General features: G+C 44.7%; 1 protein-coding gene across 1 annotated transcript; it reads left to right on the forward strand.

Annotated features, from left to right (window-relative positions):
- The first annotated feature begins 20,598 nt into the window (after window positions 1-20,598).
- SLC35D3 (solute carrier family 35 member D3) lies at window positions 20,599-42,119 on the forward strand. Its single transcript, XM_088451730.1, has 2 exons — window positions 20,599-21,131; window positions 41,194-42,119. Exons 1-2 carry the CDS (start codon window positions 20,696-20,698, stop codon window positions 42,015-42,017), a joined length of 1,260 nt encoding a protein of 419 aa, XP_088307856.1. The 5' UTR covers window positions 20,599-20,695; the 3' UTR covers window positions 42,018-42,119.
- Window positions 42,120-72,089: the final 29,970 nt, after the last annotated feature.

The following is a 72,089-nucleotide window of genomic DNA, read 5'->3' on the forward strand; positions in this document are numbered from 1 at the left end:
TTTTTCTGGATTGGACAAATTTTGGAAACTATGTCCCCTTATCTCATTATCAGGCTATTTTTGCTATCACTTTCACTAGCATGAGAATCATTAGCAGTTGTAAAATGCTTTTTTTAGGAGTAAATCATCTGTGAAAGTTCTAACCTTAACTTCAGTAGAGCCTATCCAAATACCCCTAAAGCACTCCCATTTTTGTAAAATACAAAGCAATGGATCAAGAGCCAAATTATAAAGTAGGGGTATAATGGGTACCCCTATCAAGTCCCTCTAAATAGCTTCAATTGAATACTTCATGGGTTTCATCAGTAATTCTAAATCCTGATGGAGAAGCTATATGGAACGAAAAGAGGTATTTAAATCAGGATTTTTACCTGGTTTCGGAAGTAAAATAGTAATGGCGTCATTAAGTAGTGGATAAGAAATCTGATCATTAAGTATTGACCAAAATAGGTGATTCAAAATGTGCACCATGTCTCCCAGAATCTTATTATAGCCTCCATTGAGAACATCTGGACACGGGAATTTATCAAAAGAAAGGGAGCAAAGTGTATGCAGTATCTCTTCTTCAGAAACATCCACCTATAACAGGGGTCAGGGAACTTTTTTACCTTTTACCCCAAAATACATTTAGATATGCCGACGTTACCCCCTTGATTTGAAAGGAAGGAAATCATATAGTAGTGCCCCCATATAATGCCCCTGTAGTAGTGCCCCCATAGTTATTCCCCTGTAGTAGTACCCCCATATAATGCCCCTGTAGTAGTGCCCCCATATAGTGCCCATGTAATAGTGCCCCCATATAATGCCCCTGTAGTAGTGCCCCCATATAATGCCCCTGTAGTGCCGCTTGTACAAAAAAAAAGCCCGGCTGCGCCTCGGAACTATTGGAGAGATGTCATTATGTCTCTCCCATAATGCGCATGGAGAGAGCTGGAAGCTGGAGTTCAGAAGAGAACTCCAGCCTCTGGCTAACACGGCGCTGCAGGGAAGGAGCCTCCCTGCGGCACAACCAGGCATGCATATGAATCATTCTATATTATAGAATGATTCATATGCATGCCCGGCTGTCCATCCATTACCCCCAGGAATTTCATTTTTACCCCATGTGGGATAATTTACCCCTGTTCCCTGACCACTGACCTATAAGATCTCCCTCCGAAGGGCAGTCAGTACAGGAAGGTCGTCTTCAGCTAGCAATAACTGTAAAGAGAATCTCTCAGCAGCAGGGCTGTATACAAGGAGACGCAGTAATCACAAAGCTATTTGGCAATATCAGATTGGGAAATATAGTAAACACCAGTAGAAGGATTTCTAATTAGTAATAAAATGTTTCTTACGTTGCTGGTGGGCAAAATGTATCAACAGTATCTCATGTTTATTACCAAATCTATAAAACTGTTTTTTGGAATGATCCACACTTCTCTGGGCATGCTCATGTCAAAAGATCTACAGAAGTTGCTTATGTTGGGAATAAATCCACAAATGGGAAGGGGCAATTATCACGACCGCCTACCAAAAGAAGACCGGATCATCACAATGTTCAATATTATCATCAGCATGATGGCAAGCACACTAAAGATAAGACGGAAAGTCCTCACTCTGAAATGTGAGAGGGAAAGCTCCAAAAGTGGTTCCTACACATAACAATGATAACCATAGAAAGAGAGCCATGATCAGGGTTCAAAATTTAATGTATCTGAGCTTATTGAATATTTGGGAACAAGGCAGCTGCAGGCAACATGTAATACATTTGAGACATGGTGTTATGTACCTTAGACAAGAAAGTTTATCTCAGCTTGAACCATGAAAAATATGCAAGGGGTCAATCAAATTAGGAGAATGACATAGATGTAGACCACCCAGAGATGTGGGTTCAGATCAGGAGGGGATCAATTTGTCCAGGGCAGGGTTTGCCACCATGTAAAGTCCCCCACAACAATAAGATTGATGGTATCATTGTCCATGAGAAGATGGGAGACTTTTCTATAAAAAGAATAAGTACATTTATTAGCAGATAACACCCCTCAGGGTCCAATGTAGGGTTGGTAATTTCATAATTAAGACATTTACTTGAATCAAGTTGGCCTTAAAGGTACATATATCAGATTACCAGTGCATTTCCTGCAAAAGTACAATATCAGGGAGAAGCGACCTTAGATGGGCAAACACCCAACGCCGCTTCATTGGGGTATAAAGACCCGCTATATTCCAAGAAACAAGCTTCATAATTTGTGGCCTAGTCACTGCCTCAGAAGACCCATGAGCGCTAGGAGGTGTCATCCTACACCAGTTCTCTCAAAACCACCAAGAAATTGTGAGAGCCCTACCTCATCCCAGTGAGCTTGGCTAGCTCTCTCAGAGAAATCAAAACACACAAAAGATTCTCATCCAAGGGGAAGGAGAAAAACAACAAAACCATTTGTTGTTGTTATTTTTATTATCCTATATTTATATGGCGCCACAAGGGTTCTGCAGCGCCTTACAAAGTACATAAACAAATAAGCACACAAGAAAAACCATTAACAGTACAAACTATGCAGGGTAATGGCGTCCCTCTCCGTGGTGACAGCCTCGTGGGTAGAGGGAATGTCCTCGCAGCCCAAACCCTCATTATAGTCACTCCCAGGGTCCCAGAGATGCAGACTGGGACCAGTCTGTGTGCAGTGCCGTCTCCCTCACTGTGTCATGCTACAGTGCAGCACCCGGCTCCGGTCACTGAGGAGTGACACCCGGGTGCGGCCCACATCCCCGCACCCTACTTGTGACACCACTGATGCAGGACAAGGACATGTTTTATAAATATTGCTGCATAACTCTTAAATAAGCAGTACTGCGTCAGCAACCAAGTGTTAGGTGCCATTGTGGGAAGTTAGCAATAAATTATCTTATAAGTAAGGCACAGAGAAGGATGTGAGGGAAGAGGGCCCTGCTCGTGAGAGCTTACATTCTAAAGAGGAGGGGCAGACAAACAGGGGTGACACAGATGGGGTAAATAGTGAGGAAGGAGAATGGAGCACTGGGTTAGGATGAGAGTTGTAAAGCTTTGAGGAAGAAGTGGGTCTTGAGAGCCCATTTGAAGATTAGGAGTCAGGAAGCAAAGTAATCAATGAGTTTGGAACTAGGGCCAGGGAACGATAAATGACAGCTCCTCGAAGGTGAGCAGGTTGGAAGAGGTGAAAAGCATGAATCTCAAATGGAAAGAATGAAAGGGAGGGATCAGAAGGTAAGAGTTGGTAGGAGTGACCACAAGATAGAAGGACCCCAACACCACCACCATGGTGACCCCCAGGCCAGGGTATGTAAGAGAATGTGAGCTCCCAAAGAAGATAGCTGGAGTAGGAGTGGTGTCTGAGGGGGAAATCCAGGATTTAGTGATGGCTAGGAGATTCAGGGAGTTGGAGATGAAGTGGTCATGGATGGGGACCGGTTTATAATAGACAGCTCTGGCAATCCAGAGGGTACAGGAGAGAAGGACAAAGTTAAGAGGAGAGATGAGAATGAGATTATTAGGGTTGCTGTAGTGTGGAGGCAAGATTTATTTAGAGCAGGGGGATGACTAGAGTGTGGGGATCTGGTGGGCTTCTGATTGAGAAAGGGTGACAGCAGGTGGTACGCAAGGTGGAAGATTAACAGAAACCACCAAACATAATAGGTTTAGTAGTGTGATGCCTTAAATCATTTTTAAAAAAGAGACAAGGCATCAGTGACCATCAAACTACAAGATACTGTATGTACAGAGAATTTCAGGTAACACAGGAGGATGACCTACAGTATGGGCATCAGAAACATTGGGAGTAGAAATCTGGAAATGTGACCAGGCTACTTCTGGAATAATCAAAGAAAAGTGACATTCCGTTCAGGATAACTAAGCTAAGCTGGACAAAAACAAAGCAAATTTGATATTCTGCTCAACCAGGTTCAGTAGCTACAGACAAAACTGAACAGAAATCCTGTATAATTAGCTTAGTGAAATTATGAATAGTCTGCTCTCTCGGTTTATTTCGATCAGGAGGACATTTGCCAAAGACTGCTATGAAAGCACAAGGTCGTTGATTAGGACCATCTCTCACCGGACTGATCATACGAAGCCACTCAATAACCACAGTTCCAGATGTGGTGAGAACTTCAGCACCTGAACGATATCCATACTAAGTGGCCCTTAATACTTTTGGGGATTACATTGCATCTGAGGTTGGTGCATCTGTGATTTTACAGATAATCCAGTTTCTATAAAAATTGCCATAAGGCTGCTTCCTGTTGGCCAAAGACATTTTGCATGGCCAGAACCGAGTCCTCAGTCACTGGTCCTCTGTTCCAACTCCACTCTGCGTTAGGTGTTAGACTCCAAGAGTTAAATGTAATAGAGTGCGAGCCAGCAACGCTGCGGGAATACATGTGATTATTCTGTTATATTTAAAGCAGCAAGCATGTGGTTTTGCCTTTAACATGCTGTTTTAAAAATATGGAAATACTCGCATGTATACCCACAGCGACGCCGGATCGCACTCTATTACATTTAGCCCCAAGTGTGAGATATGGAATTGAGAGATGCTTGAGTCCTATCAATCTCTTTTCCAAAAGACGATATCACTTAAGTAAGTTAATAAGCTATAGTGGTGGCAGATGTAGCAGCAGCATCCGCAGAAGATTGAGAATCCTGGAATAACAGCACTTGGGAGGAACCAGTCGCTTCAGTATCAGTCAGGGGTACAGATGTGGTGTACGAGTATCTGGTTTGGTTTAGCCCATTTTAGATGTGATGTTTGTTCCTAGAATCTGTCCATAGCCCTCAATACAGAGAGCACAACATGGTCACATATGTGAAAGCAATCCAAATACATCACATAATGAAAGAAGGCATTGCAAGTGGTGGCAGCAGGTAGAGAAGGTCATAGGAGTACCACTATGCACACCAAAGAAATCACCAGACTCCAGACAGCAGGAAGGTGGTGGTTTGAAAAATATATGGCACAGTCTGTGTGATATATATATATATATATATATATATATATATGAAAAAGTTAAAGCACAATAAGGGGGCGCCACATCGTGCATTAAATATATATAAAGAATTTATTGCGTAAAAGACAAAGACTCCAGGTCAGTGTGTGTACCAAAATAGGCGGTCTAAAACCACTGCAAGCGTAAGTGATGATAGAAATAACAATAAGGCTGGTGTTTCACCTGAACATCTCCAGGATCTGATCCGGCCAGTCAAACAGTAGCAGAAAGTCATGCCAAGCCACGCCCCCAGGGAATCTTTTTTGTCTTTTATGCAATAAATTCTTTATATATATTTAATGCATGATGTGGCGCCCCCTTTTTGTGCTTTAACGTTTCAGGTTTTCACCCATTCGGATCTGGGTTTATGTGAGGGGAAGACACCGGCAGATTGACTGTGGTTGCTGGCCCGTGCACTGTCTAATTTTCAACTGAGGCCAAAAAGACACCGTTGCATACATCATTTGTGGATTCATTTCAGGACTGTGGTATCTTGTTTCATTTTTAATTGACTATTTTATTAGCGCACTGACTTTATTTGTTGTTCTGTATATATATATATATATATATATATATAAAATCACTGGGTACAGGCTCAACTACAATTATGTCTATGGTAGGCACAGCTCTTACAGATTGCCAATGGAAGTACTTCTCATATTAGGGCAATTTGGAGGAGACTAGTCTCATATTATAGCTAATGGCCCAGTCAGTACTGCACCAAGTCTGCAGCCTTAGCAGCTCCAGCAGATTCAAAATAATGACTGCTCACAGGTTCCACAGCCTGAAGCCCAAGGTACTGAGGAGGTATGTAGTAACAGCGGTGGGAGCCCAGGAGTAGAGTGTATTGCCCACTCTCTGAATGGCGTGCCCACCGGAAGTCCTCCCTCTATTGGTTATTAATCATCACTAAAGGTAGTGGATTCCAGGGAAGACTGTCCCCCTTCCCATCTGAACTCATCCTCCACACCCCCAAACACACTAATTTGTGTATTTACCTATCTCCCTCTTTCTGTTTTTATATATTAATCGTGAGCCTTTAACTTCAATATGCGCCTCCTAGTTACTGTGCGGCATAATGTTGTGTTTATGATTACTCTGCCACCAGGTTTATTCTTCCTTTTGTTCCCATGCTTAAACAAAGTGTGGGGTAAAATACTATTGAGGTGATGTACGAAGCGTAAAACATCTGATGTTCAACATAAAATCCTCCCTGGTGGTTTCAGCCAAATTCGTCACAAGTTCACCAAGTTTACTTTTGTATATTTAAATGATTCAGATCAAGGAATGTCTCTGCATCAAAGTATAATAGATTGCTATTATATATCACCCTAGTGATTAGAAAATTGTCTACATTTATATACTATTTCAGGTAGTTGATGGTACTTGGATCATTAACTCTTTCACCAGCTTGGGATAAGACCACTCCATAAAGCTTTGGGCAAAGAGCTTAATCAATTTTAATGGCAAAAAAACCTTTGTGCAGGTAACATGCTTTTATCAGTGATGTTAGCAGGGACATTAGCACAGAGAATCCATAAGTACTGTAGGGTTTAATAAATGTTAATGTGATTGCTCAGTTGTACCTTTGCTCTGCTAAAGTCAATGTACAACCATAAGAAACACAAATACTAACTGCATGATATCATATTATATATAATTTTATTTTATGCTGTTTATATTAACTGATTCACTTGTTACAGTATTGACTGTTTAATTTTGTTCTGACTCACATGGTTCGACAGATCGGACACAGTCGACCTGCAGAGGGTGTTTATTTAGTATGCAGCATTCTTACCAGTATAGTGGCTGAATCACTTCCTTTCCACAGAATGAGATATAAGAGAAGATGAAATATTGGGAGAATCCGAATAACAGCAAGCTCGGCTACTACTAATTTGGGGATTTTATTTTTATTGTTACCATGTTTTAAACTATCTGTTCATTGTTTGTAATAAGGTACACACTATCCTAAAAGAACACTTGAATTGCTCTTAAATTCTGTAAGTACAGTGCATAAAACCCTTTATTAGTGTTTAGGATTTATTTTCAAACAGTTTTAAAGCAATTAGGGGTTTGGTATATTATGCCAACATTCAACATAAGAATGCTGACATGTTCAACATGTCGATCTGGTGATAATGTTGACAATGAGATTTTAGTGTTACCCTAATGCTAACCCCAAAGCGGGCCATACACCAGACCAACTTTCCTCCAACCATCCAACTAGTTGGTTGGTTGGAATGAAAATCCGATAATGCATTGGAGCAAATGACAATCAACAATTTGCTCCCAAACTCTGGAAAACGGACGAAAGCTGTCAAACAGATATAACCAATTTACTTGAATTACCTCTTTCATGTTTTCTGGTGTTTGAGAGCAAATTGCTGATTGTCATTTGCTCCCATACATTACCAGATTTTCATTCCAACCAACCAACTAGTTGGATGGTTGGAGGAAAGTTGGTCTGGTGTATGGCCAGCTTAACACTAATGTCGATATTTCACTACTGTATGTCAGCATTTTCTTCATGTTGACATTTCGCAGATGTCGACTTGTTAAATGTCAACTTTTTACCAGGTCAACATCATAACGTTCGACATTCTGGTATTTACATTATGAATGTCTACATAGCGAATGTCAAACTCCTGACTGCTTACTCAGTTAGTAGTGTTGGACTGTGCTGAATAGAATTAAAGTGAGAACCTCTTGATTATGTGAACTTAGGGCCTAATTCAGACCCGCTCGCTGAGCACTCGCAAGCGGGTCGGTTTGCCCAGTGCGAATGCGTACGACGGAGGCGTGCGCATACGCGAGACCCGGATAGCAACGGGCAAACCGTCGCTCCGGGTCTTGCTTCAAAGGGGGCGTGCTGTCGATGGTGAGTGACAGCACGCCCCCTTTGGTGGGCGTGCCAGGGGCATGGCTGCCCAGACGGAGGCGTTCCCTGCCGTCTGGGGCCGGCCCCACTGATAGAGCCGAAAGCACTCCAGGGCTTGCGGCAGCGAGACCCTACCACAAGGGTCTCGTCGCAAGCCCGGTGGTCGCGATGGTCTTGACCATCTTCCTGGCTGCTCGCTATAGCTGTGGATGGTCACAGGAGGCCGCTCATAAAATGAAGAAGGACGGCCCTGATTCAGAGCGAGCCCTCTGTCAGGGCCTAAGACCCTCTCTGACAATAACATTCTTACATGATTCCAGCAAGTTTCCGCAGAGCAGTGCCTATATATACCTTGTTAGATGAAGAGACACTGACTCCCATGTAGGACCAAACACATATAGGGGGGTAAGCGGGAGGGCTCTTTTTACCTCGGTGGATGAGGAGGCACTTTGAAGTTGGATAGGGTGACTGGTTATTTTTTTTTTCTAGCGCATTCTGTTGGCACGATCTGTCGGCAGTTGACTGGAGGGACCCAGGTGAGGTCAGGCTAGGAAGAAGTAGTATTTGATGCCATGGTCAGTGGGTGGAGAGACCAAAATTATCAAATAATAATAATAACCTATGAAATAATAATCTAAATCTAATGATAGAACAGCAATGGTTAATATTCCAAGAGCCATTAAACTTAGACCTTTTCAGATGCCCATTAAAATCCCCACCTGCCCATAAGGCATACTTGCCTACTCTCCCCGGACTGTCGGGAGCCTTCCGAAAATCGGGTGCCGCTCCCGGCACCTTGCAATAGGAGGCAAGTCTCCCGCATCGTCCGCTGGCCCCCCGCGACTGCATGTGAAAGTGGGCAGCTCGGGGGGCGAAGACGCGATTCGCACTGAAACGCATCATCGTAGCCTCGCCTCCTGCTTTGTAATGCCGGTAATATCGGCATTATAAAGCGGGGGGCGGGGGCACGATGATGCAAACATGTGGACATGCCCCAGCTCCGCCCACTTCAGCCGCCCCCACCCTCCCTGCTGCACCAACCTGGCAGCCCCCTCACGGAAGGGGCTGCCAGAAAGTCAGCATGTATGCCATAAGGCACCATTGCATGCCAGCAGGCAACCTCACAAGGCCCTTGCATGCCATCAGACCTCTCCACATGCCCCTTCCATGCCAATCATACCCCTCCCACATGCCATTAGATTACAGGAAATCAAAAGTCACAGTAATAAGGTACCAGATTGGTGTCTGAATACGCCTGTCTAGAGAATATAAATGATAGCCTATGGGACAGCTAGCATTACTGTATAATTTTATCTATGAAATGGTGAAATAAGAGTTCCTCTGGAAACTCACTAGATATTCTTTCATTCCCAATGGCATAATTTACTGGATGACTGGGATGATTTCATTTGCTTAAGATAAGCTTCCTGGCTAGAAAAATATTCGATCTGCAAGAACTACAATGGCAGATTTAGTTGAATGTTCTTTAGACACTACAGTAGTTGGAACACTTTTCCTTTTAAGCCTTCAAATGCAGAGGCACCAGACTCTTTCATCTCTTTCATCAAGTGAAGATGTGCAAGTGATAATATAAGCGCTTCTTAATTTATCTCCCTTTCTGTGGGGCATGTTTGTCAAAGGCCTTATGGACAATGCAGCAATGGCTACTTACATTAGAAAACTGACTGTGGTCTAAAAATCTGTAGTCATATCCAGGCGTCACAGGGCCTGATTCAGAGATGGACAGAATTGCACAGCCGCACACAAGCTGCACACAAACGGCTGTGCAATTCAGTCCATTTAAAATGCAAAGCAGAAGGAGGCGTAACACACCTCCTTGCTGCATTTTCGTGATCCAAGCACTGCGACCAGGGTCGCAGTCATGCCCCCATTTCCAGGAACGCTGCCAGGGAACGCCCACACTCCACCTCGCAAATGCTGCAGCCTGTCAATCAGGCTGCGGCTGGGACATACTGCGAGTGGGCTCGCAGTCGGAGGGCAGCACATGCTCAGTATACCTTCTGCGCATGTGCAGTCCTCCAAACATCGGTGATGTGCGCAAGCCATCGGGATAGCTTAGATCAGGCCCACAACAGAAAAGTGCAATTCCTTGGAACAGCTCTGTTATGGTGTGTACACACTGGGCAATATTACTGAGCGATTGCGCACTCCCGCCAGGGCCGATTCTCCCATTACGCATGGTACGCAGCTGCGTAGGGCGCCACACAGTGGAAGGTGCCTCAGTTGCGTACCATGCGGGTCGCGGGCAGTCTGTGTCTCTGTGACACAGCTGCACCGCGTGTTTAGCGCTGACCAAACGGAGTTCGGTCAGCGCTACACAGCACAAACACACAGCCGCTGGCGCTGGCAGCTGTGTGTTTGCTTTAGCAGCTGATGAGAGTCAGACAGACTCTCATCGGCTGCTGCTCCCACTGCTGGAGCCGGGCATTTTCTGGCTCCCGCAGTGGGTAATGGGAGAGACGTCATGACGTCTCTCCCATAATGCAAAGTGGCCCGGAGGACTGACAGAGGAGCTGATAGGGGGGACCACTACTGGGGACACTATATAAGGGGCATTGTATAGGGGGTACCACTACTGGGGGCACTGCATAGGAGGACTACTACTGGGGGCACTATATAAGGGGCTTACAACTGGGGGCACAAGAGGCACTGCATAGGGGGGACCACTACTGGGGGCACTGTAAAATAGGCCATGCATAGGGGGCGCCAAAAAATATACACGCTTACCCAAAAATTTGGGCTAGGGCCGACTCTGGCTCCCGCTGGTCGTTTCCGACATTGTCCATCGCCTGAACATCGCTTGAACATACAGGCCAATCTGCCGATAACGACAGATTGGCCATGTTCAGGAATGATGGAGTGTGCCTGCACTGAACGACTGATCATTCAGTGTAGGCACTACAGTGGATCAGGAATGATTGTACGATTATGATGTCGTAATCGTACTGTCTTTCCTAATCACCCAGTGTGTACGCACCGTTACTGTAAAGCAAGAGAACTGCATGCACGAAACAAACAAAAGATCTTGGGGGCTGTAGTTCTTAGTGAGTCCTGTGCAAAGCTGGGTTATGTCAGAGCATTAGCAGACATTCTGGGATCAGTAGGGCACCAGTCCAACACTGCTAATTTGTCTTGCTGAGCACAGAGGGAGTATGGGGTAAATTTACTAAAGATCGATTTTAATCAATCTAAAGTAATGTGTTTCAAGGGCTAAATCGCACATTTACTAACAGACAATTTTTTATATAGATTTTTTAAATGTTAGTAAATGTACAATTTAACCCCTGAAACACAACATCGATTTAGATGGACCTTTAGTAAATTTACACCTATATATCTCTAAAAGACAAGAGCCTAGATACCCATGAACCGAGTTGTCCACCTGTATTAAGAGGGACAGTGCAAAGGTTGTAAAGCAAAGTGAGCCAGTGTCATCCCTGGTGTAATAATGTAAATTACTGTCTAAAATATGTGCTACCTGCAAAACAGTGAACTTCTGAAAAATCATATAATGGAGTTTTATTTAAATGTAAGACTGTCTGTTGCCCATATGTCAAAATTATGTGATTGCACTATAACCTGTGTCACATCACCTACCTAAATGCCAATTAAGCTTGCATGTACAGGAGTCCTTTTACACTTAAAATTCCACAAAGTTTGATAAATGGGGAAAAGAAGACTAAAGACGTTTTCAACATGAAAAATCGGCAATGTATGGGGTTCACAGATCACAGATTCCAACCAAAAAGTGATTGGAATTGGGAAATCAGGTTGTCCCAACATGTTGGATGTCAGACCAAACGTGGCTGTAGATTGCTAGTGTATGGTAACAATCAACAGATTTGCAGACCGTTACTAGTAAAATGAGCCTTGCAAGATTGGCAGATCTGTCTTTCCTGAAAATTATCTGCAAATCACTGAAAAATATCTGTAATGTATGGGCGCAGAGATTGGGGAATCTTTAAATTGGGAAAAAATTTACAGAATCTGTGAATCATTTTTTCTTTTGTGAATGCTGATGTATGGGCTCTTAAGCTAGACTGAGGAACCCAAGGAAGCGGTAAGTAAGAAGTGCCTACACAGTGTAAAGTGGCTTCAGAATTAAAATTAGAAAGTGGTTAAGGCACCAAGGAACAAGCAGTGAATTTGGATTTATAGCACAACAAATAGAAATAGTAGATGGGAGTATACAGCATATATACACATGAGAAATACAAAGGTCAAAGTGCAGTCCTAGGGTCACCAGCTCATTTAACTAAGAGGACTTACAATGGGATAAATGTATAAATCTTACTGCTGCACTTAATAATAGGTGGGAGTGTAGATAGCTGTAGAGAAAATGGAAAAGATAGATGAGTGCTACCAATGGCCGTAACATTGACATTATAGTAACTGAGGAAGGGCATTATGAGGTCCCCAATCATTATTTGTCAAGTACGGTAAACACATGGAACCAGACATAATTTTGCAATGTTACAAACAGGCCCGGCGACAGGGGGGGGGGGGGACGACTATGGGGACACCCGTACCTGGCCCCGAGGTTCAGAAGGGAACCATAGCCACCGCCGCCCAGCCCCAGCTCCCTTGTAGCCTGGCCCCGGCAGTGCTGGGCCCTTTACATCTACGGAGAAAGGTGATGGGGGCCTTCTGGGCAGAGGATGGTGATGATGCTGAATTTGAGGAAGGTGATGAGGGGCTGAGTGCAGCTAGCTGCAGACACCATCCCTCCTACCCCGGAGGCATTCACAGCACTGTCATCAAGAAGACCTTGCAAGAGACGGCAGATGAGAACTACAGCCTGCATCATCAGTGACAGAGAGACGATGTGGTAAGTCATAGTGTATTTTTACTTTATTTAAAGGCTGGCATATCTTTCAGTTAACATGATCATGCTTCACAGATCACACATGCAAGGGAGGGATGTGCAGGATCGGGGGTGGTGGTGAGAAGGTGGGGCCCCCAGAGACATCAGTGTACCGGACCCCAAGATTTCTGTTGCTGGCCTGGTTACAGAGGAGGAATAGATGATTACAGTTACATGATAGAAGTAATATCCCTTATAATTAATTTCACATTATTTATACAATAAAATACAAAAGGATGCAAAAGCAGATTTTATTAAAACCTATGAATAAAGAAACTACATTTTGAATGGATAGAATGGATCGAGTATACATTCTCATGTCAGATAATATGGATAGAGTAACATATTAAAAGTAATATATTGATAAATTAGAAATGTTTAGGCAAGCAGCAAACACTCAATGCTTTTGTAGAGTTGGATGCATTTGTGCCATATGTTCAAAGAGGAATGTGCTACTGCGCAGACTCCAGTCTTCATGTTCTCCAGGGAGACTTCATGCCCTGTTCCAAGATCTTGTCTTTACTGCGTAAGAGTAACCAGGGCCGTAACTAGGGTGGTGCGCACAGAGCGCAGGATGCTCTGGGGCGGAACCAACCATGGCCACTATCTTCATCTGCCGGGCGCCAACTGAGATGTTAAGCATGCATGTTATGCTAGTAGTGCACCTGGCTACTTATCTGTCAATCTATGCCCCCAGCAGTGTCCTCCCTCTGAACTAGCACAGTAGCCAGGAGCTTGAGAGACGCCCTATGCTTACAGACAGCTGGATGCGAGAGGCGGACATCCCCTACCTTCCCCTGTGTGCCATGTTAAGAAAAAGCTCAGCCTTTCCCTGCTGAGTCATTGCTGCAGCCGTGAGATCCAGGCTGTTACATCACTCTTCTCCCTCTCTCCTCCTCCGGAGCCGCACAAGCATAGTTGCAGTTTGCAGCACCCTTTCACCTCATCCCGCCTGCTGGCTGTCGTTCTCCCCAGCTACAGACCCTCTTTCCTACCATACCCCAACACTGGAGTATGTGTGCAAGCTGGAAGGTAGGAGGTAACAAGGCTGCCTGTATAGCGGGTCACAGTTGCCAAGTATAGCCAGTTACTGCAACTAGGAGAGCTGCAGGGCTGGGGGGGTGTCATTACTAGGCACATTAGGAATGTTCAGACCCCTGTCTAATTAGCCCCAACCCCAATGCAGGGGTCTGCACTTGGGTGGGGGCCAGTAGACTATAGCCTGCATTAGGGAATGGGGGTCATTACATAGAGGTTTGCCTGCATTAGGGGTGGGGGCCATTACATAGAAGTTTGCATTGGGGTACGGGTAATTATACAGGGGTCTGCATTAGCGATGGGGGTAATTAGACTGGGGGTGGTGGTCATAAGACAGGTCCGCATTAGGGGTGGAGGGTCATTAGACGAGTCAACATTAGTGGTGGGAGGTAATTAGACAAACGTCTGCATTAGTGTTACGAGTGTTTATTAGGAGATAAGCTTGTAGGTCAGATGGGCCTGAATGTGCCACTGAAAATGAGGTATCTGTGACTGTACTAATTCTTTATCCCTGCTGTCATGAAGGCATAGTCAGTGTATGCTTGGCCTTAAGTAAAGCAGTCAGCACCTCTCCAGCTTACAGTAGGTCCCTGGACACCTTGTCATAGGTTAGACTGGGACTTGTAGTTTCATATCTCTTGGCAAGCCATAGTTTACCTATTACTGGATTTGGTGTATTTCACATGTGATCATTGGGGCAGTAGGTTGGGGGGCGCTGATGCTCTTTCTCGCAGAGGCCATCAAAATGTCTAGTTACGGCTCTGAGAGTGGCATAGTGGGAGACAGTAGTCTTCTACTTAGCTCATAGAGAGAACCCGGTTAATACAGTACCTGCATATAAAGCTGTTCCAGCATCCCTGCACTGCTACCCGTTTGCAGGATACACTCACCATCTGGTGAGCTGTATGGAACCCATCTTCGTTCCATCACCAGTGTACATGTAACAGTAGTACAGCTGTACCTACTATCTATCAATAAACTAACACGAGTGTATGCCTACATACCTATGCAGTATTAACAGCTGCACACACATCATTTCCAACACCATAAACACAGGAAAAGTTGCACTCATGAAAAAGTGTAATTCCAGGTACGTTTAGTTAGACGCATCTCCATATGTGTTCAGCTGTACATCACTAAAATATGTGCCAGGTTTATTTCAGCGGTAACAAACGTGTATATTTATGCCACATGATAGTATAGAGATAGAGATGTGGCTTCATGATGTTAGTATAAAAGCAAACATTTTATTAACCTATTGGATCCTGATGCACCCCCAACAGCTCATGGTTTCAGGATTTCTGGGCCTGATTCAGACCCGTTCACTATATGCGTGTGCTCGCAAGCGGCCCGATGTTCTGTGTACGCGCATGCTTCGTTCTGCGCGTGCGCGAACTACTCACTGCGATTGCATACCGCTCGCTCGCCCTGCAAAGACAGCCCAGTGCAATGAGTGACAGGAGAGGCTGTCTGTGGGTGGTAACAGAGGCAGTCCAGTAAAAATGGGGGGTTGGCGATGCAAACGTAGGTGTGCCTTAGTGTTTCAACGCCGTTTCAGAGGCGTGCATAATTAACAGGCAGCGTCATAGTACACGTCACTTTTTTTTTTACACTGAAATGCTCGCAGAGCTTGCGGTAGGGTAAGGCTACCACAAGCGCTGTGTTCGCTTCCGATGGTCCTCGATGTACCAATGTTTTCATACACTTCCTGGAGATGACGTGTGCCAGTGGGCGTCTCTACATACGCTAAGGGGTGTCTGCATACGCGGAGCGATCGCTCGCACAGCCAAAGTGGATGTGCTTATGCCTTGGCGAGCGATCGCATCCCATGACGTCAATTTGGAAAATTTGCATTCGCTCAATGCGAGCGTACGCATCTAGCGAACAGGTCTGAATCAGGCCCTCTGTAAAAATAGGTAAGATTATTATAAATCCAGCCTAAAAGACTAAGGGCTTGATTCTAAGGCATTCATTCAGAGGCGCTCGCAAGAAGCGAGCGCTCGTTCTGAATGAGGGCGGCCGCTTCTATTTTTAAGTGCGGCCTCCTGGTCGCTAGCTAAGCTGTGGGTCAAGACCATCGAGATCATCGGGGCTTGCGACGAGACCCTAAGGTTGAGTCTCGGCAACCGCAAGCCCCGGTGAGGCCGCCCATAAAACGGCAGGCGTTCCTTTATATTAGCCTGTATACATGTATATTTATGTACTATTATATTTAACATTTATATATAAATGTTAAATATAAAAGCACATAAATATACATATCAATCACTTTGGACAGGCTGGAGATGCACTTACTGTACCTGTCGGTGGTCACATCAAAGCTGGGACGGAGACTGTTCGGAATCGCATGACTGAGCATGCGCAGTAGCAGTAACAGAAGTTATTGTTTTCGGAAACCGAAAACAATGCCTTCTGTAACATCGCAGGGACAGCGTGTTACCAACCGCTGTCCCTGCTCAAAATAATGCTGAATAGCAGCCATAAATATTTGCAATTGATAAAAAATCGTCACTATTGTTGAATAGACTACTTACTCTGCAAAGGGGATAACTGCTCACACTTTAGCCAAAAAGTACAGCAATGTTTATTATTGCACACAGTAACTTCATCAGTGCTATCTTACGTAAGAAATGTCATATGTGTAAGTATAGTATAGCAGTACATACCTACTGAAAATCAAGGGTGAGATTGGACTTTAGTGTAGACATTCTTTCAAATATCATAAATGTTCACACTTCTCTTGACAGTTTCACACTAAAAAATCTTGAGGAATATGAGGTTCTATGCATAATTGACCCAGTTACATGTCACAACATGAATTTTGTTGTCTATTTCAACTTGTGATTTTTGCAGGAAAAGCGCACTGCTACATATGCAAAGTTCCCAAAGCACTGACTACAATGTCAAAACACTGTTCAGATGAGCACATTGAAATGCCTGACATGAAAACATAATAAATCCAGATATTATCATCTTCATTAACCCTCAGTGTGACAGTGCTTGCACAAACTAATTTACTAATACAGCACATACTGTATATATTGTGATTTAGGTATTCTCACTACATATTTGGTTATTGGGATGACTCGTAAGTCACAAGCACATACCTACAAGATGCATGAAATTATCCAATCTGGGGAGTGATCTCAGATGGCATTGTGACCTCCCCCCCCCCCCCCCCCTCACACCCTCTTCAGGGACCTATTTGTGATTAATTATCAAATAGCGCAGACAGGCCTATGCACCGTCTGTGTTCTTATAACAGTCCCTATTTTAATAGCAACTTTTCCAAAACATTACTGTTCAACTGTCCAATGCACCCTCATATTGTATTTAAACAACTAGAGGAAATAATAGGACACTGGGCAAGTGTCGTATTATTTTGTCAAGTATGTCAGTTTAAATATTTTAATCTAATTCCTTACCAGCTCAGCTTCCCACTGAAAGTGTTGTTATACACCTATAAAAAGATATAAATATCCGGCCACTTTGTGCTTTGAAAAAAACACACTCCCCTAATAGTAATCTCCTATTTTCACTTTTAAATATAAAGGGCCTATTTAGCAACCAAAGGTGTTATTTAAATCATGCAGAAACTAATGTTTCTGCATGTTTTCAGGGGCTGGTTATGATATGGCGACAATCATAATGTTGACATAAGAATATCAACATTGACATAATGTAGACATTAATCATGTAGACAGTAATTAAATGTTGACATATCATCCCTGGTGGTCCAGTGGTGACTTTCCGTGCTCCCAATGGGTGCAGCAGCTCCAGCTGTGTCTTCCAGGTCCTTGCAACCAAGTGACTGTGACTTGCAGGTCAGACCTCCAATCTTCCTGCATTCGGATGAGTATTCCTCCCTTGTCCCTAACCATGCACCTCCCTCTAGTGTAGGGATGGGAAATAAGCGGCCCCCCAGATGTTGTAGAACTACACATCCCAGCATGCCTTGCAACAGTTTTGCTATTTGGTCATGCTAAAACTGTTGCAAGGCATGCTGGGATTTGTAGATCAACAACAGCTGGAGGGACGCTTATTGCCCACCCCTGCTCTAGTGCCTAAACCTAACCCCCCCTGCAGCCTAATGTTAACCTCCCCCTGCAGCTTAACTCTAACCCTCCAACCTGCAGATTAACCCTAATGTTGACATTCTGACAATGTTGACAGTTCAGCTTGTGGGTTACCTGCAAATATTAAGTTTCCTCAAGATGTATGAGGGTGAGACCACAGCAGATATCTCCGATACCTGCTGCTATTCCTTTATTCCGACTGGCAGCTACATTCCCCATAGGTTTCTATGGGGGATACAATGCTGCCAACTGTACCAACTTCCGGAATGCGATGTATCTGAATATGGCGTTAGCCCATTTTAGCCAATGGGTTACAAAATGCAAAACTTACCAGGAGAGGGTTCCATAGGAACTCTCCCCTGGCAATGGCGGCCGTGCATATCTAGTCAGTTGGACTCCGCATGCACAGTAGACCCGACATCACTCCGGGCACATTGCAGGGATGGGCTCCTTTCAGAGCTCCTGTAACTGCGTGTCCCGGATGATACATTCCGGTGCTCTGATCACATATTGTACAGCGGCCATGGGCGGTACTGTCATGCCCAGATCACATTGCAAATATGATCATTGATAAATAGGCCCCCTAGTGTTTTCTGGTATGCAGCAAGCAGAAGAAAATCCTTAACTACTTACCTTAATTATGAAATAACTTACGAAAACTGTAGGGACAGATGGATCTTTTCCCAGCAGGCTGCTACAACTCCCATTCTACTCCCCTCATTTGGCGGCATAGTGTGCCCAGCGTAAATGTTTATGTGTGTGTGTGTGTGTGTGTGTGTATATATATATATATATATATATATATATATATATATATATATTATACATATAGTCATAAAAACACTTATTTTTATTTGCATTAAAATGGTCGGTGCATGTGGAGACTTCACAAGGTCAACCTGTTTGCGCATATACACTGCTTCTGAAAGTATTTTTCTGAATAGCTGGGGAAAGTAAGTAAAAATAAATAATAAAGGAGTTGATATTTGCCGAAAATATTTGCTAATTAGGCCCCTAAGTACCAGGCTGATATTGTTTATTGTAGATGTAAAAACTGCAGCACCATTACATAAGGATTCCAGAAATTAAACAGTACAATTACCAGTAATTTGACAAAGTGTATCTGTAAAATTAAGTAATAATTTACCCATAATTACATTTTAAACTAGAAAAATAATGAAAGATTATTAGAATATATACATGGATAATTAAAATGTCTATTTAATAATAAATGTGTGGTATTTATTAATCTAGTGTTTCGTCTTATACTGTACATTACTCTTATGGAAAACTACAAGTGCTCGCCCGCATCACTTCAACAACCTGTTCCATGAAGCGCCCTGCCGCAGTGCTCTGCCTGATACAGGAGCTGTCCTTCAGCACCACGCCAGCAACGCCTTCCCTGGGAGACAGACATTCTCCCGGCTGCCAGAGCAATGCCAGCAACAGGAATCATTCCGGGGTATTTTTTACTTCTTTCTTTTTTTTTATTTGGAACACTCAATATAACCTCAAACCTCATCGTTTATGATAAGTGACATTATTTATTTTCAACACCTTATATAACCTGCTCGGCTCGCAGTGACTTCTAAATGAATGTCTGCAGACCTAGAAGGTTTTCAAGTTAGATTAACCATTTCCAGACTGGGAGGATGACCGAAAACACAACTCATAACAGATGTATAAGAAAAGTGTATGGTCACAGGGTTAACTTGTACTGCAATAACTAAGAAAGTTGTCCCCAGCACAGCGGACTAGTTACCCCGCGCTAGTTTGACCTTATCTACTCGACTCTTTACATCGTGTTTGCGACTTTGGGTGCAAAATGTATAACATGAATATATGTGCTTGCCCTGAAAGCGGCATAAATTTATGGTCTACAATTTCATTACCTGGCTACATGCTCACATGCTACCAAATAATTTGTTCCAAAATGTAAGTAACTTACAGTAGTACTCGGTACCCGAGTAACGGATAACTTTCCAGCATCTACCAATTGTTACTCCTCTACTATCACACTAAGCAGGTGCTCCGAAATCTCCGGTGCTGCCGGAGAAAAAAGAAGAGATCTACTTAGCGTAAGCAGCATCATAACACTATGATATAGAGCAGTGACATCAGGGATATTGGATGTCTGTATGGTTACATTGTTCTTTGTGATCGTTACTAGTTCTTGTTGATTTGATGGAGACAGAATAGCTCCCCCTCTCTTATGTCCTGTGACCTCTGTCTCCACAGCTATTTATTATCGGAACCGCCTCGATCTATAGGTTCTTCTTGCTCCCTTTAAATGTACTTGAAAAATCAATAGCAATAAATGTGTACATTTTCCAAACTATAGTTTGTTTGTTTTTTGTAGTAAAATATGTTATCATACAGCAGGGTAATATGTCCCCAATTATGTACAGCGACTTCTCAGTAGATGGAAGTCATCAGATGCAGTAAGGGCTACTCACAGATGATGAAGTAAATGGAGTCTGCACATGCACCCTTGTGTAAATGCGTCAGTGACTGATTCCTGGGTGGGGGAGGAGGTGAAGTTATCCCGAGACTTATCCTAGAACAGTTTTGTTCCCCTATTGATCATTTTCATCAAGGGAGTTACTTTTTTTTCCCTCCTCTTCTTTTCTTCCCACTCAGCTTCGCCAATAGGGTGGTGGTGGTGCTGCTGCTGCTGTGCACAGGCTGAGCAAGCAATAACAAGAAGGGAAATCACTGGGTAGAGTTAATGCACCGAGTGGCAAGCAGGCTGTAAGGCATCAGGGGATTCCCCTCCAGCTCTTCTCTGGTGCCAGGGTGCAGCGCCGTGTCAGGATGCAAATCTGCCGGGGACGCATGCTGGGGATCTCTGTGGCCATAGCGCATGGGGTGTTCTCTGGCTCCCTCAACATCCTGCTGAAGTTTCTGATAAGCCGCTACCAGTTCTCCTTCCTTACCCTAGTGCAGTGCACCACCAGCTCTATTGCGGCGCTGACACTGGAGGTGCTCAGGCGCTGTGGGAAGATCTCCGTCCCTCCATATGGCTTCAAACTTGCTCGGACGTTCGCAGGGGTCACCATACTCTCCACTCTGCAGTCCAGCCTGACTCTGTGGTCCCTGCGGGGACTCAGCCTGCCCATGTACGTGGTGTTCAAGCGATGTCTGCCCTTGGTGACACTCTTCATTGGAGTGCTGGTGCTGAGGAACGGGATGCCCTCTGTAGGGGTAGTCGTTGCTGTATTCATCACTACCTGTGGGGCTGCCCTGGCAGGTAAGTAGGCCGTCAGTAACCTGTCCCCAGTCTTTTCCAGTACCTGAGTCTCCGAGCTGTTTTAGTGAGTGGTAAAATGCTGTCATCTTACTTCTTAGGGCGTTAAGTAAAATTCATCTAAAGAGGTAAATTAAGATCCAATAATATTACACGCTGTCTAGGCTGGGCTAATGCACTTGTCAGACTTTACTTACGTGCGATTATAGAAGTCGTTTTATCGTTCATGGGTTTGCATTTAGTGGCATACCAATATGTCAGTGGTGCTGGTGCTTTCCCTTAGCACGTGCTGACATACAGTAAGTACAAGACTACAAGGCAACCTGACACACAAGAGTCACACTGCTTATTCTTGTACAGCAATAACTGTTATTATGAAGTATTTAAGGTCAGCGGATCTTCACCAAACACTAAATAGCAGTTACTTGTCTTTGATGAGTGCCAAGGCTTTGCCATGTACCGTAGTAAAATAAAGTCATTGACGTGTACATGTGCTAATGTCATGTGCATAAGAGTACTGCTAGGATATAGTACAGGTGTCCCAGAAGCCTTTCTCCTGGGGAAGGAGATGGCTGATGGATATACACACATGCGGAACAGATGAATTGGTCAGATCAATTTTAAGTATTTCACTCTATCTTTAAAATTATTATTTTTTGTATAGAAAACAGATGCCTTTTCTATAAACGTAAAACGTGCATTAGATACAACTTAACTGTACATGTTAGGTATGCCTGTGGTATGATTTATAGATAAAGAAACGCTATCAAAGAATTTGTTCCATGCTTGATGTGTTTTGCAGTCACCCCCGCAACTTTCATGAATCCCCTATTAACCTGTCCGCTTATGAACCTATTAAGTTTAACATTGTATTTATTATGTCAGAGTGTGCTGTATTTAACATCCTGGATTTTTTCCTGTATTATCATGTACATTTTAAAAAGCATTAAGAAGTCTTCAGTATCTTGTTTCGTGCACTTCATCTAAAAATAAGTATTGCTAAATACACCACTAGATAAAATGTAATTTCCTATAATAGTTTCATTTAGAACAAAAAGTACATTATTTAGAACCGCTTTAATCCTAACATTAATTTCAGTAATATTTTAGTGCAACAATAACTTCTAGTTATATATCCTTTATGATTAAGTGTACAGTACATACATACTGACTGTTCTGCTACATACTCTACATAATGGCCAGTGTTAAAAAAAATCAGATTGACTCATTTGTGTCCTGAGTTATCTTAACCTAAATCACATGTATAGGAGCTGTAAAATAGCAATTGGTAATAGTGACACCTATCTAGAATAACCTGAGAGTATGTATATAAAGTATATTTTTAATAAAGGGACAAAATGCACACATGCTTAGGGGGCCACCAGGAGAGTAGGGCTGACCCATTAGACTTCCTAGATAGCAGAAAGATATATCAATTCCCTGGAATACAAAGAACACTTTGGGCCTCATTTAACAACGATCTTTATTACCAGCGGCATATTTAGTTTAGTATTGTAGTAATACTAACAAATATGCCGTTTGTATTATTTTAACATTATTTATCCCTCCGGCGAGGTCCAGCACCATTCCCCTCACTCGACAGCATCCTTCACTCTATTTCTGGGAGCCTACTGCTGCCAGCGATGGGCTGTTGTGTTATGTGCATGCGCGATGGCCAGTCTGCATATGCGCATTACATATCACCCCGTGTGGACTCGGCAGTGCCTGGAAGGCTTTGTTGAAGCCAGAAAGGCTGTTACTGGTTCCCCATTGCCAGCAACCATATCGCTATCACCATCTATCAGATGGCTAAGCGGTATAGTGACAAACAGTGAGCGTTAAGCTGAACTTACTGCTGCTTGTTAAATACTGAAAGGAGAACATAGCCCCTTTATCAACTGCTAAATGAGTTATTCGTCATTGTTAAATGGGGCCCTTTATTTTAAGTTAGGAAATCTCTAAAAGCGAATTCTGTAACCAAATCTGATTTAAACCTGGACCTACCCCAAACTATAGCTAACCAAACCAAATTCAAGCAAATTTCTAAGCAATTAACAGATCACTTGCATTGTACTTGTAGCTTGATATTTAGGGATCTATTCATTATGTTAATTATCGGGGTCCAAACGGGGTTCAACAATCCATCTCGACGTGAGCACCGGAGCAATTCTTCATTCTTCAATTCTTCAAATCAGATGTCTCCCCGAAGCGCTTCACTGCTCCTTTCAGAGCAGTGAATCTTTTCACTGCTCCTTTCGGACCAGTGAGACAAGTGCTTATGCGTGACCTACAGGTCACGCATGCGCACAAGAGCCCCGACGTCCAGCAGAAGGAGCTGGACAGGGGCGGAGGGATACAAAAGGATCTCTCTTTGCGACCCGGGACTCCTTCCTATAGGGAAGGAGCAGGTAGCTGGAACAATTGCCATCTGAATGGGGACATCAGGCCATTCCGCGAGAGGAACGTAAGCAGGAGATATCTGTGATATCTCCCTTTTTACCTTCTTGATAAATGGCCCGATAACTACATTTTTACAATTACAGGTGAAAATGTTAATTTTCACCTGCTTTTGTAAAAATTAAGCGATGACGAATAGGCCCCTTAAGGTTTAATAAACTGGTGTCAAACAGGACATGGTAGAGTCCCAGTGCAACAATACATATTAATACTCTACTTCATGGACATCATATAAATGAATCCACACAAGTATACTGTAAGGTGCTGATCTGCGGAAAGGTTACAAGAGGAAGATCCAGATTGTTCACAAACAGAGGTTCTGACACATTCTGAGTCACAGTGCTCAAGTCACTAGTTGTTTTGGTATCTGGTTAGCCTCAAAACAACATATTAACAATCCCAACTTGCCGATTCCGACCATTTCCGGGTTGGATCAGGGTTTCGAGATTGTCCAACATGTTGGATTTTCACGATCCCACAACCCAGGTGCTGGCAGAATGGGGAATTGCCCCAATAGAGGCTAGATGTATGGGATTTTGTTTTTACCCTAGAGGATATGCTGTATATAATGTGCCATGATGTAATTGCTGATGCTTCCTGCTCCATTACTCCTGTAGAATTGATGCTTTCCCGAATCAGCATAATTTCTGGGTCACTTATTAGAGACTACCTTCCTAAGCAAGTACAGGAACATGGGTGTGGAACTGTTCAATGTGTCTGGACAATCAGGTGTGCAATAGGACTGGGTATTGGAGTGTGTAGTGTAGTTGGATTACAGGATGTACAGTGTGGACAATGGTGTGTGTGAGGTTGTGGGCCAATGATGCTATGTAGGTCAGCAATCTTGTGTTAAATGCAGCTCGGCAGGCGTGATGCAGGCACTGATATTATCACAGGAGTTGGGGGAGGGTTAGGGTGCGGGGTTAGGGTTAGGCACTAGGGGGAGGGTTAGGGTTAGGCACTAAGGGGAGAGGGTTAGGTTTAGGGTGCAGGGAGAGAGAGGTTAGGTTCAGGCACTAGGGTGAGAGGTTAGGGTTAGGCACCAAAGAGGGAGGGTTAGGGTAAGGAGAGGGGGAGGGTTAGCATACCGAACTGCCAGCATCCCATACCGATTCCTTGTAATTTAGGTATATAATGAGGAGGCTATTGTGTTTGACCAATAGGGTGTACAGTGTGGCTGGCAGTGGCAGCGGTGCATCCGGGGACCACTGCTATGAAGGGGCCAGCAGCTGGCGACATTACGAGTCAGACTGATTTATTACTACTCCGACGCTCCATGGGCCATGAAAAAGAGTAAAGATGCAATTCGGCCGGGTGAGGAGGAGGGGCAGGGCTAGGGCTCCGTCCCCTCCTACTCTCTTCCTCCTGAGTAACTGGGACTGGTTGCTGAGGCGGTCCTGCTCTTGCTACAAAGCATCCTTTATCCAATGAGAAAACCCTGGCAGGGCGGATAGGAGGAGTCAGCACCCTACCCATCTTTTCATCTATCCTCCCTGGGAGAAGCCCGGAGAGAGGCAGTAGTCGGGCAGTGATGGGGTTGGGGCCGGACCATTTGCATCATTAGCCCCCCTCCCTGCGGAAAAAAACAGTGAATCGCACATATTTGAATAGGTGGTGGGACCAAAAGACGTGATTATTATAGAATTGCGTCATTAAGCCCCGCCCCCTAACACTGGACCGCAGATTACAGATAAGTTTCTCCCCATGCTGCCCACTTCACTTGGAAGTGGACGGGATGTGGGAAAAGTGCCTACTCTTCCAGGGGAGCGGGGGGCCACCCGAAAAATCATGAGCCTCCCGCAGTTTCCAGGAGAGTAGGAGTGTGACCTAGCCCTGCCTGCCAAGCATCTCATCTGGTCACTGACAGCAAATATGTCAGCTAATGATTATTTATTGTGATTTTGCATCTTGCATCAGATATATTCTTTGCCTGTGCGGTTCAAATGTATGAATGAGTCTATGAATGAAATGATAGGCGTCATCAGCCCCATTCTGAAATCTCACCGCCTGGCATACCGATCAGAGGTAAGCTGGGCGTCGGGAGTGCTTAGCTGCTGGGGGGGGGGAGGGTTAGGATTAGTGACTCCCAGGGGGAGTTAGGGTTAGCCCCTCCCCGGGAGGGATAGGTTTAGGCTAGGGGAAGGGGGGGTTAGGGTCAGGCACCACTGGGGGGGAAGTTAGGTTTAGGCACCCCCCCTGGAGGGTTAGGTTTAGGGTGCAGGGAGGGGGGTTAGGTTAGGCACTAGGGGAAAGGTTAGGGATAGGCACCCCTAAGGGAGGGATAGGGGGGGGGAGAGGGGAGGGTTAGGGGTGTTACTTTCCTCAGATGGGATCTTCAGCTACCGGCCTTCCGGCGTCGGTATTCCATCCGCCGGGCTTAGGTCCGGCGGTGATTCATAATGATTCCGTTTCATATTTGCTGTTAAAGTACAATAGGGCCATTTAAGAATAGGACAACTGAATTGGAGCACTGTAAAGCTATGATGCATGGAGACTACTGTGCCGTCCCATATCTAGTGGTACCCATAGGCATATGCCTCACGTGCCTAGTGGGAAAACCAGCACAGTACGAGTCCTCAATAATTTTTTTGTCAATCTTTATAATAAATGTAATACACTTTTGTGATCCCTCTCATACACTGTAAAAATACCAGTAGCACAGATATTGGAAACTATTAAACAAGAATACTTTTCTAATAGTGATTAATAATCCAGTATACCTGCCTTATAATAGGCATGCATGCATGAAAATCTCCAGCATGAATAATTTGATGTGCAAAATGATAACGTATGCACATACATTTGGTAGCACATTCTTATAGGTAGATGCTTTGCACACCTAGACCTTCTCTGAGACTTGCTATGTTCTTTTAGAACACTGAGGGGCCTAGTCATCATCGGAGGCCGTATGGCCTCCAATGATTAGGTAATGATCTCGCTGCGAGGGATACTTAAGTATCCAACTTGCAGCGGGGGAAACTGCACTGGAGCAATTAATCATTGCTCTGGTGTGGGGACAGCTGCTCCCTCGGTTAGAATCGCAGCTACAAAAGTAGCTATGTTACTTACCTCTTCGTGCGGCTACGCATGTGTGACCCAAGGTCACGCATGTGCAAAGCCGCCGGGGAGGTAGTGAGAAGGTGGCGGAGGGATCTCCTTCCCATAAGATGGCGCTTTTTCTCACAAGCAAACTCCGAAAAAGGAAAGTTTTCGGAGTTTGCTGAATATCATGTGGTCCTACCAGACCCCTGATGATGAATGGCCTGGTAACTACAATATGCGGAAACTAGCATTTCTGTATGGTTACCGGCCAATTTATTGATGATGAATAGGTCACTGTATCTCTCCTCAGGGTATAGTAGAGTTATGCATAGCAAAGGTAGACAGTTTTGTATATACAGGGGTTTGGTGTAGTATATTGAATTTGGAGTGTAGCTTGCAAGAAGTACAGTGTGCTTGTGTAGAAAGTCAGTATGAGTTGAACCATTAGTCTGCACAAGAGAGACATGAAAACATGCATCCAGAGTAGGGACAAGCAGGGGCAAACTCAGGATTTATGGAGGGGGGTTTCCAAATGCTTGATATTAGAACAAGTGTGGCCAGTCCACGAAGAGGGTATAATTAGCACTTATCCAGCAATAATATATGTCGTACGAAGTATAGTGTACTGTATGTAATAATGCTGACATACAGGACCAGCAATCACAGTAAGCCATTATATGTAGCAGTAGGACCATCCTGCCTGAGCTGAATTTTTTTATTTTAGCGCAGGCTCCATTCCAGATCATTTGACCAAGTTTGGGAGTCTGGGGCAGCAGCAAAAGAACCTAGTGCTGCCCTGGACATATAAGTACACATAGCTCTCCTTATACACTGGATAATGTATTATTATTAGAGATGTGCGGGTTTGGTTCTATTTGGTTCTTATTATCAAATTATCGCAAGTTCGGATTAGTTTAGATGTCTCTTATTAGCAATCCAAAACACGTGACAGCCGGATAGCCAATATGATGCCGTTTTTGAGATCCAAACATATCCGAGTAAATCCGAACTGCACATTTATTATACAGTATTAATAACTGACCCTACAGATAGTCTATATCAGTGCACCCCTAATAGTGCATGTTTTCCAGATCTCCTAGTTGGTGCACAAGTGTATTCATTACTTTCTCAGGCTCACACATTTTAAAAGATCAACAGGTGGTGCTAATAATTTCATTTGTGACACAGAGGGGACCTTAAAAACCTGCATCTTTAGTATTATATGCTATTTCTATTGTGGTCATCATGGATTGGGCTGAGGGCTGCATTTACCTATGAGAAGAAGGGGCACTTGCAATTATAGAGCCAGTATCAGTAACATTCTATTAGAAACATTCATGCTAATGTGTGTGCATACAATTATCTATTTCACACCAAGTCCTAAGTAGTGATCAGTCTAATCTTGTGACAAATAGTCTATAACAGATGTTGTTTTGTCATTATTTATTGAAGATAAAATTAGCCAACATGTCACATAAAAAAGTAAGCACACCCTGATGCCTGCATATATCAGTAAGAGGCCTATTTACAGTATCATTAAATATTTGCAGCATATTCCCCCTGAACACCAGTTTTGTATTATGGAGGGACTGCTGCGGTTCCTCCATCTCTCTATTTCCGACAGCAGCCACAACCCCCATGGGTTTCTAAGGGCTCTATTTACTATAATTCGCATTTGTAATGCAGATTGTAGTGTGATATTACCGAGTGAATTTGCATTGCGAATTCAGGCAATATCACAGGGATTTACTACAAATCCCTTGCAGGGGCAGAGCTTGCAATAAAGCTCTGTCCCTGCGATTCCCCTCCGGTGCCTTATCACAGTATTTTCACAAAAAATACAGTGACAAGTGCCCTGCGCATGCACCGGCCGCCGCTGCTACCCCCCCTGTCGCAAAGCCCCACCCCGTCACTAAGCCCCTCCCCTCGCGATCGCAGACCCCCCGCGAACCCCCCTTCCGCGATCCCCCCTCCTTTAATTACACTTACCTGCAGTTATCGGGCCTCCGGTGATGTCCTCTGTTGCTTCGGTCAGCTGACATCTCATACTGCACTGGGACCCTGTCAGATGACGACCGGGCCCCAGTGCAGCATGGGAGACCAACTGACCGGAGGGAGGACATCACCGAGCCCCAAACTCCGGTCCCTTGACTCAGGTAACTTTGTTTTTTTTTACTTTTTTTTTCCTACTTATTTTTTACAGTGAATCAGCGTGTGGTCTGTTTAGACCACACAGCTGATTACTGGTGTCGGCTGCGGGCTCTGCTCTGCACGTTATAGCGGAGCAGGAGTCCGGTAACCGGAGGAGACCCTGGATAACGCCACCTCCAGGTGGCGTTATTATCACAGGGCTTTCCCCGGTATTTTTTCACATTTTATTTTTAGTAACTTTGGTCAGATCACATTTCCCATTACAACTAAGTATCACTGATTTTTAGTAATCAGATCGCATTTCCCATAATTGTAATGGGAAATGTGATCTGACCGGAGTTACTAAAAATAAAATGTGAAAAAATTACCTAGGGAAGCCCTGTGATAATAAAACCACCCGGAGGTGGCGTTATCCAGGGTCTCCCCCGGTTACCAGACTCCTGCTCCGCTCTAACAGGGAGAGCAGAGCCGGGAGTCGGTCCTAGTAATCAGCTGTGTGGTCTAAACAGACCGCAAGCTGATTACTGTAAAAAAAAGGAAAAAAAATTGTCAAACAATTTTTTTACTTACCTGACTCCAGGGACCGGTGATCGGGCATCCGATGATGTCTCCCCTCCGGTCAGCTGGTCTCCCATACTGCACTGCGGCACGGTCATCAGGTGATCGGGTCCCAGTGCAGTATGGGATATCACCTGACCGGACACATGGAGGACATCACCGGAGGCCCGGATCATGCAGGCAAGTGCTATTAAGGGAGGGGGGTCCGCGAACGCGGGGGCGGGGCTTAGCGCCAGGGGGGTAGCAGCGGCGGCCGGTCGGCGCATGCGCGGGCACTTTGTCACGGTATTTTTTGCGAAAATACCTTGACTAGTGTGCGGAGGGGATTCGCAGGGACAGAGCTTTATCGCAAGCTCTGTCCCTGCAAGGGATTTGTAGTAAATCCCTGTGATATTGCCTGAATTCGCAATGTGAATTCAGTCGATAATATCACACTACAATCTGCATTCAATATGCGGATTGTAGTAAATAGAGCCCTGAGAGATGCAATGCTATCAGATTTACCAAGTTTGGCCCCCACAGCTAACGCCATTTTAAGATGGCATTGTGATGCTGTAGGCTATAGGTTACACTTTGTAGAAATTACCAGGATAGGGTTCCAGAGACACCCCTCCCACCCCGGCAGTGCTCGCCACACATGCGTGGTCTGTAGACTGTGAATGCGTTGTAGTCCGGGACAGCAGTGAAGAAACCATTGGTGCAGTCTCTACACTTCAAGCACATCACAGGGACACCCTCCTTTTTCAGGCCCTGTACCTGCGGGCGCACTTTCATGCATCTCGGCACTATGATCGCATACTGCAATGTGATCATGGGCAATAATATCGCTCCCAGATCGCATTGCAAATGCGATTATTCATAAATGGACCCCTAAGGGAGCTAAATTGAGCCATGTTCTGCTAATCAAGTGCATCTCGTTATTTGATTATCAGAAAGTGCTACCACCTCTATTTAACAGCATAGCCTTTGGCAGTTCCATGTGGAGCGTTCAGCATTGTGCTAACACCATTCAACAGAACAAAATAATATCTGCAAGGATCTCAGAGATGCTCTTTAGTCTGGAAAAGGTTATTAGGCCATTGCTGAAGCCGGTCAGTCTACAGCAGGGGCGTCAAAACTTTTATTTTATTTTTTGAAATGCCGTATGCAGGAAATTACTTTGGGCCTGATTCAGAGATGGACGCTAATGCAATCACAGCGGCAATTTCACACAGACCGCTGCTGCAAAAATATGGTAATAGTTTCAAAGCTTACCCGAGCATATGGATGCCCACTGCTGCCTTTGTTTTCTGTGTCCGACGTCGCATATCAGTGTAAAAATCTGTTACATCGACACAGATTGGCCAGCCATGCAGCCCTTGCAAAGGTCTGACCTGTCTCAAATACAGCGACTCTCCTGACACGCAGAGGGTTCTCATGCTGCGTAAGAGATTGCAATGGCTATTTTATGCACACCCATGTAACAGCGTTGAAACGGTCAGATACCCCCTCGTTCCCTTCCCAAATGCTGACTACCTGTCACTCACTTTGCTAATGGGTTCTCTGTGCGTACGGAATAGAAAGACAATCGCTGCACGTACACAGTGCGACTTCAGTGCGTTCTGCATAAAAATCGTTATTGCTACACCTCTAAATCAGGCCCTTTAAACGGAGAGCCACAAACTTCTTTAGTTTACTTCCCAACAATTAGGTAAATAGTCTTTGCTGATAAAATATTAGTGACAGAAACACTAAAACTAATACAAATATCTTGCCCCCACTTATGTCTTTATATACCATCCCAGAGCCCTAACTTAAGTATGTATGTGCCAGGCTAGAGCTCCCCCTTATGTGCCAGCCCATAGCTCCTCATGTGCCAGTCCAGAGCCCCCTTATGTGCCACCCCAGAACCTCCCGTATGTTACTTACCTCTCCTTGTATGTGTTCGAGGTCTGTCTGGATCTTGTCTGTCTGCTGCTGCTGCCACTGGCACTGAGTCCAACTGCACGCACGCGCCACAGCACTCCATCATGTGTGGTGGGGACGGCCAGGGCAAACAGCTAAGCTGCCTCCGGAGCTCGGACAGAGGTGTCCGGAGCTGCGGGGGAAACTTGGACGGAGCTGAGGCAAGGGTTTGGCAGGGAGCGGGCCGATTTTCAACCCAAACCACCTTCCCATAGGAAGGAGCGCTACTCCGGAAACCAATGTCATCTGAAGATGGCATAGGTTCCTGCAGACAATCTCCGAAAACTCTCAGTATACAGAGTTTGATGTATACTAGGCTAGGTGGTCCCAGCGGGCCTCTGATAATAAATTATCCTGTTATTGGATATAGGCAGAGATTAGCAAATCCACATGTATAAATGGCCTATTAGTGATCATAAATAGGCCCCAAAGCAACATCTGATATGTCTTACTTATGAGATTATAAACTATTATTAATCCTTTCAGATGTAGTTTGACATTTTACACTTTAAGCCAGGCTTGTTATCCTATTATTTGTTGGTAAACACTCACTATCTCTTACTGGGAGCAACTAAATCTTAAAGTAATAAAAATAAAAAAAATGCATCTTCTTAATTAATAATTAGCTAAGCCACCAATGGTAGCTACCAAAGCCAGTATTCTGTTTGAACACAAAGATGCCCATTCCTCCATGCAGAATTGCTCAAGTTGGGACAAGTTAATTGGGCATCTGTGTTGGACAGACAGCAAGTTTGAGGTCTTGGCACAGGGTTTACATGGGATTAAAGTCATGACTCAAGCATATTAATTTTCTTCATTTAAGCTATTCCATTGCTGCTGTTGCTGTGTTCTTTGGATAATTGCCCTGTTTACAAACTTACTAACCAGTTTGAGTCTTTTGGCAGAGGTTAGCAGGTTTTGGTCCAGGACTTGTCTGTATTTTGTGCAATTTAGCTTCCCATAAATACAGAGAAGATTGCCAGTCCCTGCCACTGAAAGATTCCCCATAGAATGGTGCTACCATTTCAAAGATGTGGAGATGCTGTTATCTGGCTGGTGTGCTGTCTGATATAAGCTATAAATAATTCTTATTATTCAGGCTATATATAATCCACTGTAGTCTCCGTAAAACTATGGACCTCATTCAGAGCCGCTCGCAAAATGCGAGCGCTCGCTCTGAATGAGGGCGGCCGCATCACTAAAAGGAGCCGGCCTCCTGGCCGCTCGCTAAACTGTGGGTGACCACCCACAGCTTTAGCGAGCGGTCAGGTTGATGGTCACGATGGTCAAGACCATCGCGACCATCGGGGCTTGCGACAAGACCCTTGTGGTAGGGTCTCGTCTGCCGCAAGCCCCAGAGAGCTTCCGGCTCTAATAGAGCCGGAAGTTCTCCCACTGACATCTGTGGTGATGTCAGTGCGGCCGCCCACAAACGGCAGGCATGTGTTTGGGAACGCCTCCATTTGTGAAGCCACCCCCCGCCACGCCTACAAAACGGGGCAAGCTGTCGATCACCATCGACAGCCGCCCCTTTTTTAGTGAGCCCTGGAGTGAGAGAATTTCTCTCTAGCTCCAGGGCTTACGCATGTGCAGTGCGGCCACAGCGCGTGCGCAGAGCCCAACATCGACCCACTTGCGAGCGCTCAAGTGCTTGTGAGCGGGTCTGAATGAGACCCAATGTCCTCTGGCAGTACCTAAATGCAGACAAATATAATGTATGTTTTATTTTCCAGCCAGGACTGCACGGAGTCGGAGTGGGTCATGTAATAGTTATCTGGAAGAAGGCCCTCGCAGTCTGACATCAGGACATGCCCTTATACAAATGTTATTTACAAGTACATCAGTTGAGAGTGTATTAGAGTCTGTAACACTATTCTGTTCAGGTCACTGTTTTGCCTCCCACAGTGTAAGTAATGATCCTTCATCATTGGCATATGCATGTACTGCTGTGTCTGATTTGTCTGTGGAAAGTAGAGCTCTGCAGTTAGGAGATTGTATCCTTATGAAAAAGACAATGATTTGAGGGGATAATAGAAGTGAATAGAAAGTAGTGTAAAACAGTGAGTATGTAGAAGAAAGGGAATTACTAATGAAGATTTGAGGACCTTACAGAGGTATACATTACATTACCTGTAATAATATGTCTCTATAGAGTGCTGACATGAAAAAATGGGATTTTGGTACCTACCGGTAAATCCTTTTCTCTGATTCCACAGGGGACACTGGAGGTGCTTACGCTGGGGTATAGAGGCGTGGATAGCTGGAGCTGGCACCTTAAAATTTAGAAGTGTGGAGCTCCTCCCCCTCTATGCCCCACCAGCCCTCAATTTAGAAAATGAAGACCGAGAGGAGGTGGAGAACAAGCAGAGTGAAAGGGAGAGAAGAACACACAATAACTGAATCATACAACATACAGAACAAAACCGAACAGGCAGGCATAGAGCACAGAGGTGGGCGTCCAGTGTCCCCTGTGGAATCAGAGAAAAGGATTTACCGGTAGGTACCAAAATCCCATTTTCTCTTTCATCCACTAGGGGACACTGGAGGTGCTTACGCTGGGGACATCCCAAAGTTATCCCCACGGGCGGGAGTGCTCTGTGGCACCTGTAGAACAAGGCAGCCGAAACGGGACGCCGAAGATGCAAACGTATCAAATTTGTAAAACTTGACAAACGTGTGAACTGAAGACCAAGTGGCCGCCCGGCGCAATTGTGACGTAGATGCTCCTCTACCGGCCGCCCATAACGCACCCACCGAACGTGTGGAATGAGCCGAAATTGACGAAGGAGGCCGACGGTTAGCACTAACATAAGCTTGATGAATAGTCAGCCGGATCCAACGTGCTAAAGTCTGCTTAGATGCTGGCCAACCCCTCCGAACCGCATCATAGAGGACAAAAAGCGACTCAGACTAATGAAGGGAAGCAGTCCTGTCAACATAGATGCGGAGAGCCCTAACTACATCCAAGGTAGAAGAACCAGAGTCCTCCACCAACGATGCTACCACAATAGGCTGATTGATATGGAAAGCTGACACGACCTTAGGAAGGAAAGCGGCTATCGTCCGGAGTTCCGTTCTATCCGCATGAAACACTAGGTAAGGAGGTTTATAGGAAAGAGCCCCCAATTCCAAAACCCTACGAGCGGAAGCGAGAGCCAGGAGGATGACCATCTTCCAAGATAGGTACTTAAGATCAACCTTCTCCTAAGGTTCAAACATGGCCGACTGAAGGACAGAAGAACTAGATTAAGATCCCAAGGATCAATTGGATGTACAAAAGGAGGTTGCACGTGCAAGACCCCTTGAAGAAACGTCTGCACCTCAGGAATGAGGGCCAATTTCCTTTGAAAGAAAATGGAAAGGGCAGAAGCCTGCACCTTTAAGGTTCCCAGACGAAGGCCAGAATCCAGACCCGTCTGAAGGAAAAGCAGATAAGTGAAAGGTCCTAGACGGAAGATCCCGACTGGAACACCATGAGATATAAGCGCTCCAGATGCGATGATAATGCGCAGCCAAAACAGCCGCATCTGGGATACCCCTACGTCTTAGGATATCGGTTTCAAGAGCCACCCCGTTAAACGTAGCTGCGCTAAGTTGGGATGTATGAAAGGGCCCTGCTGTAGAAGATCCTGGCGCAGAGAAAGGGGCCACGGATTGTCTGATAATAGGGGCCGAAGGTCCGAGAACCAACTTCTCCGAGGCCAGTTCGGGGCCATGAGAATTACCGAGGCTGACTCCTGTTTTATTCTTTTTAGAAGACAAGGAAGAAGTGGAATCAGAGGGAAAAGGTAAACGAAGTCGTAGGTCCACGGACTTGTCAGAGCATCTACTGCTTCCACCTGCGGATCTCGAGTTCTTGACACGTATACTGGAAGCTGACGATTCAATCGTGATGCCATGAGATCCACCTGAGGACATCCCCATCGACGTATCAGCGCGTTGAACACGTCTGGATGAAGCTTCCATTCCCCAGGATTGACATCCTGTCGACTTAGGTAATCTGCTTCCCAGTTGTCCACACCCGGAATGAATACCGCTGACAGGATTATCGACTGATTCTCGGCCCACCGGAGGATCCGAGTTACCTCTCGCATAGCCATGCGACTCCGAGTCTCTCCTTGGCGGTTGATGTAAGTGACAGCCGTCGCGTTGTCGGACTGAACTCTTACCACTTCTGTTCTAGAGGGGACCATCAACCCTGAAAGTAATAATCGAGGACTACTGCACCCCATCCTCGAAGGCTGGCATTCGTGGTTATGATGATCCAGTCCCACATGCCGAACCGTTTTCCCGCGAACAGATTGCTGGATTGTGTCCACCAAAGAAGTGCTACTCTGGTAACCGGGCTCAGACGGATCTGTCGATGTAGGAACAGATGAGACCCTGACCCCTGTGCTAACAGGTCCAGCTGAAACACCCTGGAGTGGAACCTGCCGAACTGTAGTGCCTCGAAAGCAGCTACCATGTTCCCCAAGAGACGCAGACAAAGAAGCATTGACACAGTCTTTGTTTTGAGGACCAGCTGAACTAACAGTCGGATATCCTTGGCCTTGTCTGTTGGAAGAAAAATCCTCTGAGATTTCGTATCCAATATCATGCCCCGAAATAGAAGTTTCTGGGATGGACTGAGATTCGACTACTTGAAGTTGATTATCCAACCATGTTGGATTAGAATGTGATATGTCAGTAAGGCATGATCTGATAGAAGAGGCACCGATGGAGCCTTGAGTAACAGATCGTCCAAATAAGGTATTATGTTCACTCCTGATGACCGAAGGAGAGCAATCATGACTAACATGAGTTTGGTGAAGATGCTGGGAGCCGAGGATAACCCGAACGTCAATGCCCGAAATTGATAATGATCCTTCAAAATGGCGAAACGCAGAAAGGCCTGGTGTGGTTCCCAAATGGGAACATGGAGATATGCGTCCTTGATATCCAGGGATAATAGGAACTCCCCTGGTTCCAAGCTCGCTATTACTGACTTTAGAGACTCCATCTTGAAACGATACATCCTCAGATACCGGTTCAAGGCCTTTAGGTTTAAGATGGGCCTGACGAGCCATCCGGCTTGGGTACTACAAACAGGTTTGAGTAAAACCCCATACCTCGTTGAAGTTCCGGAACTGGAACTATCACAGAAGATACTACTAGAGACTGGATAGCCTCCTGTAGAACCTTGGCTCTTTCTGCCTGTATTGGCAGACTTGTAGTGAAGAAGCGAGGTGGAGGGGAGGTCTCGAAATCTATTCGGTACCCCAGGGTAATTAGTCTTCGGATCCATGGTTCTATGGAAGTCTGGTTCCAAACTCGTTGAAATCTTTGCAGGCGGCCTCCCACTGCAGATGGTCCCAGGTGGGACGGAAGACCGTCATGCCACTTGTTTCTCAGCTGGTTTAGGCTCTGGTCTACGAGCAACCGTGTGTGGATGACCTCTACCTCTGCCACCTCTTGGTTGCGTGGGCGCACCTCTGATCCTACCACGAAAGGAATGTGTCGCCTGAAAGGAATTAAACAAAGGTCCCGTGTAATTTCTTCTGGGAGCCGGTGAAGCTGACGGGAGGAAAGAAGATTTACCCCCTGTGGCTTGGGATATCCATTTGTCTAATTCTGGCCCGAACAGCATGTCGCCAGTGAATGGTAGACTTTCCACCGCACACTTGGATTCTGCGTCAGCTTGCCAAGCGCGTAGCCAGAGGGCTCTGCGGGCCGAAATCGCAGAAGCAGATATGCGAGCACTAATCTGACTGATATCCTTTGAAGCTTCTCCCATGTAAACTGCAGATTCACGGATGTGGTCTGCTAGTAGACGTAACTCTGCTCTGGAATTACCTGAGTCCAATCCTGTAATCAATTGATCGGTCCAGGAAACCACCGCCTTGTTAACCCAAGCGGTAACAAGTGTGGGCCTGAGTTGAGCACCCGCTGCTGTATAAATAGATCTTAACGTTGTCTCCAACTTACAATCCGACGGATCTTTTAGTACTGTAGCTCCCGATACTGGGAGTGCTGTTTTCTTTGAGAGACGGGAGACAGATGCATCTACTGGAGGAGGGTTTTCCCACTTCTCCATCATGGATGAAGGAAAAGGGTAACTAGATGAAAACCGGCGCGGAATCTGGAACCTCTTATCCGGCTGTTTCCAAGCTACCGAGAGCTGTTGCTGAAGTTGCTGCGAGAACGGAAAAACTGCAGAGCTCTTCGGTTGTTCGTTAAATAATTCAAACTCCTGTGATGGGGGAATTATATCCTCGGGTAAATTCAGAGTCTTTCTGACCACCAAAATTAAAGATTCCACCCCGGGAGAGGTGGACTCTAACTCCTGAGGGTTGTCGTCCTGTAACGCAACCTCCAATTCCCCTTCTTCCTCCATAGTAAGGAATTCTTCCTCCGACTCCTCTGACTGGAGAACAGTCGTCAGAGTACGCTTCAGTCTCTGGTAGGAAGTGGAGGGTGCGGATGCCGCTGTGCCCATAACCAGTACCAAGGTGTCTAGATACTTATTTAGCCCCGCCACCCAGGGAGGTTGAGACTTGCGTGCCTCAGCTAACTCTGACGTTAAGTCTGACATCACTCCTACCATGTCAGCGGCCCATGGCGGAGCAACTGAGTCAGGAATAGCCATAGGTGGATCAATTGTTATACAAGCATCACATAACGTGGATCCAGTGGCATGCGGCTTAGATAGTTTGTTGTTACACTTAGAACAGACAAACATCTTTTGAGCCGCTTTTGTTTTGTTTGACATGGATAAATAACAGTCACCCAGACACACAGCAGTGATGAGAAATAAAACAGAAGGCTGGTTGGGACACAGAGGAAGAGGTACCCCCTCCCACAGATTAGATTCCCTGCACTGATACCCCAGTGTTACTCACAGCCTCTTGCCAGGGATGTAGACAGGAGAATCAGCCTTCTGCATGTGCCTGCACACTACCTGTGGTGGAGAGATGCAGGCAAACAAGAGGTTAAAACGCGGCTCCACGCTTCTCTAACAGCCGCTGCCGCGTTAATTAGACCAGGGAGCCCGCGCTATTAGGCTCCGCCCCTCTCTTCTCAAGTCCGAGGGACTGTAAAATGGCCAGCACGCTGTTATCACCTCCCCCCTGCGCTAGCCCCGCTGAGAAGAACCCGCTAGTCGCGCTCATCAGCGGGGAGAGGGGAGAAGCAAATCATTGTGCAGCGCTTCTAGCGCTCTCTGAAACCAGCGCTGGCAGCGGGGCAGGAGTCGGGGAAAGTGCATGTGATTGTACTCACTGCGCTCCCCTCTGGACGGCTCCTCTGTATTAACAGCACTCTCCTCACAGCTTCTTCCTGGAGGCAGTCTGTGCTGTGTGTGCTGGCGTTAAGGAGCTGTCAGTAGCTTTTAGTTTAAGCACTGCACACTCCTTCCATATTAACCCAGGAGGTTAACAGGCCGCCAGGTACCCGGACCCCACTTTTAGAGAGGTGGCGAAGGGTACCTCAAAAACAATGTAAAAGATGTTATAAAATAATAAAATAAAAATAAATAAATATGTTAAATAAAGAAAAGAAAATCATTGACTTGCTGGAGCACAGCAGGTTGTGACCAGCTCCGTAGGCACATTTTCTAAACTGAGGGCTGGTGGGGCATAGAGGGGGAGGAGCTCCACACTTCTAAATTTTAAAGTGCCAGCTCCAGCTATCCACGCCTCTATACCCCAGCGTAAGCACCTCCAGTGTCCCCTAGTGGATGAAAGAGAAACAGAGTTTACTGAGGCCTATAAAATCCATCTGTGTGTGTGTGTTCTCTATAGACAGGCAACTGGAAGTTGAGATTGTTATTAACCTTTAACAATATGTTGCTCCTGTTGCCACTTTTCTATTCCATTGTTGCTAAATACAGTTTATATTTTATTGTATCTCCATACAAATAACAAGATAAACAATACATACATTTTGTGAAGCAATATTTTTAATTCTTGTGTACTGTATTGGTTCAGCCCATTAGATTTCTGCCTTCTCTCGAAGGTCATATACAAAGTGCAGTTAATGCGCAGAGTGAAGTGCCTTGGGTTTGCACCAGTGCAAATAAGTGATCTGCTCTACTGGCATTTTCAGAAATACTGAAACAAACTGGAAGTGTGTCTAGGGGGTATTAATTACTGGTTTTTAGAAGTGGAGATATGGGCAACATCTCGACTTCTAAAAACCTGCACTTTAGTAAATCTACCCCTAGGTCATACTTGGCGACATTCAGCTCCTTCCTTCCGGGAGGGAGCTGAAGGCATTGTGAAGCAGGGGTGGGATCACAATGACGCGATGCAGCGCGAATCGCATCACTGCACCCCCGGCCCCTGCTGTGGGGGTTGCTATTATTACTGCGTGGGGGCAGGACGGATCGGGAGACATGCCAGCCTTTCCGGGGGACCGGGAGCGGTACCCAATAATCAGGAGGCTGCTGACCACATCAGAAGCCTGCCCTAGGTGTGTGGCACAAAAACCTGTGCAAAATGTAGAATCATCCCATGACAATGCAGCTTCGGTGCCTTGCAGAACCAGCCTTTTCATGAAGTCAAATGTTTCAAATGCTGCTGAGTGTTTCCTCATTTCAAGCTTAAATTAATTGTGAGAGGGATTCTGTGTATTAAACATTTATTCTGGGCAGAGTGCCGTTGATATGCCCGTCTGTGCATAAATGCGGCGAAAAGGTGCATGATGCATCCCACAGAAGGTTTACAAATAAGGTTTAGGATAAGACCCAAATTCTGTCACTCAGTGCTGGTTAAAAAAGTCCTTTTGTGGAGTTTAAATGAATGTGCACCCTTTCACACAGTAAGGAGCAGTGCCCCCTCTACACAGTAATGAGCAGTGCCCCCTCTACACAGTAAGGAGCAGTGCCCCCTCTACACAGTAAAGAGTAGTGCCCCCTCTACACAGTAAGGAGCAGTGCCCCCTCTACACAGCAAGGAGCAGCCACCCTTCCACACACTAAGTAGCAGTGCCCCCTCTGCACAGTAAGGTGCAGTCCCCTCTACACAGTAAGGAGCAATGCCCCCTCTACACAGTAAGGAGCAGTGCCCCCTCTACACAGTAAGGAGCAGCCCCCTCTACACAGTAAGGAGCAGTGCCCCCTCTACACAGTAAGGAGCAGTGCCCCTCTCTACACAGTAAGGAGCAGCCACCCTTCCACACACTAAGGAGCAGCCCCCCCTTCCACACAGTAAGGAGCAGTGCCCCCCTTTACACAGTAAGGAGCAGTGCCCCCTCTACACAGTAAGGAGCAGCCACCCTTCCACACACTAAGGAGCAGCCCCCCTTCCACACAGTAAGTAGCAGTGCCCCCTCTACACAGTAAGGAGCAGCCCCCTCTACACAGTAAGGAGCAGCCACCCTTCCACAGAGTAATGAGCAGTGCCCCCTCTACACTGTAAGGAGCAGCCACCCTTCCACAGAGTAATGAGCAGTGCCCCCTCTACACTGTAAGGAGCAGCCCCCCTTCCACGCAGTAAGCAACAGTCCTACTCCTCATATTAGAAATTTCTTATCCCTATAATTGAGCAAACTAGTCAATTACATGTTAGGGTGAATATGTAATGTATTTGTCATTATTTGATATTATTGTGGGAAAAATCATAGAAAATTAAATTTTTTCCTAATTTAGCTTTTCTGTATGTGATGGCCACACAAATTTATTCTAATGCCCTGCCAGATGAACTCCCTGTCTGTTCTAAAAACATACAATATAAAATTCACCTGCATAATCTAAGAAATATAAACAATTATGCCCATTTGAAATGAGGCATTGCAGTATGGGAAATTTGGTCTGGTCATGAAGTGGGAAGCAAGGTGAGGAGTTCTGGTCCTTAATTTGTTTTAAAAAACATGTTTGTGTCTTGTCTTTTTTTTTACATTACAATAACCGCACATTTTTATCTTATATTCCAAACAGGGGCTGGTGATCTCAGTGGCGAGCCAGTAGGATACATAACTGGAGTGCTGGCTGTGCTAGTCCATTCTGCTTATCTGGTAATAATTCAAAAGACTAGTACCGATAGTGAGCATGGACCTCTGACAGCACAGTATGTCATTGCCATTACTGCAACTCCGGTGCTCATTATCTGCTCATTTGCCAGTATGGACATGATCAACACATGGTCCTTTATAGGATGGAAAGACCCAGCCATGGTTTGCACTTTCATTGCATGTACACTGATTGGCTGTGCCATGAATTTTACAACACTACATTGTACATATATAAACTCAGCAGTCACTACAAGTTTTGTTGGTGTTGTGAAGAGCATTGCCACAATCACAGTGGGTATGCTTGCCTTCAATGATGTCGAACCCACTTCACTTTTCATCGCAGGTGTGGTTGTTAACACATTTGGGTCCATAATCTACTGTGTGGCCAAATACTTTGAAACAAGGAGACAGATCAACTATGAAGACCTGGAAAAGGAGGCAATGAAGGAAGAAAAGGAGGCTCAGGGTGAGCAGCCTCCACCTTTTGCTATGGAAGAAATATTACAAGAGAATAACATTGAAGGACAGCCACAAGAGAAGTTAGTGACTGAGAACACTACTCACAGTGAAGAAAAGCAACCAGGAAGCACAGTAGCTGCAGTACTGCAATCCCACGGTCCCACTGAGACTTCTGAAGATAACAGGAGCTCATTAAAGGATGCATACCTTGGTGTATGGAGGATGGTCAGGGGTACTAGATTTTTAAAGAAAGATTACCTTATAGAAAATGAGGAACTTCCTAGCCCTTGATAATATATATTTTGGTGATGGAAATTATCTTTTGTACGTTCTAGAGAAGTATAAATACATATATGGCAGCGATTTGTTATTTATAAACTGAGATAAATATATCCCTATATTATATATATATATATATATATATATATATACACATATAGACAAATATGTTATTTTAAAGATCTATATGATCTATTGTAGAGAGAGTGATCTCACATTCACATTTCATCAACTATAAATATTTATCAAATTTCCTTTATGACAGTCTTCCTACTAAGACTACGTATGTAACACCATGTGTGTCTATGTCATGTGATACTGGACATTGGGACATGTTATTTTCATTTACCTCATAAATAAGAAAGATAAATAAATAAATCAATTTGTTGAATGGTCTATCCTATAGATTGGTAAAGTCTGCCACCATCTTCAGTTTTAAGGACCATGAGCTTGTACAGTACAGTAACGTATAGTGGTTTTGATTGATTAACTTTTGCCAAATAAAGTACAAAACAAATTTTCACCAGAGGGTGAGGTTGGAATTGTGTGATTTTCTTGGAAATGCCAGCATGACTTATTTGTGTGCAGAACTGTTTACTTCATAGTTCATCATAGGAAATTATATTTTAAGGTAAATATAACAAATGTAGCCAAATCACTGTGAGTGAAAACATTTGGTACAATCTGCTTATTTGGCTTAATAGCAGAAAAGTTATGCTGGGCAGGGATGTAGTCGGCATCCCAGCGTGTTGGATGCCGACCGTCTAAATACCAGCGCCAAAATCCCGACAGGTTGGGATTCCGGCACCAGTATCCCGACCGTCAGCATCCCAAAGGTAAGTATCGGGGTGTTAGGGGGAGATTAGGGTTAGGTAGCGGGGTTAGGGTTAGGCATTACGGGAGGGTAGGGTTAGGCACTGGGTAGGGAGTATTAGGATTAGAGTGCGGAGAGGTTAGGTTTAGGCACCGAGGAGGGGGTGTTAGGTTTAGGGTGTGGGGAGTGAGAGGTTACATTTAGGCACTAGAAAGGGGTTTAGGGTAGGGGTTGGGAAAATACTTACCACCCGTTCTTAGGGGTGTCAGAATTCTGGCTGTGGGGATCCATGTCAGCCTAAAACCTTGGGATTACAAATGGAGGTCATTTGCCATCGTGTGTTCCATTCTGTCTATAAAATTCCAATAATATTTGATTTTAACCTTTCATGGTGAATATTTCAAGGTTTATATTTTCTGTCCTTTGATAACGATATTATATGTATTCATACATTTTAATTTGTAAATATATGTATAATGCCAAAAGCAGTAGTGTGCTGGTTAATTGGCTAATATTCCCCAATTGTAATATTGTTTCACACTTATGTGTATAAAATGAAAAATATTTATTTGCTATGGGTTGTTTTAATAAAAGGGTGTTTTATAGTAAACTTTCCCGGATAAAAGGACATGCTAAGCTGAAGACATTACTAACGTGTATTTGCTCTGTTCCTTAAAGCCAACCATCATACAGTAAAACAGTTATAGGAAGATCTTCCAGCAAACCTGTAGTCTGTGTGCACCCTGAATCTCAATTAAAAAATTAGTGTAAACAAAGTGACTGACGTGTGCGGAAAACTGTAACATATGTGAGTCCGAACTACAATTATAGTTGAGTAATAGCACCCAAATGAGAGAGAACCCATATTTGCACCCATGCCATCAACCAATGCACTTTTGTTAGTCCAATATGGACCAGCTATTTGTGCTTAGTGTCTACACTTGCCATATAATAAATTCTACATTACAAAGTGTATTTTGTACAGAGGTGTACTATTCTGTAACATAGTACAGTACATGTGCCAGTTTTTGTTTTTACACTGTAACAAATGAGAGGTTTGCTAACAAATAGTAATGGGCAGTAATAAGTACATAACAGGCTATTATGTGCAAATAGTTTTTCATTTGATTTTCATATATATAAATAAATAAAGTAAAAAGCTTGTTCCCTGGTTCCAGCACTAAGTAGCTGTCATCACTATGAAAAGGCTCTAAAGGGGGGAAAGCTCCTGGACTTTGTCCCATCTCCTCCTGCATTTGCTGAGCTGCAGTTTTTACCAGTAACCCGTACTCTGAGTTATGAGCCTGCTTTCAGGAATTCTGCATACAAGCTCCTGGGCAGTGCGAGGGTGGGGAGCAGAAGCAATATAAAACTCTTGTGACATGATGGGGGGAGAACGAGGACCGCCAATTAGCAGTATCTCATCCGATGATTTACAGGAAATATGTGTTACATATTTTTATGAAAAATTATCCTTTAACACGCCTTTACTATATGTTATCAGTATTACATGTTCTACAATCAGTTTCAGACAATGATAAGCATATTAGAGGAAAAAGAATAAAACAAGGTGCAATTTTATAAAATAAGTAAGAGACTCTCTGACACTGAATCTGTCATGCTATAAATGGTAAAAGTACCTATCATGAGAACCTGGGAACGGATTTAAGATGAAGTACTGTAAATTAATTTCGACATGCCATCCAGATATAAACCAGCAAACCTCTAAGGGCCTATTTACAATAGATTGTTGCCCAAGGGATGTTGATTGTGAAAGACACCAGAAAAATGCTCTGGATCATTGATCCTTAGGAAAATTGTTCCTGACTACTCATCTCTGCAACGTGCTGTGAATGCTGAGTCAGTGGTGACAGTGCTGGGGAGCTGAGTGCTCAGATGTGAATGGACGGACGGCGTTAGCATACGGCTTTCCCTAGCACAACTGCATTTCTCAGCTGGTTCCCCCACAGTGTACATGCTCCAATAACCTCTCTTTTCTAAATGGCCCTTTAATGCAGGTCTATGTACTATCCATATTCTATGCATACTTGCCAACTCTCCCTCATTGTCAGGAAGACTCTCTGAAATAGCAGCAATCTCCCTGACTCCCTGAAGAGTGTAGCAAGCTCCCTGATTGCACCTTACCCCCATTATGAAGTTGCTATATAAAACAAAAAAAACAGAGATATATACATTCAAATGGGATCATTAGTATAACTTCCCTGCATTGAGTATAAGGCACAATGATCCCTATGGCTACATACGTTTTCTGAAAAGTATCATTGTGTTTTCATCAACAAGTGGAGCTTACTAAGTGTTTTTTTGTAGCTCAGTTACATTTGTACAGTAAATTATATGACACACCTCTCAGATGTAGCAGTACACGTCCACTTTACCGCTGCGTTCATAGGTGTTGCTTTCACAATCTCCCTGAAATGCTTTTTCAAAAGTAGACAAGTATGATTCTATGTTGCTGTAAAAGGTGATTTTATTTTACAGTTACACAATATTGGGTTAATCTAACACAAGCTCATTATAGGATAGCTCATTGCAGCTAAACGGTATACAGTAGGTTTATGCACAAGCTTCTAGATATCCCTGCCAACAGACGAAGAAACTAATATAAGTAATTGTTTTTTCTGTTGAAATAGAATGACAATATTCAGTAAATTATTTAAGCTAATTTGAAGTACTTAAAATCAATACATTATTACAAACCACTTAACTCAAGTGACGATTATGCACTGAAGAATAATGTATTAATGCACTACAAGTATCTCAGCCTCGTAAACGTGTATGTACGTAATATGTCAAAAAGTGTAAATACTATTTATTGTTTGTACCATGGAGTGCTAGTAACCATGTTTGTGTGAATATATACCCTTAAAACATATTTATTGGAACAAACTAAAATATATGTTCTTGTACATGGTGTTATGAGATAGATGACATATATCAAGGCTGGTTTCCAGGACTTATGTATAAAACATTAACAAACATGCATGCATAGCAAAAAAAACTATATTTTAAATGAAATACAGAATGATAAATATTTCTTGGCACATTTATTTATAAATATATATTTGCATTCTGCCCCCTTAAATATTAGCAAAGCATTCATTGCATGGGTCTGTGTTTGCTAGAACTTTGTATTCATCATTCTAATGTGTCCCAATGTCTTGTGTGGTCTGTTTAGCACAGTACTAAAGATGAATGTAAAGCTTATGCAGCCTGCAAAGGACAGGCCATTTCCTAGAGACGCCAAGTTCCAGTGATATAATCATTTAGCTATGATTTGTCTTCACCATTACAGATTATCATTCTGCAGTGTATTTGTAATTTGGCATCTTGCAGAATAAATAGTGTAGGGACAGCGACAGCTATTTTATCCTTCTATATGATGTGGTTGATATAAGACATTTAAGGCTAAATTTCACCAGCAAATGTGCTGAATTTCTCATAAAATAGATTATTTTGTAGCCTTTTTTTTTTTTTTTTAAATATTGCTCCTCTCACCACTGATGCTTTTCTGCACTGATCTTTAGGATTTATATTTTTATTACATTACATTGATATCTTACATTATATTTTTATAATGTAAGATATCATTCATAAATGCGTATTTATAGAACTGCATATGTAACACCCCTTCTCCTGCTGGTCTGAGATGCACGTGGATATAAGTGGTGACTAGTGATCTACTAACCTACTCCAGACGCAGTGCCACCAGACTCAGTGTTCCCTCTTAGGTTGAGCAGTCATAAGTGAAGGGATCCTCCACTGAGATGGCTCTTCAACATGCTGAGCCCTCACCAGCCCACGTACAAGACAACCATTCTACTCCCAAAAATTATTTAGAGGCCACTCCGGCACGTTTATTGTGGAAGAGAAAGGGCACATTTATTTTGGATGGGATTTAAAGGGGGCTATGAGGTTATTTAGAGAAACAAGGAAATAACAGCAAATTGGAAATATATACATACATAACTGAAGAGAACTACAACTTGTAATTCCCACAATGTGCACACCATACAACAATAAACACCCTTGGAGCTATAACGCTCTAACCTGTTGTCCCCTGGTCTGTCTAAGGGCTCTATTTAGTTAACATCAAAAAACTCTTTTCTCCAGCATTTCAGCTGGAGAAAATACATTTTTCCCTTCTCCCTATTTATAGAAGAGAAAACTGCAGTGAAGTTTACAATTTTTTGACAGTTTACTCTCTTCTTTTCTTCTCTTCTCTTAGTGATACAGCCACCATAGGTTTCAATGGGGAGTGATGAGTTATGCTATTTATGGAGAAGAGAAACAGACAATTAAATTGTGCAGGCAGATAAAAAAAAGACTAATAAAAATAAATAGGATATTAAAAAAGGGATTTTCAAATGTGTTCGAATATATACATACATATATATATATATATATATATATATATATATATACAGTATACACATATACATGCATAGATATATAAATCATTACTCCCTTGATCAAAATTAGGCCACTAGGTCAAAATTAGGTAATTAAGAAAAACGTGATGATCTAATTTGATCTAACACTGTGCACATTAGGTGTGACATGTACATGTGACGCAGCCTTAGCTGTGGGACTGAAGAGAGGACTGGGAATGGAATTGAGGTAAGTACGATGAGACAGGATGGAAAACTGCTAAGCAAACAGCTGACTTGACCTGGGTCCTGTATTTAATAATATAAGCACAAATGATTATATATATATATATATATACATACATATAGATGCAGCACTGTATCCGGCACTCTAGGCTGCTGTAAGCCACTAGCGAAGATGCTTGGGTGCCTTCCTAACAGGCAACAACCCTCCAAATAGCACAGGCAATAAGCGGCACTCAAAGGCTTTCACTGGTGAATATAAATGTTGCTTTGATTCATCAACGTTTCGGGGACTGCTACCCCGTCATCTGGACAGACAAGTCATATATATATATAGCTTCACATTAGACAAACTGCACACACTTCATGTACCAATGGCTGGAGTTCCTAGGACAGAAAAAGTTGATGTATGCACCAAAAGAGCCAGCACATCCAATTACTCAAGCAACAAGGTTCTTTATCCAAGGTAAGTACTGTATACCCATAAATAAAGTGCATAGTCATATAAAGTGCACATAAGCAGGAATGCAAGGGGGGCTTAAATATTATAGGTATTGCAGTAAAGCTCAATCGGGTATAGTAAAATACTCATTATGTCCATAAAGTGTCACACGCCAGCCCTGTAATAGCTAGGACGGGAGTCTCCAGAAAATCGGGTGTCGCTCCCTGCACCTGCTGGAAGAGTGGGCAAGTCTTTCGGCTGGTGCCTGGGGCACAGTGTAGGGAGGAGGGCACAGTATAACGAGGCTGCTGCCGCTGCAGGGCAGGGATCCAGTAGCGGGAGCCACCCGGGAACAGAGGCACCAGTGCTGCAGCAGGTGGCACATGCTCAATGGATATTAACCTCAATGATCTCTAGTAACTTTGCCGGAAGAGACTTTTAGAGCAAAGTCCGTCCCGGCATCAACTTTTAATTAAATAGCGTGACAATTGTTTGGAAATACGCAGCGACAACAAGTGGTATATTACAAACTATTTTCACAATTATTACTAAATAGAGCCCTAACTGTCCTACTAACTAAGGAATATAGGGTCCCATTTATCAAGAGACATAACGCCTTCTGCACTCACTAAAGGGGTTATGTCCGCCTTTCAGTGAGATTAAATTTGTCCGTCACTGTATCGCTTACACTATCTTGAAAAGAGATGTCCTTTGCGAAGAAGGGATTTCTGAGTTTATGACCCGGGAGTCTTTCTGCACATGCGCACGCTGATGCGTGAGCCGCAGTGGATCCTGGAAGGGATCCTATTCGATCCAAACCAGGTTAGAATGTGAAATGAAGCCCATAGGCTTCTAATAGGCAATACCATCTATAGATGGTGTTGCCTACTGGGTACAAGTTCCAGAAAGTTTTGCTTTCCAGAGCTTTGTACCTATGGGAATGTGGTAAAAACTCAGAAAATTTAATTTTTCAGAGTTTTGGCCACATTTTCACTTTAATACATCTTGTCCTAAAACTGAAATCTGGTACACTGTAGCATGATGAGAGTTCTAATAACAAAACTGTTCCTAAATGAAACATGGCATCATATTAAAGAAGTCCTTTTAGCCACTGGGTGGAACATATAACAAATTGCACTGTATATGCCAAACATTGTACATTATGTACAGATATGGGGACACTTACATATGTTTAAAAGTTACAACTTAAGTTGGGTTTTATTTATTTATTACCAGTTATTTACATAGCGCACACATATTCCACAGTGCTTACAGAGAATATTTGTCTATTCACATCAGTCCCTGCCTTCTCCAGTGTAGTCATCGTTTGGGGGAGGTAACAGGGGTGGTTAGAAAAATGCAGGCAAATCGGACCATTTAAACACTGTTTTCTGGGCGTACATAAATTAACCACTGTGTTCTTGCTCATAGCAGGAGAGTCCTCTGCCTGCCTGGCGACCAGCTGTGTCTGAGGCATCTTAGACTTACTCTGAAGGCTGATGGCCACCTGATCAGAGTCGATGTTTCTGGTTTTGTGCATGAGCAGCGGATGTGAGATGCTTTCAGTGGGTCTCTTGGCCCTGGATGGCCAATGGGTCATTAGCATATTTTCACATTTACCTTCTGTGAGAAATCACAGCTGCGATGGCATTTGTGTGCAGATTTGAATCAGGAGTTTCTGAAGGAGCTAACATATTTCACAGGGATGTTAGTAGATATAGAATATAATAATTACTTAAAAACAGTACAAAATTTGTCATAAAGTAAATGTATCTGTAATATTACATTTGCCTATGGTAATCCTTAGACCCCTATTTACTACAATCTGCCTTTCAAATGCACTTGCAGATGCATGAATCCCAGCATTAGCACCAACTGCTCTCTTATTAGCATAAGGTAGTAAATCTGGCTTCCATGGCTGCCTGCAACTACAACCACTTCATGTACGGATCAGAGAATAATCCCCTATACCTCTAGCACCTTTACTCATGTATGCATTGGAACCCTCCTCCCATGTGTGCCTCTGACCCATCTCTCCATGGATACAAAGGTTCAATGCCACAGGTCTGCATTCACCAGACACAGAGAAGCTGTGTGCCTTTTTCATGTGTACTGGACCCCACAATTTCACAATGGCATCTCTAACTGCAGCACTGGGGGAATTGGAGATTAGCTTGGTGGGGTCCAGGAAGGTAGGTCAGAACCTAGGATGATGCTGCCTGAGCCGAGTCTCATCTTATGCAGTGGAGTTGAACTGTTGACATGTAGTTAAATGGTTAAATGCAACAAGCTGTCTCTTCTACTGAGTGTTATAGTGCAAGACTCATCAGACTCAACAACATCACATGTCTCTTAATTGAGTATTATGGTGCATGACTAATTCATCAAAATACAAATTCCATGTCTGAGTAAATATTATTCACCAGATTTAAATTTGACTGCAGCTGCAAGACTTGTTTACTTAGCTCTATAAAAGGGTCTGCATGTGCCCAAGCCTGTCACTGTGTTATTGGAGCGTCACAGTGCTGTACAGATGTACAGTAGTTAACCCAAGAGAAATTACTTCCTTATGGTATTGACTGCTGTTTATCTTCTATCACCTGTATCCTGTTACCTTCAATAAAACCTACTCTGGTTTGATATCAACGTGAGTTCTAACCTCCTTGTTCACATCCGCTACACACCTACCAACTTCTAGGCATCTGCCAATAGGAACTGAATATTGTGCTCTATCTATATAGTTCATTTTTTTTTATTAATTTTCCTAGAGAATGATATAAACAGATGGAGCACATATCTTTGTGGCTCATGACATCACTGAGTAGCCCCAAAGCTGCTAAGGTATAGGTCAAGACATATCTGGGTAAATGCACTCCATACTGTATATTATAGGGCTGTTTCTGAGCTGGGAACAAAGCAAAAAAGCAAATTACTTTGCAAATTAGTAAAACCATGTTGTACCGTAGGTGGGCAAAAATAAATTGTGCCAAGAGATTTACAGTAGATATGAGAGGGATGTGTCCAAACTCAAATCTAAATTGCATTGTAAAAATAAAGCATTTGTGGGCTAACTCAGAGGTTCCCAAAAGTGGTCCTCAAGGCTCCCCAACAGTTCAAGTTTTAGAGATTTTCATGGTTGAGCACAGGTTACCCAATTAGTACCTCAGTCAATTTGATTTAACGATGGATATCTCTAAAACCTGAACTGTTGGGGAGCCTTGAGGACTGCGTTTGGGAACCTCTGGACTAAATGCAAAAGCAGCCAGTATTTACCCTGCATGTAAACATAACAAATGTATGTGCTCCCCTTGTGGCACTGCACAGTTTGTTCAGGTGCAAAGTTACTTGCTCTTTTTGCTTTGCTCCCAACTCAGCTGCTATTATTATATTAGTACAGTAGGTTCTTATAATACACACATTTTCCAAAGTAACACTGAAATGATGATATCAGAGCTCACAGATTATAAGCAATGACATCAGAACTTTCATTTTATATTGTTACAGGTGTTTATATATATACTGGTATATTGGACATGTCTCTCACTGACTAGCTATTGCTAATTTTTTGTCTTTTCCCATCTCCACCTATCCCCATCTTCTCCATTTCCCCTAATTCTTGTCTTCTCCCTCTCCCATCTCCACCTATCCCATTCTTCTCAATCTCCCCTTATTCCTATAGCCATCTTCTTCCTCTCCCTTGTCCCCCTAATGCCATCTTCTCCCTCTCCATTCTCGCCATACTCAAATCTTCTCACATCGCCCCCTATTCCTGTCTTCTCCATTTACCCACTATTCCTGTCGTGTCCTGTCTAACCCCATTCCCGTCTTATCCCTCTCCAGTCTCCCCCTATTCCTGTATTATTCTGTCTCACTTTATTCCTGTCTTTTACCTCTCCTATCTCCCACATGTGTCTGGAGGGTAGATGCCAAGTGCTTGAGTCTGTCAGGCAGCCAGAGAGAGCTGTGAGGGGGGAAATGACAGGCTGCAAAGCAAAACACACCATTGGCTGGCAATATGCAAATTAAACTTACTGCACACAGCGCATAATTCAGCAAGGAACGCAGTTGCTTATATGTACTAGGGGTGAGCGGGTTCGAATTTCTGAAATCCGAACCCCCCCGAGCTACCCGATCCGAGGCAGATTCGAGTCAGGCTCGACTTTTCCCGTCTGACTCGGATCTGAAGTCGAGGCAAAACGTCATCATCCCGCCTTCCAAGTCTCGCGGGTTTTGGATCCTATATAAGGTACCCGCGTCGGCGCCATTTTCTCACTCGGCTGTGGACAGTGAAGAGGGAGGGTGGGAGTTAGGGCTGGCTGGGCTGTGTAGTGTAGTGTAGTGTAGTGCAGAGTAGTGTTGTGCTGTGCTGTGCTGCGCTGTGCTGCTGTTGTCCACTACTTCAAAGTCCATAGGGGCTGGCTGTGTTGTGCTGTGCTGCTGTTGTTAATAGGGGCTGTGTCCACTACTTCAAAGTCCATAGGGGCTGGCTGGACTGTGTTGTGCAGTCAGTTCTCCATAGGGGCTGTGTCCACTCCAAAGTCCTGTACAGTGTCCCAGTCCTAAAGGGGTGCTGTAGTGTTGTCCAGGGGGTGCTCTGTCCATCAGGGGTGCTCCCCCCAAGTGCTAAAAAAATAATATATTTTCTGTGTTTGTGAATTGTGTGCGCAGTAGCCGCACGTGCATCAACAAAGTAGTGCCAAGCATGCGCCTGTGTCATAAGTAAAGGGCCGGCTGGCTTGACCGTTAAAGGGTGCTGTAACCCCCAAAGTACACTCCAGTCCAAACCAAAAAAAAAAATATTTTCTGTGTTTGTGAATTGTGTGCGCAGTAGCCGCACGTGCATCAACAAAGTAGTGCCAAGCGTGCGCCTGTGTCATAAGTAAAGGGCCGGCTGGCTTGACCGTTAAAGGGTGCTGTAACCCCCAAAGTACACTCCAGTCCAAACCAAAAAAAAAAATATTTTCTGTGTTTGTGAATTGTGTGCGCAGTAGCTGCACGTGCATCAACAAAGTAGTGCCAAGCGTGCGCCTGTGTCATAAGTAAAGGGCCGGCTGGCTTGACCGTTAAAGGGTGCTGGAACCCCCAAAGTACACTCCAGTCCAAACAAAAAAAAAAATTATTTTCTGTGTTTGTGAATTGTGTGCGCAGTAGCCGCACGTGCATCAACAAAGTAGTGCCAAGCGTGCGCCTGTGTCATAAGTAAAGGGCCAGCTGGCTTGACCGTTAAAGGGTGCTGTAACTCCCAAAGTACACTCCAGTCCAAACCAAAAAAAAAAATATTTTCTGTGTTTGTGAATTGTGTGCGCAGTAGCTGCACGTGCATCAACAAAGTAGTGCCAAGCGTGCGCCTGTGTCATAAGTAAAGGGCTGGCTGGCTTGACCGTTAAAGGGTGCTGTAACCCCCAAAGTACACTCCAGTCCAAACCAAAAAAAAAATTATTTTCTGTGTTTGTGAATTGTGTGCGCAGTAGCGTGGATCAACAAAGTAGTGCCAAGCGTGCGCCTGTGTCATAAGTAAAGGGCCGGCTGGCTTGACCGTTAAAGGGTGCTGTAACCCCCAAAGTACACTCCAGTCCAAACCGAAAAAAAATATATTTTCTGTGTTTGTGACTTGTGTGCACTGTGGCTGCACGTGCATCAACAAAGGAGCAGCGCCAAGCGTGCGCCTGTGTCATAAGTCAAGGGCTGGTTTGGACATCTGGTCCGGACTGAAGGACGTGCCAACAATTTCTGACAAGTCTACTGTCACTGCATATGATACTGTCCTCAAAGCAGCAGCGACAAGCGTGCGTCTGTCTGTTAAAGGGTGGTGACACCCTCAAAGTGTGCTACACAAACAATAAAAATATTGTTCTTTTTTTTCTGTCTTTGTGAATTGTGTGGGCTGTAGCCGCACTTGCATCCTCAAAGCAGCAGCGACAAGCGTGCATCTGTCTGTTAAAGGGTGGTGTAACTCTCAAAGTGCTCCAAAAAATAAAAAACAATTTTTTTAATGTGTTTGTGACTTGTGTGCGATGTAGCCGCACTTGCATCCTCAAAGCAGCAGCGACAAGCGTGCGTCTGTCTGTTAAAGGGTGGTGACACCCTCAAAGTGTGCTACACAAACAATAAAAATATTCTTTTTTCTGTCTTTGTGAATTGTGTGGGCTGTAGCCGCACCTGCATCCTTAAAGCAGCAGCGACAAGCGTGTGTCTGTCTGTTAAAGGGTGATGACACCCTCAAAGTGTGCTACACAAACAATAAAAATATTCTTCTTCTTTTTTCTGTCTTTGTGAATTGTGTGGGCTGTAGCCGCACCTGCATCCTTAAAGCAGCAGCGACAAGCGTGCGTCTGTCTGTTAAAGGGTGGTGACACCCTCAAAGTGCGCTCCACAAACAATAAAAATATTCTTTTTTTTTTTTCTGTCTTTGTGAATTGTGTGGGCTGTAGCCGCACTTGCATCCTCAAAGCAGCAGCGACAAGCGTGCGTCTGTCTGTTAAAGGATTACATTGGTGACAGCATCCAAGTAGGCATGTCAGGCAGTACCTGTACTGGCAGGAAAAAGAAGCAATTTGGAGGTCCCTGTACAAACTGGCTCTATTTTACCTGAGTTGCCCCCCCTCCAGTGTGTACTCTGAAAGAGTGTTTAGTGCAGCCGGGAACCTTGTCAGCGAAAGGCGTAGGAGGTGGCTTCCACAAAATGTGGAGAAGATGATGTTCATAAAATTAATTATCAACTCTTCCAGGGAGACCAGCCTCCAGAACTTACAGAGGGACCTGTGGTTCCAGCGGGGACGAATTAATACTCTGTGAGGATGAGGATGTACACACTGAAGAGGGTGAGGAATCGGTGGATGAGGAGGATGAGGATGACATCTTGCCTCCGTAGAGCCAGTTTGTGCAGGGACAGATTAATTGCCAGCTTGTTTTGTGGGGTCCCAAACGAACCAATCATTTCAGCCACAGTTGTGTGGCAGACCCTGGCGCTGAAATGATTGGTTTGTTAAAGTGTGCATGTCCTGTTTATACAACATAAGGGTGGGTGGGAGGGCCCAAGGACAATTCCATCTTGCACCTCTTTTTTTTCTTTGCATTATGTACAGTTTGGGGCCTAGTTTTTCAAACTGCCATCCTGTCTGCCACTGCAGTTTCACGCCTAGATGGGTCACGTGTTTGTGCCGCCCACTCGTGTCGCTTAGCATAGTCATCCAGCTACCTTGGTGCAACCTTTTGGACATAAAAACACTATTGTGAGGTGTGAGGTGTTCAGAATAGACTGGAAATGAGTGGAAATTAAGGTTATTGAGGTTAATAATAGCATAGGAGCAGAAAATCCTACAAATTCTGTGATTTTAGCTGTTTTTATGCTTTTTTTCAAAAAAATACAGATCCAAAACACAAAACCCAGAACCCAAAACACGGAAGGGTGGTTTTGGCAAAACCAATCCAGATCCAAAACATGAAGAAAGATCCAGATCCAAAACCAAAACACAAAACACGAAAAGTGGCCGGTGCACACCCCTAATATATATATATGTGTGTGTGTGTGTGTACATATACATATATATTCTTGTTATATAGGCAGTCAGAGGAGTGCACCAATGAACTTTCTCGCACAGGGCACCAAAAAATATCTAGCTACAGCTCTCGCTTCGATCAATGAAAATGAAGAATGCAGCTGTGTGTGGATACAGAAGGGGCATGGAGTTAAAATGTACTTAACATAATTAAACATAAATTATAGCATCAGTCTTGTTATTTAATAGCCACACCTCTTATGAGGACACATCTGTACATGTCATATATTACCCCCGGCAACCAAAGGACCCAAATAACTCAGGGCTTTATTCAGAGGCCTCGATGTTTGTCCAGTGCGCATGCGCACGAGGGAGCCGGCTCCTTCGTGCGCATGCGTGAGACCCGCTATGACCGACAGCACCAGTCGTAGCGGGTGTCTTTCCAAAGGGGGCGAGCTGTCGATGTTGATTGACAGCTCACCCCGTTTGGAAGGCAGGCCGGGGGGGGGGGGTGGCAGCCCAAACAGAGGCGTTCCCATGGGAACGCCTGCCGTTTGGGGAAGGCCCCACTGACATCACTAGTGAATTCAGTGGAGAGCTTCCGGCTCTGACAGAGCCAGAAGCTCTCCGGGGCTTACAACAAGTGAGACCCTACCCTAGGGTCTCGTCGTAAGCCCCGATGGTCGCGATGGTCTATGACCATCGCGACCATCACCCTAGCGGTCGTTAGAGCTGTGGGTGTAAACCCACAGCCTAACGACCGAAACAAAGGCGGCCGGTCAGGATGCAAGCGGCCGCCCAGTTTCTGAGCGACCGCTTGCATCCTCCGACCGCCTCTGAATGAGGGCCTCAGTCTTTAGAAATTTTCATGTGCAGTTGCAAAAAATTGCTTAACTACGTTTACATTGCATTGCGTGCGGATTGTGTGTAGTTCTAACTCAGGCCCCTAGTCTCAAGTTCCTCTTACAAAAGTCACTCAACAGGAGGTATTCAGTTAGTGGCAACGGCTGAGAGGTGCTGGTGTCCCCGAATATTTATGCATCATCTCGCCATCACCAACATTGCACAGTTACCTCTCACCCCATACGGTGTGTAGGAAAATATGTGATGTTGTCACACCATAGCTATCAGTGATGTGCGTAGCCACACATCACAACTGCATATCGCTGAAAATTAAATACCACAAAGGAAAAGCAGAATCTGTATCAAATGGATACTTATTTATTCAACAGTATTACTTATTAAATGATGAGAGAAAATGACAGTACTGGAGAAATAAAATTACTGTACTGTAGTCTTGGATGTTGAGTTAGGAGGGACTTAAACTTGTCAGCAAAGACTCTCATACCTTTGAGCAACAAGCTCACTATTACCTGCATGTGACATAAATCTATGGGGAAAGTGTAAAACTAAACTGGTTTTTGTTTTGTCAACTCAGAAATATTATAGATCATATTTAGTTGCTAATTGCAATATTGGAAATAGAAGTACATTTTGGGCGGGAGCAGGGAGAGCAACAGACATAAAGCAATACTTAGAATAAATAAAACTTTGAAAATAGACAGGAACGTTTTGATAAAAATGCATCAAAAGTACAAAAGATTATAATGTTTAACAAGCCGGCTCTTACTTTCTATTTTTTAACTTTGCAAATTGCATCAGATTGTTATTATATGAATGGAAATACAGAGAGCTCAGTGCCAGATTTAACATCGTATTTTCCTTAAAGAGGCATCTGAATGGTAAAGCCAAGAGATTTGATTGGCTCATAGTCTTCATTTGCTTCTAATAATACAACCCTAAATAGCTCTGACAAAGAAGCAATGTTTTGAAGGACTACTGTTCCCCCAGTCAGTTGCTGTGTAAATCATGTGCCAGAATAAAACGAAACAGTGTTGGAAAGTCAAATAGGTAATTTACACTCAGTAATAGCCAAGACCCAACGTTCTAAAAGGAAGATTGACAATTATGTGGAGTGCTATCTATCTTGATGAAGATTGCCATGCATTAGTAGGTCCCACTTGGACTCTAAAATGAAATGTCTTTATTGAAAGGTTTCATTAATTCCTACATGCAGGGCGATTTCAGAGACTGCTTTTGTAGACAAGACTGACCAGATCATGAGACGTCTTCAGGTAAACATACTGTACTCAAAATGGGACACCAAAACAGACACACAGATGCAGAGACTGACCTTGTGTAATAATTTTTTTAGCTGTAAAAAAGACAATAAAAAAATTAGGCATCACTGCAGCAGTTAGAGAGGTTTATTTCCTAACGTAATGGGGGGTAATCAATTAGAATTGCAGCGCCGGAGCTATTCAATTAGCGGGCGCGCGAGTACCTGCAGTCGGACTGAATCTCGCAGCTAATGGGGCTGCGAGGTAAAGTCCATGGAAAAAAAAATCACCAAATCGGGCTCGCACGCATGGAAAAAAAACATTTATTTCGCAGTTTACACGGAATCATTGTGTTTCTGCACGTTAATCATGATTTTTCGATGTAAGAAAAAGGCTATTTAATTGAATAGCCTTTCCCCAAACCGTGGGTATTTTGCCCGTCAATTAGTCGGAGGTTAAACCCCGTGGCTAGTTGAATACCCCCCAATGTAAGTGTATGGCAACCAATCAGTAGCTCTTAATATAAAGCTGGAGATAAATGAACAGATTGAATTTAGCTGTCCCTGGACTCATTCATCTGTCTATAACTGTAAGTTATTATTGTAGCTGCTCCACAGCACAGGAGTCCTGGCTTCAGTTTTGACCAGGGTGCTCACAAACACTCAGTAGAAGATTTTGCCTGGGGACTGCAGGGGTGCAACCTCATCAGTAAAATCCACCACTCACAGTGAAGTAACCAGTACACCTGTACACTTGGTGTCTTCCCTAGTAGTCACATTTGAAGTAGGGGTGTGCACCGGCCACTTTTCGTGTTTTGTGTTTTGGTTTTGGATCTGGATCTTTCTTCGTGTTTTGGATCTGGATTGGTTTTGCCAAAACCACCCTTCCGTGTTTTGGGTTCTGGGTTTTGTGTTTTGGATCTGTATTTTTTTGAAAAAAAGCATAAAAACAGCTAAAATCACAGAATTTGTAGGTTTTTCTGCTCCTATGCTATTATTAACCTCAATAACCTTAATTTCCACTCATTTCCAGTCTATTCTGAACACCTCACACCTCACAATAGTGTTTTTATGTCCAAAAGGTTGCACCGAGGTAGCTGGATGACTATGCTAAGCGACACGAGTGGGCGGCACAAACACGTGACCCATCTAGGAGTGACACTGCAGTGGCAGGCAGGATGGCAGTTAGAAAAACTAGGCCCCAAACTGTACATAATGCAAAGAAAAAAAGAGGTGCAAGATGGAATTGTCCTTGGGCCCTCCCACCCACCCTTATGTTGTATAAACAGGACATGCACACTTTAACAAATCAATCATTTCAGCGCCAGGGTCTGCCACACAACTGTGGCTGAAATGATTGGTTCGTTTGGGCCCCCACAAAACAAGCTGGCAATTAATGTGTCCCTGCACAAACTGGCTCTACGGAGGCAAGATGTCATCCTCATCCTCCTCATCCACCGATTCCTCACCCTCTTCAGTGTGTACATCCTCATCCTCACAAAGTATTAACTCGTCCCCACTTGAATCCACCACCACAGGTCCCTCTGTACCTTCTGGAGGCTGGTCTCCCTGGAAGAGCTGATAATTCATTTTGATGAACATCATCTTCTCCACATTCTGTGGAAGCAACCTCCTACGCCTTTCGCTGACAAGGTTCCCGGCTGCACTAAACACTCTTTCGGAGTACACACTGGAGGGGGGGCAACTCAGGTAAAATAGAGCCAGTTTGTACAGGGGCCTCCAAATTGCCTCTTTTTCCTGCCAGTACAGGTATGGACTGTCTGACATGCCTACTTGGATGCTGTCACCGATGTAATCCTCCACCATTCTGTCAATGGTGACAGTATCATATGCAGTGACAGTAGACATGTCAGAAATTGTTGCCAGGTCCTTCAGTCCGGACCAGATGTCCAAACTTGGTCCTGCCTGCCCTGCATCACCGCCAGCGGGTTGCTTAGGATACCTAAGTTTTTTCCTGGCAGCCCCAGTTGCGGGAGAAAATGAAGAAGGAGCCGTTGACGTGTCACGTTCCGCTTCAGCTGACAGTGTGTTCACCAGCAGGTCTTTGCACCTCTGCAGGCTTGTGTCGGCCGGAAAGAGAGACACCACATAGGCTTTAAACCTAGGATCGAGCACGGTGGCCAAAATGTAGTGGTCTGATTTCAACAGATTGACCACCCTGGAATCCTGGCAAAGCGAATGAAGGGCTTCATCCACAAGTCCCACATGCCGAGCGGAATCGCTCCGTCTTAGCTCCTCCTTCACTTTCTCCAGCTGCTTCTGCAAAAGCCTGATGAGGGGAATGACCTGACTCAAGCTGGCAGTGTCTGAACTGACTTCACGTGTGGCAAGTTCGAAGGGCTGAAGAACCTTGCACAACACGGAAATCATTCTCCACTGCGCTTGAGTCAGGTGCATACCCCCTCCTTTGCCTATGTCATAGGTGGATGTATAGGCTTGTATGGCCTTTTGCTGCTCCTCCATCCTCTGAAGCATATAGAGGGTTGAGTTCCACCGCGTCACAACCTCTTGCTTCAGGTGATGGCGGGGCAGGTTCAAGAGTGTTTGCTGGCGCTCCAGTCTTCGGCACGCAGTCGCTGAATGGCGAAAGTGGCCAGAAATTTTTCGGGCCACCCAAAGCGTCTCCTGCACGCCCCTGTCGCTTTTCAGAAAATTCTGCACCACCAAGTTTATTGTGTGAGCAAAACATGGGACGTGCTGGAATTTGCCCAGATGTAATGCCCGCACAATATTGGTGGCGTTGTCAGATATCACAAATCCCCAGGAGAGTCTAAGTGGGGTAAGCCACTGGGCGATGATTTCCCTCAGTTTCTCTAAGAGGTTGTCGGCGGTGTGCCTCTTACTGAAACCGGTGATACACAGCGTAGCCTGCCTTGTAACGAGCTGGCGTTTCTGAGATGCTGCTACTGGTGACGCTGCTGCTGTTGCTGCGTAAGGTGATACATCTACCCAGTGGGCTGTCACAGTCATATAGTCCTTAGTCTGCCCTGTTCCACTTGTCCACATGTCCGTGGTTAAGTGGACATTGTGTACAACGGCATTTTTCAGGACACTGAGGACACTTTTTCTGACGTTTCTGTACAGTCTCGGTATCGCCTGCCTAGTGAAGTGGAATCTAGACGGGATTTGGAACCGGGGACACACTACCTCCATCAATTGTCTAAATCCCACTGCACTAATGGCGGATACCGGACGCACGTCTAACACCAACATAGCAGTCAAGGCCTCAGTTATACGTTTTGCTTCAGGATGACTGCTGTCGTACTTCATCCTCCTCGCTAAGGACTGTTGGAGGGTCAATTGTTTAGTAAAAGTAGTGGTGTTCCTACTTCCTCTCTGGGATGATGAACGACTCCCAGCAGCAGCAACAGCAGCAGCGGCAGCAGTAGGCGTAGCAATGCAGGATCCTCCAGAGGAATCCCGGATAGGAGAGTCAGTCATGCCAGTGACATGGCCTGCAGGACTACTTCCGATCCTGACTAAGGAGGAAATTGACGAGGAGGGAGTTGACGGTGTGGTTTGCAGGCGCTTGGATACAACAGGACAACGGGATTTAGGTGTCCCTGGACTGCTTACGGTCTTAGCCAAAGTTTCTGAACTTGACAGTAACTTTTTATGAACGCGCTGCAGGTGCCGTATAAGGGAGGATGTTCCTAGGTGGTTGACGTCCCTACCCCTACTTATTTCACCTTTACATATGGTACATATGGCAAGACAGTTGTTGTCCGGATTTGGATAGAAATATTGCCAGACCAAAGAGGTGGAATGTTTGGTCTTCTGCCCAGGCATGACCGTGATGGGCTTTTTCATCCCACGGACAACAACTGTCTCCCCCGGAGCCTGATTTAAACAAACCACATCACCATCAGAATCCTCCTTGCCAACTTCCTCCTCAGCGCCAGCTACACCAGTATCCTCATCCTGTTGTACTTCAACAGTGACATCTTCAATTTGCATATCAGCAAGTGGACTGTGGGTGCTCCTTTCAGCACTTGCAGGGGGCGTGCAAATGGTGGAAAGAGCCACCTCTTCCCGTCCAGTGCTGGGAAGGTCAGGCATCGCAACCACCACCACACTTGGACTCTCCTTGGGGATTTGTGATATCTTCTTAGAAAGCACAGTTCTTCGCTGTGCTTTTGCCAGCTTAACTCTTTTGATTTTTTTAGTGGGAGGAGGGCTTCCATCGTCATGTGAAGCTGAACCACTAGTCATGAACATACTAGGGATCGACCTTAGCCGTTCCTTGCCACTCCGTGTCGTAAATGGCATATTGGCAAGTTTACGTTTCTCTTCAGCTGATTTAAATGTCTTTTTCAAGGTCATTTTCCTGAACTTTGCCATTTGGGATTGTATGTGCCCTCTACTATGACATTGGGCATCGGCCTTGGCAGACGACGTTGATGGCATGTTATCGTCTATGTCATGACTAGTGGCAGCAGCTTCAGCACTAGGAGGAAGTGGTTCTTGATCTTTCTCTATTTTATTTTTATCGGAGAAAGTTTGGTCCTCCATTTATGTTATATCGATTTGATATATACGTGCGGCTAAACACAGAAAATAATTTTTTTTTTGGTTTGGACTGGAGTGTACTTTTGGGGGTTACAGCACCCTTAACGGTCAAGCCAGCCGGCCCTTTACTTATGACACAGGCGCACGCTTGGCACTACTTTGTTGATGCACGTGCGGCTACTGCGCACACAATTCACAAACACAGAAAATAATTTTTTTTTGGTTTGGACTGGAGTGTACTTTCGGGGGTTACAGCACCCTTAACGGTCAAGCCAGCCGGCCCTTTACTTATGACACAGGCGCACGCTTGGCACTACTTTGTTGATGCACGTGCGGCTACTGCGCACACAATTCACAAACACAGAAAATAATTTTTTTTTGGTTTGGACTGGAGTGTACTTTCGGGGGTTACAGCACCCTTAACGGTCAAGCCAGCCGGCCCTTTACTTATGACACAGGCGCACGCTTGGCACTACTTTGTTGATGCACGTGCGGCTACTGCGCACACAATTCACAAACACAGAAAATAATTTTTTTTTTGGTTTGGACTGGAGTGTACTTTCGGGGGTTACAGCACCCATTAACGGTCAAGCCAGCCGGCCCTTTACTTATGACACAGGCGCACGCTTGGCACTACTTTGTTGATGCACGTGCGGCTACTGCGCACACAATTCACAAACACACAAAATAATTTTTTTTTTGGTTTGGACTGGAGTGTACTTTGGGGGTTACAGCACCCTTTAACGGTCAAGCCAGCCGGCCCTTTACTTATGACACAGGCGCACGCTTGGCACTACTTTGTTGATGCACGTGCGGCTACTGCGCACACAATTCACAAACACAGAAAATAATTTTTTTTTTGGTTTGGACTGGAGTGTACTTTGGGGGTTACAGCACCCTTTAACGGTCAAGCCAGCCGGCCCTTTACTTATGACACAGGCGCACGCTTGGCACTACTTTGTTGATGCACGTGCGGCTACTGCGCACACAATTCACAAACACAGAAAATAATTTTTTTTTGGTTTGGACTGGAGTGTACTTTCGGGGGTTACAGCACCCTTAACGGTCAAGCCAGCCGGCCCTTTACTTATGACACAGGCGCACGCTTGGCACTACTTTGTTGATGCACGTGCGGCTACTGCGCACACAATTCACAAACACACAAAATAATTTTTTTTTGGTTTGGACTGGAGTGTACTTTCGGGGGTTACAGCACCCTTTAACGGTCAAGCCAGCTGGCCCTTTACTTATGACACAGGCGCACGCTTGGCACTACTTTGTTGATGCACGTGCGGCTACTGCGCACACAATTCACAAACACAGAAAATAATTTTTTTTTGGTTTGGACTGGAGTGTACTTTCGGGGGTTACAGCACCCTTAACGGTCAAGCCAGCCGGCCCTTTACTTATGACACAGGCGCACGCTTGGCACTACTTTGTTGATGCACGTGCGGCTACTGCGCACACAATTCACAAACACAGAAAATAATTTTTTTTTTGGTTTGGACTGGAGTGTACTTTCGGGGGTTACAGCACCCTTAACGGTCAAGCCAGCCGGCCCTTTACTTATGACACAGGCGCACGCTTGGCACTACTTTGTTGATGCACGTGCGGCTACTGCGCACACAATTCACAAACACAGAAAATAATTTTTTTTTGGTTTGGACTGGAGTGTACTTTCGGGGGTTACAGCACCCTTTAACAGTCAAGCCAGCCGGCCCTTTACTTATGACACAGGCGCACGCTTGGCACTACTTTGTTGATGCATGTGCGGCTACTGCGCACACAATTCACAAACACAGAAAATAATTTTTTTTTTGGTTTGGACTGGAGTGTACTTTGGGGGTTACAGCACCCTTTAACGGTCAAGCCAGCCGGCCCTTTACTTATGACACAGGCGCACGCTTGGCACTACTTTGTTGATGCACGTACGGCTACTGCGCACACAATTCACAAACACAGAAAATAATTTTTTTTTGGTTTGGACTGGAGTGTACTTTCGGGGGTTACAGCACCCTTTAACGGTCAAGCCAGCCGGCCCTTTACTTATGACACAGGCGCACGCTTGGCACTACTTTGTTGATGCACGTGCGGCTACTGCGCACACAATTCACAAACACAGAAAATAATTTTTTTTTTGGTTTGGACTGGAGTGTACTTTCGGGGGTTACAGCACCCTTAACAGTCAAGCCAGCCGGCCCTTTACTTATGACACAGGCGCACGCTTGGCACTACTTTGTTGATGCACGTGCGGCTACTGCGCACACAATTCACAAACACAGAAAATAATTTTTTTTTTGGTTTGGACTGGAGTGTACTTTCGGGGGTTACAGCACCCTTAACGGTCAAGCCAGCCGGCCCTTTACTTATGACACAGGCGCACGCTTGGCACTACTTTGTTGATGCACGTGCGGCTACTGCGCACACAATTCACAAACACAGAAAATAATTTTTTTTTGGTTTGGACTGGAGTGTACTTTCGGGGGTTACAGCACCCTTTAACGGTCAAGCCAGCCGGCCCTTTACTTATGACACAGGCGCACGCTTGGCACTACTTTGTTGATGCACGTGCGGCTACTGCGCACACAATTCACAAACACAGAAAATATATTATTTTTTTAGCACTTGGGGGGAGCACCCCTGATGGACAGAGCACCCCCTGGACAACACTACAGCACCCCTTTAGGACTGGGACACTGCACAGGACTTTGGAGTGGACACAGCCCCTATGGAGAACTGACTGCACAACACAGTCCAGCCAGCCCCTATGGACTTTGAAGTAGTGGACACAGCCCCTATTAACAACAGCAGCACAGCACAACACAGCCAGCCCCTATGGACTTTGAAGTAGTGGACAACAGCAGCACTACACTACACTACACTACACAGCCCTAACTCCCACCCTCCCTCTTCACTGTCCACAGCCGAGTGAGAAAATGGCGCCGACGCGGGTACCTTATATAGGATCCAAAACCCGCGAGACTCGGAAGGCGGGATGATGACGTTTTGCCTCGATTTCAGATCCGAGTCAGGCGGGAAAAGTCGAGCCTGACTCGGATTGGACTCGGATCGGGGGAGCTCGGGGGGGTTCGGATTTCAGAAATCCGAACCCGCTCACCCCTAATATATATACATATATATATATGTACATATACATACTACCTATATATATATAATGTATGTAAGCAGCACAGGAGTTGTAATGGATGGGGGCTGGGGCAGACTGGTGGGCTGGCCACTACTTTTGATACTGCCGCCCCAGTCTCTGCCTGGACCGGTCAGAGACTCAGACCTCACCTGGCACTGGCAGGTCCTCGGCCCTGTGTCATTCGGCCCTGTGTCATTCGGTCCTGTGTCATTCAGTCCTGTGTCCACAGCCGCTACACACAGGCAGCGCCACACCGCGCCACTCCTTGCCAGCCAGCCCCACCACACAGCAGCTCCTCACTGACCTCTGTGAGGGAAACATTATGACGTCTCCGTCTCACCTATCACAATAGGTTGCGTTGCCAGGAGACGGGATGTCAGAAGGAGGCGAGGAGGCTGCGGCTGTCTCCCTCCTCTGTGCTGGGCACCGCAGACACACAGCAGAGGCCGCCCGGCAGAGTGAGAGAATACTATTATATAATATGAGATGGTGGGTGGTCAGTGTTCCGATCTCTGCAATGCTGCGCTCTGTGTGGAGGCACCGACCGCACCACCATAGCTACGGCCCTGATCAAAGCTGTGCTGTATCTCATTATCTGTCAGCTGTCTCAACAGCTCCGTCGTTTTCTTCCTTACCTCAGTAACTGATGCAAAACAGGTTCCCTTGAGTACAGATTTGACTTTAGGGAAAGAAAGAAGTCACATGGTGCTCGGACTAGTGAGTATGGAGGGTGTTCTAGCTCTGCAATTTGTTTCTCAGCCAAAAACTGCTTCACAGAGCTGTGTGGGCTGCTGCGTTATCCTGATAGAGGATGAAACCATTGTTACATAACTCTGGCCTCTGTCTTCTGATTCTTTCCCGCAAAGTTTCTAGAACATTTTTGTAGTAATAGTGAGTCACTGTTGCACCTTCTGGTCCCCAGTCTTCCAATATAACACTCTTGATATCAAAGAAAACAATTAACATGGCTTTAAATGTGGATTTTCTTTTACGTGCTTCTTCGTTCTTGGTGATGATGGTGTTTTCAAGTTCATGGACAGGCATTTTGTCTCAGGGTCGTTCTGGAAGATCCATGTTTTTTCGCAGGTAATAACTTTATCAAAAAAATTTAAATACGCTTGAATTTGTGTCAAAATGACTAAAAATTAGCTTTTAATCTTCTTTCTGCTCGATAGTGAGAAGCCTTGGAACAATATTAGCACAAACTTTTGATATGTTAAGATCATGATGCAAAACTTGGCAAACAGTTTCTTTGTCGGTGTTTACCAATTCTGACATCATTTGGATGCTGAGTCGACAGTCAATTTTAACAATTTTACAATGCAGCGACTGTGGCTTTTTTCCACCCCAAGTTCCCTTTTGATTCATCTGTGACTTTGTACATGTTTAAAAATTTCTGTGAAGTTAAAGTTGCAACCCAGTGTCTCTAGTACACTTTGAGTGGTGTTTTGCTGTGGCTTCAATGCAAATAATATGCACATTTTAAAGAAAATTATTCTGTACCACGCTACACTTCTGCGAGCTCCTCAGTCGTGCTGGGTGTCTTGCATCGTATGGCATATGGGTGCTAGGTGTATGATGCCAGGTGTATGAGGACACGTGTAGAAATTTTAAATGATTTAATAGTTATTAAATAGTTTCTAAATTAGTACTGAGCTGCACAGCTTCCCTCAGTATATTCACAGTCTGACATTAATTGTCCAAAACATTTACAAGGTGCAAACATGTTTTTATGGAATCTAGTCTGCCCACTGTATGTAAAACTGCCAGCGCTGCAATAGATTAGTCTTTACAACCAAACCAGATGCTTCAAAACCGCTTCCTGATCATAGATTTATTTGCATATGAATTTCATTTTGATTTATTGGACGGCTCTAATCCTTGGTTTACTCAGCAATTATTTTATTATTCTTCTATAAACAGAACATACTTAGTGGCAGCAGTTACTCAAAGGGATGTATCAACAGCTGCTGCTACAGTATTTGTTCCCGCGTTGAAGAACTATGTAAAATAAGGTTTGTGCCCATGAAGACTTTTTTTTAAATCTCCAATGAAATTCCAATTTCCCAGCAGTGTCAGATATTTAGGGAAATGTGTTGATAGCTAATGTGCAAGGAGTATGAGATGCATGAAACTGATCTGGAAGAGAGCCAGTATTGTGTAAGGGAGGGGTATTCAACAAGTGGCCCTCCAGCTGTTGTGGAACTACACATCCCTGTCAGTTTTAGCATGCCCTAATAACAAAACTGTGGGTGGGCATGCTGGGATGTGTAGTTCCACAATAGCTGAATAGGATGCATTTTGAATACCCAAAGTAATGGCACCCGTCAGAGAAATTCAATTGTTGGTCTGACTGGGCCATCCAAACCATGGACTAATCGCACATTTCTGCTCGTCCACCTCAGGTGGCTGCTAGCAGAAATGTGTGCAGCCACGACTATGAGCGCCCAAATGGCAGAATAATTGAATTGCTGCTAGTGGGTGCCATCTAGTGAAAAACAATTGAATTCCCCCCCTATGAGCTCCCTGTGTCCTAGTATCATAACAGGGTGTGCGGTCTAGGGTCCCCTTTTCCATAGAGGTGTACAGTGCGACAAGCACAGTAGACAAGAGCAAAATAGTATCATGGTCATTTGAAAAGGGGAACAGAGTTGGGTGAAGGACCGGAAGGGGGTCGGTGTAAGGTGGTCTCTTGGCAAAATAGGCCAGGACCACTGGCGCTGACAGTGGGGAGGGTTACTATGTGCCTGAGAACCACATAGGTCAGCTAAGGGGCTGAAAGCCCCAGGGGGACGTGGCAAAATATCCAAAGGATGCATTATAGTAAGCACAGGAGGAGGGCTAGTGTGGGCCCCTCTTGGGAAACCCGAGGTAGTAGACTGGAATTGGAAGCAATAATAATGAGCGATAGGTGCAACCAAATTATGAGACTGGGTGGTATGGGGGCAGGAGGGAATGTGGGATAGAAGAGAGGCCAGGGATGGTCAGGGAAAAGGAGGGTGGGTATATAAATTGTGGATGAATGCATGGTAGAATAATTGGGTATATACATTCTAACATTATAGCAGGTACACTCAAGTGAATTATGCATAAAACATGTAACAAACAAATTAGGAGTAGGTTAAACTAAGCATTGTAACAAGATGCTCTCATGTATAATCCACTGCATAGAGCCAAGAATATGACAGGGAGCACAAAATAATCAGGCAGGTGCCAAAAGGGTAAGCGGTCAGGAAGCTGGCGGTCACTTCTCGACTGTGAAATCCCGGCATGGGACTTATGATAGGCGTTTGCATACCGAACGAAGGTAAGCCGGACGTCGAGAGCGGATAGCCGCAGGGGGGGAGGGTTAGGTTTAGGGGCTCCCGGGGGGACTTAGGGTTAGGCAACCCCCGGGAGGGTTAGGCTACAGAAAGGGGGTGTTAGGATTAGGCATCCCCGGGGGGAGGTTAGGATTAAGCACCCCCCCGGGAGGGTTAGGTTTAGGGTGCGTGGAGGGGGAGTTAGGTTTAGGCATCCTTGGGGGGAGGTTAGGGTTAGGCACTAGGGGGGGAGGTTAGGGTTAGACACCCCTAAGGGAAGGTTAGGGTTAGGAGGGGATAGAGTTAGGAATAGCTTAAATACTTACCCTGGTGGGATCTTCATTCTTCTGCCTTCCGGCATCGTTATTACATCCGCCGGGCTTTAGTCTGGTGGTACATCATACCGATTCCGCAAAAAGGACAGCCCAGGCGAACGTACATCGGGATAGTTTGAGCCATAAAGCAGCCTGAAGTAAAAACTATCATATAAATTAAAAAAATGTAAAGTGTAAGGGAGATTACATAAAACCATTACAATAGTTGTAAGTTAAAGTAAACATATGTAGCTTACAATAGGAAATTAGGGATGGAGGGCCTGAAGATGGCCTCTCAATAGAGGAAAACCTCTATTAGTTGGTAAGCAAAAAAGTAAAAAAAAACTGTTGCAGGAGGTCAAGTTCCAGGGGGAGGAGAAGCAGAAGAAGATGAAGCTGGAATGGTGGTCAACTCAGATCTAGGGGGTTGGGCGTGGTGGATACTTAGATGATGTTTGGGGGAGAGGGAATGCAGAAGGATCCCCATCTCCAGTAGGCGATAGCCAGTTTGGAGAGTAGGGCCTGAGATTCAGAGAGGGATGTGGCCATGAGAATTTTCCCTTGGTGCCAAACCAGGGAAAAAGTGGAACCCCCATCGGTACTTAATGTCTCTCACATGAATTAAAGTGGTGATAGGTTTGAAGTCTCTAGGTTTAGTCAAGGAGATTGGGGAGATGTCCTGGAAAACTTGTAGGGTGGCGTTATGGAAAGTTATTATTTGGTGTTTACGGACATTCCTCATAAAGTAGTGCATTCTCAGAATAACGTCTCTGGATTAAGTCTGGGTCTGTAAACGCAGGCACGAGCAAGAAGAAGATGGTCTTCAGGTGTCTTGAGTAATAGGTGGGTGAAAGGTTTTTTTAATGTAGAGTACAAGGTGGGTCGGTTCAACCTCCTCAGGGATTTCGCGGATCCTTAGGTTGTTCCTCCGGGCCCTGTTATCTTGATCCTCTTGGGCATCTTGTAGTTGTACGATATCTTGACGCATTTGATGAAAATCAAATTCAATGTATTGTTGAGAAGACACCACATCCTCTACTTGGCGTTCAAGCTGGTCAGTTCTTCCTCCAATTTCCGTGATGTCAGATATCAGGGAATGGAGGGCCTGAACTGAGGCTTTGACGTCCTTTAGTTCCTTTAGGAGGGAGAGAAAATCTCATCGAGTAATAGGTGAAAGGTCGTCATCCTCATAGTCTGAGTCCGAGTGTTCACGGGAAATGTCAGGTTTGTCATTACTGGATTTGGCTGGAGTTTTCTGCCTGGAGAAATATGGGAGGAGGTCATCTCCCAAGGATTTCTTCATCCTAGGCATTGTATATCGTAGGAGAGAGACCAGGAGATGGGGAAAACAAAGGGGTGGGGTGACGATTGTTCCGCAAATCACCTTAGTGCCAAGAGGGGCAGGAGAACATGTTTAGAGGAGATTCATCTGGCTAATGAAGCCAAGAGTTTACCGGGTAACTAGAATGGTCGGTAGGAGTATCAAAACCCACTTCTATTGTGGAGAGGAGCACATACAAATGCAGTGAAAGGAGAGGGTGGGGTGGAACTCTCAGAAAATTGTTCCCTGGAGAACAGGTGACAGCAGTGGATTCAGCAGAGGACACAGCCAAGAGGGAGTTCCAGAGATCCACTAGGGTGATGTGTGGATATACTGAGACTGGAAACAGTCACTGAACTGGGCTTATGTGAGCACACAGCAATACTGCAGGAAAGAGCTTATAGGGTAGCTGTCCAGCACCACAGTAATGGAGCTTGCAGGGCACAGGGAGAGAGGGGTCTGGTAGAGGAGCTCTGCGAGGCGGAAGTGAGCCGGGAGGCCAGAGCAGATCTCACTTATAGCAATCAGAGGGGGCCGGCATCACTGTATGAGTTTTTAGGGATTTTTGCACATGTGCATTAGCAAAAAAATCGCTCAGCTACGTAAACATCGGCATTGCTTGCAGCTCTGAATCAGGCCCTTCATGCTATCCGTTAAAAGTGAGCTCCACCTGTCAGAATCATATTGTTATATTATGCTGTATCTTGTTTTTACAGAATGTGCTGTTTTAATTAATTCTAATATTTTTGTGATACATTTGAGTTCATTGTATTTAATTTGGCACAGGTTTGAATTTTTTTGAAAGTCTGAGCCTGCAAAGTTCTCTTATTCCTTCAAACCTGCAGCTCATTCAAGTTAACATTATGGGCCTGACTAAGAGTTGCACGCTAACCGCACTCACTGCCGATATTCACGTAATTGGCCAATGTTATAAGTACTGCGCATGCATCTGAGTCGCACTACACATGTGTCCCGATTGTTACCACAAAGAGATGCAGAAAGAAAATTTGGGTACAGGGAGTGTGGATTTTGATGGGAATACCAGGGAGGTAATGGGGGGCGGGGGTAGTTAGGTAGACACAGGTGTACAAAGACACAAAGCCGCTCACACAGGAGTCTATGTTCAGATGGAAAAACTATACCTGCTATTAGGCTGGTGCAAGTTTCGATCGTACAGCCGATGGTGCATCTAAATATGCACAGAGAAGGATTTCCACAGACACAAGGTGCTGCATGTGTGTGAGTGTCTTACACCAAGGGCAAGGGTTTTTATTTGCTATAGAATAGATTGATTGTAGTTTCAAGCACAGGGGTTGTCCCTTTATGGGTCCAAATTCCTCTCTATTTGGGGCTGCTAGGCATCCAGTAACATCCTTTGGAGAAGAAGACAAACCCTCCCTAGGGCAGTGTTTTACTGGGACAAGAACAGCCAACTGTATGAATGCAGTGCTAGGGGTCCATGCTTAAGTGATGTGGTTAACCATTGTAGAGGGTGTGGACAGTCACCACAGAGCCTTGGCTAACCATTACAGAGTGTATTATTATGATCCTTCTTTCTTGAATTGTGGTGGAGGCTGGTGTACCTGGTAGCATTCAGCATCAACTTCAGATCTCTTGCTGCTTGGGGTAGTACATCTACTAGATTCATAGTGAGAGCCTAGTTTTAGTGGCTTCTATGGACCCAGGGAAAATGTATCAAACCTTCTAAAGAGGACAGGTGGAGAAATTTCCCATAGCAATCAGCTTCTAGCTATCATTTATCTATAAGATTCAACAAAAAGATAGGTAGAATCTACTTGGTTGCCATGGACAACTTCTCCACTTGTCCTCTTTAGAACATTTGGTGCATCTCCCCCAAGTGTACAATGTTATTGTAGCTCTGATGCCAATTTCACTGGTAACTGCAAAAAAGGTCTGCATAGGCATACAGGTCTGCATACACTTAGTGTAAGGATGTTACCTCT

This window comes from Taudactylus pleione, unplaced genomic scaffold, assembly GCF_031769625.1.
Source record: "Taudactylus pleione unplaced genomic scaffold, aTauple2 ptg000006l, whole genome shotgun sequence".
Taxonomy (NCBI): Eukaryota; Metazoa; Chordata; class Amphibia; order Anura; family Myobatrachidae; genus Taudactylus; species Taudactylus pleione.

Excerpts from the sequence above, each read along its gene's own strand:
- SLC35D3 (XM_088451730.1), top strand. The coding sequence starts at position 20,696 with ATGCAAATCTGCCGGGGACGCATGCTGGGGATCTCTGTGGCCATAGCG. Across the intron at positions 21,132-41,193 it reads CTGTGGGGCTGCCCTGGCAG|GGGCTGGTGATCTCAGTGGC; the intron begins GTAAGTAGGCCG and ends TATTCCAAACAG.